Source organism: Carettochelys insculpta, chromosome 10 (assembly GCF_033958435.1).
Source record: "Carettochelys insculpta isolate YL-2023 chromosome 10, ASM3395843v1, whole genome shotgun sequence".
Taxonomy (NCBI): Eukaryota; Metazoa; Chordata; order Testudines; family Carettochelyidae; genus Carettochelys; species Carettochelys insculpta.
Genome location: NC_134146.1, coordinates 50953698 through 51019305, shown reverse-complemented (window position 1 = coordinate 51019305; position 65608 = coordinate 50953698). Strand labels below are relative to the sequence as shown.

The window sequence follows — 65608 nt, the reverse complement described above, 5'->3', positions numbered from 1 at the left end:
TGACAAGAGTAACCCTGTGACTGTCAGCTTCCACTAGCCCTTTCCTGGAGGCGACAATGTATTGATGTCGCTGCTGCTGAGTCTGAACCCAAGCTGATTCTGTGCCCCACCAGCCCCAGGCCTGTACCTGGCTCTAGTGGTACGTGTGGGCTGTCACTATCCCACAGGCAGTCGGAGAACGGTTTTACTCCCCTGGTAGCAAAGGGCCCATGTAAAACCTGTCTGCAGCATTCGGTGCTGCAGAGAGTTCTGGGCTGTTCCAGTCTGTGCTCCCAGCCAGCCCAGGAGCCAGAAGGCTTAAGGTGGTACAAAGCCAGCTTTGCCCCATCCCCACCCCTCAGAACTGTGGCAGGGAATCGCGGCCAGGATTTAAAGTCCCTCATGCTCTGGAGATGTTCAGATCCACACCTCACGTTGGCGGTGTCACTAGGAACTGCAGTGGCTCGGAACCTCGTACCAGCACGCTAAACAAAGGCTCCTGGTGTCACTGATGCGTGGAGTGTGACAGGGCTCTGCACCCCATCCGCAGTCAGAAGCGACTCACAGCCCACAGGGCGAGCAGACGGTTTACTGGTTGATAGGGACACGACACAGAACGGACTTGTGAGCACAGAGGCCAGAAGCTGGCAGTTCAATCCATTCAGCGAGAGGGGGAGGGCAAAGAGGACCAGGGCCAGAGTCAGGGCCCTGCCCCCGCTCCCGCTTCCATCCCTACCCAGCAGAGGCTGACTCACTCCCAGCTGTTGTTCCCATCCCCAGCCAGGCTCCTTCTGAAGCCTTTGCCCTGGAGATGGTGTCATTTGTTTGCACCCCCTCCTGGGCTCAGGTTACAGAAGGGCAGCAGCCATTGAGTGTGTGCAGAAGGCTGTCACATCGCATTCCCATTGCCATCTGGGTATTAGTACAGTACCCAGGGAAAATAAGGCCCCCACACAGGGTTGCTATAGGAAAGGAGTCTCAGAGGGGTGGCCATGTTTGTCTGTAGCCTCACAAAACCAAGCAGTCCTGTAGCGCCTTAAAGACTAGTAGCTGAGAAGCTGAAGAAGTGGCTCTGTCCCACGAAAGCTCATTGCCTAAGAAATAAATGTGCTGGTCTTTAAGGTGGTACCAGACTGCTTGTGTTTTACAGGAGAGAGGCTTGTAGATGAACTACGCTCCACCTTGAGTACATGGCTCTAAGCTAGGAAGAAGAACACAGATGCAACATAACAAGGCAAATAAAATGCCCACTTCGCTCTGACTCACACTCCCAGATTTCTTTTGGTCCTTCTGGAGAGGACGCGACCAATCATCTGCAGGGCTGTTTGCGGCCTGTCACCTACAAGATGAGGGGTTGTTTTTTGTTTGTTTTTTTTGTTTTTTTTCTTTTCAGATTATAATTTTGGCTCTTCTCTCCCCTGTTTCCCCTGGAAGGCCCTGGAGGTGATTGGAGAACCAGTCTGTTCACACCACCAGGGACACAGGCTCCGGGTAAAGGGCAAGAGCCTTGATTCAGATTGTTTGCTGGGCACTTTTTAAACCACCGGGACAGCAGGTCTCTTTGGTAAAGATTCAGTGCCCCCATCTTTCAGCTAAAGCAGAGCAAATTCCAATGCCACTTTCATAAGCCATCTGAAGGGGCTCCAGCCTACTCAGGAGGCACAAAACTTAACATTCCTGACAGCACTACAGTTAAAAAGAAAAGCAAACAAAGCCTTTTAAAACAAGAGCTACATCCAAAAACCCCCACCAGCCTCCCCTGCCCCTCCGCCTCCCTCACTTCTGGTTATGAGCCCCCCGCAAGGGCAGAAGCCTCTTTCCTCCTCTGCAGCTCCCCTGCAGGATGAGGAGTTGGATGAAAGTCATAGTGTTGATTTAACTAGGGATGAGCTGAGCTAAGGCCACAAAGCCCGGCTGGAGCTCCACACTCCCCCAGCCAAGGGCTGTTTTGAACACGCGCCCAGTGCAGACGGGGCAGTGGCTTTCGCTAACAGCTCTTGTTCTCTTGTGGTCCTCCCTAGCCTGCTTCTGGAAATACTGCGTGTGAAGCCCCGCTGGGACTGGAGGAGAGAGGGAAGGCTGGCTCTGAATTGCCTCGCTGTGGTGTCACTGTGTTCACTCGTCTTCGGTACCTTCATTGTGCTGCTACCTTGGGGGCTTTGCCCAGCCAAGGCTTGAGCGGAGCTACAGCCAGAACTGATGGGGATTTGGACAAGACCTGGAAGGTCACTTTCCCTCCCTCCCTATTTCAGCTCTATTCTCCTGCGTTTCACCCTCCTTCCCCTCTTCCTCTCCTCTCTTATAGCATCTGTCCCCATCTGCGCCTGACCCTGGCCTAGTTCTCCACGGTGTGGGAGGGGAATGCCCTTCAGGCGCTGCTCTTTGCAGCTGCTGTTCATGGTGATGCGCCGAGTTCCATTCTCCTTCTAAACCTGGGCCCAGGAAAAAGGCACCACCGGCTTCCCGGGGCAGCGGCAGGCCTGGACCTGGGAGGGGGATGTGTTTGCTGTTAAACAGACAAGACGCATAATAGCAGGGCATTGTGTGCAGATCCACCAGAGCTGTGTTGTGCTCTTGCTCTTTCTGCCCTGACGGTGTGTTCAGTGTGTAGCCCTCCAGTCTTACTCCAGGGAAGAATCGAGCCAGACCATCGGCTCCGTGGGGATAGAAGTCAAATAAAGCTCAAATGCTGATTCATATTTCACAGTGGTCCCAGCATGTTCTTTCCTCCAGACACCCGCAGAACTCTCTTGAATACGTGTCAAAAGTAGCACCAAAATGGCCATAAATGCACCAAACCAATGGCTTATCTTGCTGCGTAGTCAGCGGCTGCTCCCTTCAGCCAGCTTTGGGAACCAGGGCTTCATCTTACACGCTGCAGTGCCCTAGCACAAAGCCACTGGTGCAGCCTCTGCGTGCTCCTGACGACCTGCATTATCAAAGGGGGACCAGCTTATTGGCAGAGTCCCCAGAAAACCCACAGCCTGCAGAATGTGTTTCCAATGATGGTGCACATGCCTCAGTGCACATAATGAAATCTATTCTGCACACGGATGGAAAAAATTAGAGGGAATATTGGTGTCAGCTGAGGTCAGGCCCCTTCCCACACTCATTACAGCAGTGGGAACTGCAGGAAAGCGGAACAACACAGCTGCCTCTGCTCTGTCACTATCTCCCAGGCCAGTCTGCAGGCCCCCAAGCACAGAGCCTGGGAGGGCTGCCCTGAACTCTCCTATGGTCCTTACACGCCTCCCCTGGGCCACAGGGATGTCCCGATAGTGGGGCAGAGCTAGCAGCTGGGACTCGGTCTAGCCCCACTACATTTCCAGTGGTAGGGTTGGGAACCTCTAGGTGGAGTTGTTAAATTGCCGGTGGGAGGCAGGCAGGGGACGAGCGATGAGTGGGGAGTGCCTGAGGTGGCAGGTGGGGCCAGGAGACACCGGGACCTGGGAAACATATGGCAACACCCCCCTCCATGAAGTCCTGGCAGAGGGGAGAGCCCACCCCCCACTAGGACAGTTTGAGGACAGGCCTTGGCCCTGGCCCTAAGGTAAATCGAGTATGAGAGCCCTGCTCCGGCCCATAACCCCACCCCCAAGTATTCACAAAGGGTGCTATGGGCAATCCTCTGCAGGGGCACTTGCTTGTTTCACCAAGGAAGAGAACGTTTTTTAATTAATCACCAATGAAATACATCTAGTTCCTGGACCATGTTCTGAAGTGTAAATCCAGTCACGCTGCTGAGGCCAATAGCATGAGCGCTAGATTTCCAGTCGTGGCAGTAGGAACAGAATTTGGCCTTGCTGCGTGAAATGATGTGGGCTGATTGGACAGGGGTTGCCTGGTACACAATCTTCAGCACACCTCCCACAAAGCAACAGTTATTGGCCAACATCAATTCTGCAGCCTAATAGCTTGAATGTTCTACAGGAACAAGGGCCCCATGTTTCTTCTTATCATGGTGAACCTGGCCCCAGTGATATTTGGGCCATTTGCACATATTCCCCATTTGCATATATTAGTTCAGGTTGATGAAACCCAAAATACATTATGCTTCTAAAGTGAACTCTTGAAAGCCATATCTTACATATCTCCGGCTAGTTACGGGCACATGGAATGTCTGTATGAACACGCTTTCATGGGTTGTCCTCTACTACTACAGCAGTGAGAGAGACAAGCATAACTACAGCCCATTCTCGAGACAAGTAGCTCCCTTAAAAGAGCTGGGTTGGGGCCCTGGTTAGGGTTCTATACTTGTGTCTCTCACATGTTTCAGATTAACCAAGTGCAGGCTCACCCATGAAGATGAGCCGGCTTTGCCAATGGCTGGCGTAGCAGACTCCAGCTGGGTCCTGCAGCCCAGGCGTGCCCCCTGCCACGTGAGGAACAGTGTCTGCAAATGGAATCAAATACCTGTAACTGTTAATCGGTGTTTACCCACATGGGGGCAGCTGAGGTACCTCAGTATTTCCCGGTAGTGCAGTAGCTGGAACGATCATTGTGAGACACCAGAGTGTGGTAAATGATACCAAATTCATAGATTTTTAAGGCCAGGAGGAACTGTTATGAATTTATGTATGATTTATGTATGACGATATGTGTTCTTGTATTGAGTTCATTGCTGGCCCTTGTATGACAACCTCTCAGTCACATGCCTTGGGGCAGGCTATGGGGCATGCAGCTTTGTTACCAGACAGAGGGGGCTGTGGCATCTAGAAGGCAGCTTGTCTCCATTCCCACTCTCTCACGGTCCTACCTGCCTTCTTGTAGCTCCATGCCCTGCTCTTGCAGGGTGTCAGGACTGCCTCTTGCCACAGGGCACAGTGAGCCTGAGTAGGGAAGTATTAACAACCCACCAAAAGATCGGGTTCAGTTAAAACACCGTCTGTGGGCCAAAACAAGACGAAGTCCTGTGGCACCTCAGAGACTAACAGATATTTTGGAGCATAAGCTTTCGTGGGCAAAGACCCACTTCATCAGATGCATCTGACAAATCTCTGAGGTGCCACAGGACTTCTTGTTTTTGACAACACAGAATAACATGGCTACCTCTCTGATACTCTGTGGGCAAGATAGTCCCTAAATGTCTGTCTTCTACCTTCCTCAGAAACACTGAGAAAGCTTTCCCTCTGTCAGCCACGACTTGGCTAGCCATTTTTTTTTCCCCACCGTAACCCCATTTTGTCAGTGGCAATAACGTGAGTTGAGTTGCTGCCCTGAGAAGCCTGAAACTCAGGGACCACACAAAAGAAATTCCAAACATATTTCCACCGAAGATGGTGTTCAGTTGTGTTGATTTATTGGCAGACTTCTCACAAAGGCATCTGAATGGTTTTGTGAACAGAAGGAAACAGGTAAAGATGTTACACGGTACATGTTATCGTATCATCACCTCACGCTTGTCAACCCCATGCTATGCACAAGGACCTTGGTGAGCTGGATTTGTCTGTGAGAATGGCAGTGGTGCACCGTCTTAATCTTCTCTCTTCAGTTTTAACACAGACCTTTCCTAAAGCCTCATAATGCTTCCTATGTAAATAGCACTTTTCATCCATGGATTTCAAAAATGTTTTGCAAACCAAATTAAGCCTCAAAACCACCATCTCCAGGCAGGTGGTGGTGGAGGAATTCAGACAGAGAAATTACGTGCTTGGGGAAAGTGAGCTATCCAGGCCTAGCCCGCCAGTTCTACCTCCAGGGCCATGTTAGTACCAACATACAACACTCCTTCCCGGTTTTTAGTGTTTTCCAAAGTGGGGTGCTCTGGGCAGGACTGTGGACTGCAAAATGGATCTGCGGTTAGAACAGAGAAAAGGACTAATGCTGGCCACTGGTTACACAATACATTTTATTGTAACGTTGTTTTAGCGTCCCAACATCATGCATTATCTCTGGATCTCTCCAGCCTGCGCCTCCCAGGGTGTGTAACAGGGAGTGAGTCCCCATCCCACTGCCCAGGAAAATCAATCAGGGGAATGTAACCCAAGCTTCTGCAGACCCTAGAAAACAGGAGTAAAGAAATGAGGTGACTCGTCATCTCTCAAGGCACAGCCTTTCTTTCTTTCTGCAACATTGCAGATTTCAGCTGGGGAATGGGGTCAGTTGTGAGTAGGCTACAACATTAGTGGTTGAAAGATAGTGTCTATATATACTGAAGAAAAGGCAATCCCTCTTTTCCTATCTGAGAGAGGAAATTGGTGCATGCCATCCCACGAGGCAGGCAAAGGCAAGCACAGCAAACAGCCGTGGTATGCTTGCTGTGAATGTCAAAGGACCACGAAGCACACATTTGCGACAGTTATGAAACCCTGTGGGGCCCCAGCTTTGTAACAGTGAGACGTTTTCTAAATTAGAAAAGCCCACAAAAATAACGTTCCATTGCAATGTCTGAAAATACCTTGTTTTCAGCCAGCTCCAGTGCTGGGGGAGAAGGGTCAGCAAACCGTGGTTTCTTACTTCATGGGAAAAATGGCCTGATTCCCCCCTACTCAGCCAAGTTTCTACTGTTGGCCATCCTCCCTCCTCTGTGTGGCACATGAGATGGGAAGGTGGATGCTGAATTTGCTGCCCTACATAGGTCATGGTCCACCTGCCCAAAGCTGGGGTTTGTGGCACATGGCTGCTTGCTGCATTGCTTCAATCACATCTAAAAGGAAGAGCCTAGTATGGCCCAGCCTCCAATGGCCCTATCCTGACCTAGTTCTTTTCCCGGATGACTCTGTCTGATTATTCCTGATGGCAGACTGGTACAAAATCGTGCTTGGAGTTTGGATCCTGATCTAAGCCATACAGTTGACGTCCCTGTCTTTGTAATGGGCTGGCTTTACAGCTTTGGAAAGATCAGATCTGGATACAAACTCTAACACAGGTTGCAGGGTCACTTCTCTTCTCAACAATGTTTTGCAGGATGGGAGAAAAAAGATGGGGTAAGACCTCCTTGCCCTGACCAGTTGGAGGAAGCTAAAGCAAGGTGCTGTATGTGTACAGCTCCGGAGATGTCTCATCTCCTGCATGGGGGCACCTCCGGTTCACCCCATGTTATGTACAAAAAGGAGTGAAAAGGAAGCTCAGAGATGTAAGTGAAATAACAGCCTCACCCAGTTTCAGTGTCTGTCAAATAGACAAAAAGTTTCATAACACAGATACAAAAGAGATAAGGGAAAGATTGCTACAGGTATCAGTCTAAATCCTACTGTATTTATACAGGTTTTATTCAGGCAAACTCCTGCTGACACCAGTAAAAGTTTTGCCTAAATAAGGACTGAATAAAAGCTGGGGTTTGTTCCCTTAAACGGAAAAATCTTTCTTTTAGCCACCTGAAACAAACAAGCAACCTTCTTGAATGAAATTTACAAAGCAATTCTGCCTTCCCAAGATTATTGTTGGCATCTCCAAAAGTTTGTATTTTTCTTCAAAAATTCTAATTGTCCTTGCTAGTCTAACAAACTTTTATGAATTTAAAAAAATGGTCATGCAGTGAAATTATATACAAGTTTTCTGTTCCCCTTTTCTGGGAATGTCATGGTGAGACTGTTCTGATCTGATGGATGGAATCTGTTACTCTCTGTAAAATGGAATGTGAAATAGATTTTGCAGCAGGTCAATTTCTTAAATGATGAATCATTAATCAATGACAAGACACTCTGTGAAGCGTCTTCTGTATTTCTATGACCGTCTTGATACAGCATCAATCATCCAGCACAGCTACACCTGCAGAAAAAAGCTACAGAAAGTTACAGTGCCCTAGTGAGAAGTCAAAGCCCCAGACAAAGATACTCTGAAAAGGTCTGTGAAAGACAAGTGAAAATAGGTGTACTCTACTGTACTGGACTGTTTTTTTTCTTTTGTGGCATTACAAATTCCTAACTTCTTAGCATCAGAGCTAGCAACACTGAAATAAAGCAAAGTTATGTGGAATCATAGAAAAATATTAGGCTGAAAGTGACTTAAAGAAGTCATCTAGTCCTGCCCCCTTTCTGTAAGACAGAACCAAAACTGAAACCACTCCAGATGGTGGTTTGTCCAACCTCTTCTTAAAACTTCCACTGAGGGGATTCTGCAACCTCCTTTGGAAGCCTGTTACAGAGCTTAACTACCCTGAAAGTCAGACAGTATTCCCAGTTTCTAGCCCACATCTCCCTTACTACTGAGAAAGCCAGTTACTTCTTGTCCTGTCTCCCGTGGGCATGGCTGACAATTGATCATGGTCCCCTTTATAAAAGCCCTGTTCTCAAGTCCTCCCTGACGATCAGTGCTCCCTATGAGCTTGGCGGCCAACCAGGAGAAAGCTAAATGCTGCCCAGTTAATGAGCAGAGCACCCTCAGATGGCGGCATGTTTCTATAGGTGGTGCACATCTGCACATGTCTCGGTGCACATAACAAAATTTATTCCACACATGGATGGAAGAATTAGAGGGACCATTGTTTATGATGACACAAAGTCCTCCTCTCAAAAATCTGATGTCAACAGACATTAAAACAGCTTGCAGGCCTGTAACCAAGAGCAGCACTACAACCCCAGCACCTATGTACTGCCTGAACATTGATCTGGGGCACCTGACTTACTTGCACCATCTGCTAACCCCGGGTGTTGGCAAGACGGTTTGTTCCAAGTCGGTCTAGAGGAACTCCAAATCGCCGCTTGGGGGACTCCACCACCTTCCTGCCCAAAACAAACAACAAACAAACATAATGGAGGGGAAAAAAACTTGTAAAAGATACTGCAGGGGAGTAGCCAGAAAGTGGTTACGTGGTGTCTTCCTTCATTGTACACCAATCTTTGCCATGCGTTGGGTCACGGCAGCTCTGGAGGCAATGGACAATTACTCCTGGAATCATAGAGCTGGAAGAGACTCTCAGGAGGTCATCTAGTCCAGCCCCCTGCCCACATCAGGATCAACTCTATCTAAATGATCCTGGCCAGGTCTTTGTTAACCCGGGACTTACAAACCTCTAGGGATGGAGATTCCACCACCTCTCTAGGTAACACATTCCAGTGCTTCACCGCCCTCCTGGGGAAAGAGGTTTTCCTAATATCCAACGTACATCTCCCCTCTGTAACTTCAGACCATTGCTCCTTGTTCTGCCTACTGAGAACAGCCTCTCTGCATCCTCTTTCGGGCCTCCCTTCAGGAAGTTGAAGGCTGTTATCAAATCATCCATCACTCTTCTCTTTTGCAAACTAAATAATATCTCAGCCTCTCCTTATCGGTCACAAAGGCCATGTTTACACAGCAGCATTATTTCAGAATAAAATATTCTGGAAGAGACTTTCTGGAATTGCTTGTTTCAAAATGGTGCATCTACATACAAAATGTATATCGAAATAGTGCTCAGCTATTTTGATATGGAGCCTCTGCACTGATTTGCCAGCAGGACACCCTGGGCAGAGCTGGAGGCCCCCTATTTCAAAATAGCCCTGTTCCCTGTCTATACAGCCCCTATTCCAAGATATCTATTTCAGAATAGGTGCTAGTCGTTGTAGAATGAGGTTTACAGAATTTGAACTCAGCTATCTGCTATTTCAAAATTATTTTGACATGGTGATTTTGCTGTGTAGATGCTCACAGTTATTTTGGAATAGCAGCCACTATTCCAAAATAACTTTGCTGTGTAGACACACCCAAGATGTTCAGCTTTCCATAAGCTGTATCTGGTACAAGAGAAGCAACCCCTGCTGGGACCAAAGAGTTGCAGGTGTTTACAGCAAGGCTGAATTTTGTCTATTACCCCCATTAGATAGTTGTTTGTCTGCTACTCAAAGAAGAGGGAAAATATTTTAAAACTGTGGGAATAGTATTTATGCAAAGTTTAATTCACCTGTGGAACTCATTGCAACACCAAAGCAAGACAAACACCAAATAATAAATTAAAAGGTCCGGGAACCTTACTTTTCATCCTCCCCTCCTCCAAAGTACAGTGGTGCACAGTCAGGCATTTTGTGGGGTTCTAGACCTTCCGCTGAAGCACTCAGCATTGTCCACTGGCAGAGACAAAAGCACGGAGGACAGTGACCCATCTGTCTAAGTCACCGCAGCAAATCTGACCTTGTAAATGTGTCACAGCAGAACTGAAACCTTCCCTCAAACATTGCAAATGGCAGGAAAATGCTGAGAAGGATGGACTCATCCCATGGCTCCAAAAAACCAACAGGTTTTGCATCGGCACAGCTGAAGTTCCACCCTTCACTCCCACGATGCTTTCTCCTCTTCCGGCTCCTGATGTGCTTTTTCCCTCCTCTGACCCCAGTGTACCTTGCACCAGGGGCTGCCGCAAAGGTGCACAGAGCTGTCTCTGCGCCTGCTGTAGTAGAGCCATATCCTGGGGTTATTCTCTAGGGAAGGAGGCTTCCCACATGCCCCCTTTGCACCAGCCTGCGTGGTGCAGAGGGCTGCATGACAGTGCCGAACTGATCCCCCACTTTTTATATTGTTCACAGACTTATACATCGAAACAGATTTGGTTTCCTCATCTGCAGGTTCCCTGTCTACACCCAGCCCTGCCTAAGGTCACCCGCTCTCCTGGACAGGACAGAACAGGTACCATTTGTAACAATGGCATCTGTCTGACCCAGCTGGCACCCCTACACCTTCCTCCAGGCCTTCTCCTTATCTCCTCTGAATGCTCTCTCACTTCCCTTGCCTCTCTCACAACTCCAGCAAACAGCTGACCCTGTGGGGCCTCCTCTCCCACTGACAGGCTGCTGGCTGCACTGACTCCCCTGCCAGCGCAGTTAGCAGGGAGGGAGGGAAAGTGCTTGATGGCGTGCACTGAGGGTTGCTCTAGGGCGGAAGCTGGCAACCAAAATAGTGCAAAATGCCATTGTTTTTCAAATTGGGTATAATACTGAGTTATTCATGAGCTGCAGGGCCTGGGAGTACGAGACAGTTCTTAATAAGTAACGGCAAACTGGGCTTTTTGTAACCCCTGTTTTAAGAGCAGCCCACACACAGTGATTTGTAATGTGATCCATGTTTACAGCAGGACGTTCACAAACTTTTTGCCTAGTGTATTTCCTTACACTTTACATGTGTGTTTGTACCACTGTCTTCCTGTTGCATCTGATGAAGCTGGTCTTTGCCCACAAAAGCTTATGCTCCAAAATATCTGTTTGTCTATAAGGTGCCACAAGACTTCTTGTTGTCTTCCCGAGTTTCACTCCCCAACCTCCTCTCTCTGGAGGATGCTAGATTCTGAACAGTTTCGTTTTTGTTTGTGAAATCACTGTACAGCTGCTCTGATTGTCAGCACACTTTCATATGTTCACCATCCATGAGCAGCTTTCCTCCTTTCACGACTGATTGAGTTGCCACAAAACTCGCCACTGTTATGCTGGTTGGTGATTTCACCCCTTTAGTGAATGTCTTCTTACTTCACTCTGTTTGCATAGCAGCTCCTCCATGGCCTCTTTCCTGCTATCTCCAGGTGGACACTGTTCAGCAAAAGCAGTGTGTTTTTTGAGAAAAAACCCTCATTGCATTTTTTTTTTTTGTTGGCCAGACTCTCATTGCAAATGAGATATAAAGGGAGTCCAGACGAACTTGATATAAACGTGAAGGATTGGGCCCATTCTGTTTGAAATTCTCTGTTTTAGTCTTCAGTTTTCCTCTTTTTAGGAGCCATTCCAACTCCACTTTAATTATACTAATTATACTTCATGTTCAATTTCAGTTTTCTATCTTAAAACGCACATTGCCCTTCACATTAGGAATGCTGCAGGCTTCCTTTTCCTTTTCAAAATCAAGACTTTATTAGCAACACGATCGAACACAGATACAAGTATCATATCTCACAATGCACTGCACATATTGAAGGGGGAGTTATCCAATGTTTCAAGATCACATATCGTTTGCTATTTAGACCTGAGTTGTTCATTATTGGGCTTCAGACTATTTACCATTTATCAAAAATAAACAGGAGGTATTTTTCCTTTCAGTTATAGCATCAGGAGCCACAACGAAGTCCTTAAAGAGATGCATGTGGCTCTGGAGCCGCAGGCTGCAGGCCTCTGCTCTAACGATCTTCAGCAGCCATGGGGAGTTCACAGAAGCATGCCCTTGGCCTGCTAGCAAGGCTGACAGTGTTTCATGGAAGATGTTTCCAAAATCCGAGGCCTTCCAAGAAGAGAGGGCCAGATCCGATGTTCCATTTCAAGCCCACAGAGCTCCAGCCATGCCCCATGAAGTCTCTTCTGATACATTCATATAATCATAGAATCCCAGAGCTGGAAGAAACCTCAGGAGGTTATTGAGTCCAGCTCCACAGCCCAAGGCATGAGCAATCCTAATTAAATCATCCCAGCCAGGATTTCGTCACGCCAGGACTTAAAAACCTCTAGGGATGGAGATTCCACCATCTCTCTAGGTAACACATTCCAGTGCTTCAGCACCAGTAAAATGTTTTTTCCTAATACTCAAATTACATCTCCCACACTGTAACTTGAGACCATTGCTCCTTGTTCTGCCATCCCTCACTACTGAGAATAGCCTCTCTCCATCCTCTTTAGAGCCCTCTTCAGGAAGTTGAAGGTTGCTCTCAAATTGCCTCTCAGTCTTCTCTTCTACAGACTAAATAAGCCCAAATCCCTCAGCCTCTCCTCGTACATCAGGTGCTCCAGCCCCCTAATAATTTTGTTGCCCTCCCCTGGAACCTGTCCAATACAGCCACCTCCTTTCTATACTAGGGGGCTCAGAACTGGATGAAGTACTCCAGATGTGGCCTCACCATTGCCAAATAGAGGGGAATAGAATCTGCCCTAGATCTGCTAGAAATGCTCCTCCTAATGCACCCCAATATGCCGCTAGCCTTCTTGACTACAAGGCCACACTGTTGACTCATATCCAGCCTCTCATCCACTGTAATCCCCAGGTCCTTTTCTGCTGCACTGCTACTTAGCCAGTCACTCCCCAGCCTGTAACAAGACTTGGGATTCTTAAAATCCCAAGTGCAGGACTCTGCACTTCTCCTTGTTGTTCTGTCCTCAACTCAAACACCTGAAGCTCTGCTCTGTGCTCTGAAGCAATTATTAAAAGTAAATCTTAGCTTAGCACCAAAGGCACCTCTTTTCCACTGCCAAATTCATTCATTTTAGATGAAAGACAAGACCAGAGACTAAGTGTAGAGCCAAGCTCTGCTCTGTTGAAAAGTCCAGAAGCCTCCGGCATTTGCAGCTCCCAGGAAGACCACCTGCTATTTCCCTAAACTCTGCAGATGTCCACAACTTTCTTCCACAACGTTTTCTCCCTGCTACAAGCTGTATGGAGTGGCCAAGCCCAGAAAAGTTCTGGTGCAGGAAGGATTATGGGTTATGAGAAGAGGTTGCTGCACAGCCTGCCCAAGAGAGCCAAGGATTTAAAAATCATAGAATCATAGAATGCCTGGACTGGAAGGGACCTTGAGAGGTCATCAAGTGCAGTCCCCTGCCCTCATGGCAGGACCAAGTACTGTCCAGACTACCCTGAAAGACATTTATCTAACCCGTTCTTAAATATCTCCAGAGATGGAAATTCCACAACCTCCCTAGGCAATTTATTCAGTGTTTGACCATCCTGGCAGGAACTTTTTCCTCATGTCCAACCTAAGCCTCCCTTGCTGCAGTTTAAGCATCATTGCTCCTTGTTCTATCCTCAGAGGCCAAGTTTTCTCCCTCCTCCTTATGACACTCTTTTAGATACCTGAAACCCGCTATCACGTCCCCTCTCAATCTTCTTTTTTCCAAACTAAACAAGCCCACTTCTTTTAGCCTTTCTTCATAGGTCATGTTCTCTAAAGCTTTGATTATTCTTGTCGCTGTTTTCTGGAACCTTTCCAATTTCCCTACATCTTTCTTGAAATGTGGTTCCCAGAACTGGACACAATACTCCAACTGAGGCCTAACCAGCGCAGAGTAGAGCGGGAGAATGATTTCTCGTGTCTTGTTCACAACACACCTGTTAATGCAGCCCAGAATCATGTTTCCTTTTTTTGCAACAGCATCACACTGTTGACTCTTATTTAACTTGTAGTCCACTATAACCCTTAGATCCCTTTCTGCCATACTCTTTGCTAGACAGTCGCTTCCCATTCTGTATGTATAAAAATCAAAGGATTTAAAAATGAAAGCCAGAGAGGATTTATTGAGGGATGCCCTAGGGAGGATAGCAGTGTTCCTGGAAGCTGAGTGGTTGGGGGGTGCACATAACAAAATTTGTTCCATCCACGGATGGAAAAAATAAAGGGAATGCTGGTGGTGAATGGGGGATGCTGGAACTGCAGCTCATGGGGCTTCAGTCAGCTGGATGCATATCAAAGCTGCTGGGAAATGGGGGTGGGGGGGCACCCGAGATTAGTAGGAGCTGGTGGAGAGCTTTGGGGGTTGATGTAAGGTAGGAGGTGGGAGGATCTTACCCAATCTGTTCTATAAGTTTTCTCTTTGTAAGTGCCTGGGGCAGGGTACATATGGAGCGGTAACAATTTAAGGCAGCTGGGAAGCCTCCAGTTTCTGTTGTGCTCAGAGCCCCATGATTCTTTCATTTAAGCCTGATGCATGTTTTCTGCAGGAAGCACTGGGACAAAGATGGTTTTACAGCTGAGCTGACCCCTCTTGTGGCCATCAGCAGCAATGACAAAACTTGCAGCCCATCTGCTGACCTTCTGTGCAGGTTGCAATGTCCCAGAGGTGATCCCTAGAGGTTTTTTAAGTCCTGCCTTGACAAGGTCCTGGCTCGGACGATTTAGCTGGTTTTGATCCTGCTCTAGGCCGGGGGCTGGACTCAATGAGCTCCTGAGGTCTCTTTCAGCCCTAGGATTCTATGATTCTATGACCAAGTCCATCTTGTAATCGGGCAGGGACACAGGAGAGAATGGTGTTTAAAGCAGCCTGCCTTTGTGATGTTTAGTGGAGTCTCTAACTCCTCAAATCTCAGCTGAAAGCTCGTCTGCTCTTGCTGTTGATGATGCTGTCCAACATTTCTTCATGTTACCAATAAAGGAAATCTGTGACAAAGTTCATGGGAGCCTTGCCATTGACTTCAGTGACGTAGGATCTCACCCAACCTCTCCTGGGAGTTCCATCTGAGCGAGCATATACCAAACCTCACAGCATTAACACAGGAGGTAAAGTTTTCCTCGGTACTTGAAATCTTTTCAAGCCCTTACAGTGTATTTTTGCTTCGGACCTCAAAACCTCCTTGAGCTGACATCCATAGATGGACCCATCCTGAGAGAAGGCAGAGACACACACTCAGCACTGGTTTACATCTGTTCTAGTATAGAGGCTAAGAAACATTTCTGATTTGGTCTGTGCGATCAAACAGAATCCTCTTGGTCTGTACATTAGTGTGGTGATGGGACGTGGCGATCCCAGGATGCAGGCGAGAACAGTAGCTGTCTAGAATGTAGCAGTCAGGGAACCTCAAATTGCTTCAATGCTTGGTTCTTTCTAGAGCCAAGAGCTTTTCTGGACCTCCAAGCAATGATACTCCTGAAGGTGAAACTGGGGCTGGACATATTTGTGATACTCCACACTGCTAAATTCAGCTAGAACGTCATGCAACTGTTTTTTTGAGCCGAGAAATGTCATGAGACAATTTGGCTCATTTCATTCAAACTTCCTTCTCCCCTTCCTCAGATATTCTGTTTCCTGTGTTATTTGGATCAAATCCATAGATAATGGCATAGAGAGTATGCTCACAGAGTTTTTGGATGACACCACGAGTTGCAAGTGCTTTGGAAGCCAGGATTGCAGTTCAAAACAATCAGGACAAACTGGAGAAATGGTCTGAGGTAAGCAGGATGAAATTCAGTTAGGACAAATGCAAAGTGCTCCACTTAGGAACAATCAGTTGCATACGTACTAAATGGGAAGTGACTGTCTAGGAAGGAGTACTGCAGAAAGAGATGTAAGGATCATAGTGGACCACAAGCTAAATATTAGTCAGTAGTGTGACACTGTTGCAAAAAAGCAAACATCTTTCCAGGGTGCATTAACAGGAGCGTAGTTGTAAGCAAGACACAAGAATTAATTCTTCTGCTGTACCCAGCTCTGATTAGGTTTCAGCTGGAGTATAGTTCTGGGTGCCACATTTCAGGAGAGATGTGGAGATAATGGATAAGGTCCAGAGAAAAGCAACAAAAATAATTAATAATCTAGAAAACATGAGCAATGGGGGAAGATTGAAAGCACTGGGCTTGTTTAGTTTAGAAAAGAGAGGGCCGACGGGACATGATAGAGGTTTTCAAGCATTTAAAAGCTACGTCTACACTAGAAGCATCTGTCTACAGAAGTTACTGTCAGAAGACATGTTCCTACAAAACTTCTGTTGACAGGTCGCATCTACACATATAAGCGGATCGATCTTTTGATCTGCTCTGTCAACAAAACGGGTCCCAGAGCACCTACACATCTTTTTTGTTGACAGTTTCTGTTGACAAAATGCATTTTGTGTGTGGACACTCTGCGAGTTCTGTCTACAAAACCCCATTTTTGTCTACATAACTCTCTAGTGTAGATATAACCAAAAAGTTGTTATAATGGGGAAGGAGAAAATTGTTCTCCTTGGCCTATGAGGATGGGACAAGAAGCAATGGGATTAAACTGCAGCAAGGAAGGTTTAGGTTTAACTTTAGGCAAAACTTCCTAACTGTCAGGGTGGGAAAGCGTTGGAATAAATTATCTAGGGAGGTTGTAGAATCTCCATCACTGGAGATATTTAAGAGCAGGTTAGATAAACACCTGTCAGGGACGACATAGAGGGTGTTTTGGTCCTGCTGTGAGGGTAGGGGACTGGACTCGCTCTTTCAAGGTCCCTTCCAGTTCTAGTGTTCTGTGATTCTATGGATATTTTTACTTCTAAAATATATATTTCAATGTGTTGTGAAAAGACTTCTTTTGAAAAAGGGGCTAATTTTTACTGCCCCCAAATAGCCAAATTTCACTTAACCCTTCCTCACACTTATCATCTTTTTTCCTCCCCATTTTGAGTTCATAGTGAGGTATAAAAGCAAAAAATCCTGTCCCCAGTTTAATCATTTTAACCTTTCATCCCCTACTGGCCAGATCCTGGAAGAGCAATCCACGGATTAAAGCTGGGCCATCGCAAAAATGTCTTTGAAAAAACAAATTTTGGAAAGTGGTGGCTGGCAGTGGTGAATATTTTTAACTTCCAAATTAAACATAGCCAAGCAGACTTGTACAGAACTCAGCGCAAATTCTGGTTCTGGCTTTGTGGTGAGTTCTGGGTGAAAGCTTGCTTCAGACCCAATGAACTTTGTTATTCCATACATATGAAGGCCCCACTCCAGCAAAGCCCAGAGGTGAGCGCCTAACTTTAAGCACATGACAAGTGCTTTTCTGGACTGCGGCTGAATGGTGAGAGAATATGGTCCCCAGCAGCAAACAGCAGGAGAGGTGAAAGAGATTTCAGTGCTTTCCAAGACGGGTAGACAGTAGACACCCTGCAAGTCATGCCCAGAGGCCATATGCATATTTTCTGCCTTCTTAATTCTCATCTCCTCAGTGCTCTCAGACACAAATCCCCATCTCCTCTTAAGTGAACCATCAAGATATCAGCTTCATCTTAGGTTAGGTACACTGTATAGGTCTTTGCTTGGCCCCAATCTCAGCTGAACCAATAAAGCAGGACCATGAAGGCCTTGCCCTTCCTATGATGGCCTGTCCATGACTTGTATATGTGCTACAGTGCCATTCAAAATGTGCTGTTCAAGATGCCCTCTCTCCAGCCTCTGCTCTTGGAAACATTTAACCTTCTTCCCTTCACTTTTAAACCCCAGACAGTAAATACTCCTGGAGCAGTTTTACAGCCTAAATAGCATTTTAAATTGGATAGCAGTTTGCATGAATGGAAAAGGGTGTTCTGGAGGAATAAGTTTGCTTTACCTGGATGTCTCTTGTCAGTTGATGGCTACAAGGATAAATCAAGTACAGAACACATTACTGGCCATAGCAGAGAGCTATAAATCTTGCAGCAACATTGGAAAGATGAGTAACCTCTGCAGTGACTTCAATATACTGACAAATGAATTACCCACAGCCAGCCACAGAACTAGCTAGCTAATGAAAATGAGTAGCTTGCATTTGGGCTATCTATCAAAGTTTTTATACAAACAACCATTCTCAGTCTGTCATCCGTTCACTCAGCTTACCTCTGCTTGCCTTTTAGATCTACAGAGCTAGCAGAAAGCCTGTCAAGGGGAGACCCAAACCCTGGGAAACTTCTTTTCTTCTTGGTCTCAATCACATCATTTTCAAGAGACACTAGTTCATCAAGAAGCATCAGCTTAGCTGCAAGGTCAGTGGCTGACTTCTGTTCGTGGGATGTGGAGTGGGCTTCCATGCCCAATGCTAGGGAGGAGTCTAAAGGCTGCAAAGGAACAGAGGATGGATTTGCTTTGTGTTTCTGTTTCAGAAAAAAGAATTGCAATCAGCACAGTGAGTGGTGGTTAATATACCCAATAAACATATTAGAATCAACACATACTAAACCTGGAGCAAATCATCTGACACAGAAGGTTTTTATTAAAAATTGGACATTTTTCCAAAATGAATTTTTCTAATGTAAGATTATGGACATTGTTGAAATTCTTCATGTTGCACAACAAAGCTGCATGACTTTTTAATTGAAAATTTTCTCAAAAAATGTTATTCAAAATGGCTATAAATACTTTTTTTTTTTACTGAAACCTGCAGTTTTGGTAAACAAAAGCTTTCCATCACTAATTTTTAAGTAACATTTTCAATAAGATTGTCATTTAAAAATCAATTAAATAAGTCTATAAATTTGGGGAAAAATAAATATTTGTTTTCAAAGCCTTTTAAATGAAAATGTCTTCAATAATTTGAAATGTTCAGAAAACTGATTTCTGTTATGACCAGCTGTAATAAATATGTATATATCATTTCCATCCCAAATTACTTAATATGCTTGATAAATTGCTATGCAAACAATTCGCCAAAATCATTTAACGCAGCACTGAAATGCTATCAATTTGGAGTGACATTGCAGGGCAACTTTATGCAAGTTAGACCAGGATATGAAGAACAGCATATCAACTTGAAACTTACAGGGAACATGGATAGGCAGAATGTATGTCTGGTTTTGAGCTACACATAGGACATTTGATGGGTGCTTGTTCTGTTCATGTCTTTTCAACCATGTGGTATTGGCCAGCACTGGAAGACAGGATACTGGGCTAAATGGACTGTTGGTCTGAACCTTTCGTATGACATTGTGGTTAACACCCTTTCTAGACATAGTAGGTAGCTGACAAATACTGATTGGGCTCTGTCAATAGTGAAGACATATAAACAGAGAATGAAACAAAGGTTCATCTAGCCCAGTATCCCATCTTCTGATGGCAGCCAATGCCAGGTGCCCCTGAGGGACTGTACAGAACACACCATCATCAACTGATTCCTCCCCATCACACATTCCCAGCTTGTAACCCCACCCATCCTGCCTAATAGGGGATGAGGGGAGCTAATTCCTTGCCCCGTATCAGATAAAATGGGAATGATTCAGATTCAGATATAAAGGGAAGATAATAGCAGAATCTCTGCCAGGGTTACTCTAAGAATACCCACACTCCTGTCCGACATTTGAAAAATTCATATGCATTACCGAACCACCTTCCTTTCGTGTCCCTGCTGTGTGCATGCAGGGAGCTCATCAGAAACCAATTAAAGAGATGGAGTTTACAGCTGTCTCATTAGGATGGCCCTGGATTGGATGAGAGAATGGAAATCACTCTGAAGGATAGGAAGAATGGTCCAGATTTGCTGCATTATATTGTACTCTTTGTAAAGTGTGGGATCTGTAACAAGTGGGCTTTCCAGAATCTTAGTAAGCCATCAAGGAAGTTATATAAGTCCATCCACACCTGAATGCACTACACATAGATCACAAGTAGAATGTGTTTATTTAGTAGTTAGAGGATTTAAGAGCAGTTCATTTCAGGTATTTAGGAAACTCATCTGCACATTTGAATACTAATTTGATGAAACTTTAAGGAAGAATAAAAAATTTCAAGGAAACTTGAAAGCTTTGACCATTAGAAACCCTTACTATGTAACTAATTTTAGCTGAAGACCTTGCCAGATATTAAAGCAAAATCTGAGAAGCTGAGATGTGTTCAGAATTATAAACTGCTAATGGCTTTTAAGTCTGCTTGCAATTTTTCCAGCAATTTTTTTTTGACTAAACAAATTTTAATATCAAAGGGCAAGCTTCTTCCAGAGAAATCTGACTTTGTCAAAGAAAGGGATACTCCAGAGCCTGGTGGGAATTGCTTGAGTGTCTATTCTCATCCATGCTGGTCTACTGGCTGGACTACTCATCCCCTGATGCATTGCAATGATACAAGAGGGCAGATCACACTGCATCACAGGAAATGTGGTCCGTCCAGAGAGTCCAGCCTACAGAGGAGGCTACGAGCCAGAGGCACACAAACTACAATTTCCCAGAGGCACTGGGGTGCCATGTGTGAATCAACATCTGTTGGTTTTGACCACGTTTTCTCCAGTTTTTTATTTTTGAACCAAAAAGTTGGTATTTTCAGTGGAAAATAAAAACATTTCGCTACCAGCCCTAGTGGATTTTAATTTCCCTTCTGAAGAGAGGCCAAAGCTTTGTTTACAAGTCAGATATGCCCCACTTGTGTTTTACAATGTGGCCTACAAACTTGTACAGCTTTAATCAGCAGGGGAAGCATGGGAGGCCTAGAGGTCTCCATCCAATGGTTCCTCTTGAGCCCAGTTGAAATACACCTAAATAAGCCATGTAATATGTGGCTCTTTGGCTTGCCGAAGACCAGTGTGGTATAGTTCTTAGGCTCCTGGAAAGATGTCAGGCAATCCATCCTTTGAGGAAAGTACTTGCTTGTTTACTCTACTCTGTCTCCATGTAGCTGGGAGCATCAGTTTTTATCTGATGAATTTCAACTATCTCTCGACAAACAAATCATCATCTTCCTCAAATATCCTCCACTTTCATTAGCTGCACCTCGAGCTACTACTGGAATAGAGGCCAGAGAGACAGAGCAAACACATTCTGTTTACCTACATTTACCCTGCTAGTTCAGTCAGATATTGATTTTTCATTTTGTCCCTCTCCAAACTATTTCCTCACATTTTCAATGCTGACAAATAACTAATGTGTTCCCTACCACAACTGGCTCAAGTTCACTGCTGGGTGAAACAACAATCCATACGGATGGAGCAGGTCATCTTTAAAAAGAATTTTGGCTATATTACAGGTGGAACCCCACACCACGCTCAACCTCTTTTTGTTAGGGCCCCTCATTGTACATATGTCCTCTGATTTTCTCTTCCGAGATTCTCACGTGTTGTGGAAAGGGTCTGCCGGGTTGCTGGCCAAGCGGGTGTTCTCTCATTCACTCAGGTGTGCGTTGGGTGACATCTCCCAAATGTTAAGAGTGCAGAATATCATTTGGAAGGGGCAGGCTAGGAACGGCAGCTGCCAATCCTGTCTCACACAACGTGCCATCACTGGGCCTAGTTCCATGGGGCATTAGCCTTAACTGGGGCACTGTTATCATTCTAGTAATAAAGGCATCCCTCTGTCAATGTCAGCAGCTTTTGTAGTCAGGGTTCCTATATTTTAGCATGTTTTTAGCGTGTTGTCAGGCACAGGGTCCACAGCGACAACACCCCTGGGCCTGGGTCACTTGCTTTGTTTCATGTTTGTGCAACATCGAGGGGTTCTGGCGTCCAGCACAGATCTTTGGACTCACAGCAGCATCTCCGAGCAGTCGGCCCATGCTGCCTGCCTTGACATTGAGCAGCTGAGCAAATTCTCCTTGATCCGGGTGGGAATCTTTCCTCAGATCTGAATGGGAGGGCGGTTGGGTCTAGGCTGTTATGACCTTAACTCAGCTGCATGGGGGCGTAAGGATGCACCCTGGTTCCCCTGCTCAGGAAGGTGATGGTCCAACACTCCCCCCATGAATAAATGTCACAGGCGGGGCAGAGAAGGTGTCAGCCTGACTTCCTTCTGCTCCAGTCCCTGACCAGAATGTCTGGAGCACAAAGGAGAGAGGGGGCTGTGCCACAAGGTGGGGTGAAGTGACCCACTCTCCCACCCCATAGCGAGTGAGTGGCCAGGGAAACGCAGTGACTGTGGTTCACACTCAAACTTTGGTCCTGGGACAGCACAGAGCTGGTCCATCCCTCACCCTGAGCACATGGCACAATCACAGCCGAACTCTTAGGGTCTAAACTCCTGTTGTGGAGCCTGCAGCCATCTTCTCCCCATCCTAAGGAGATACCAGCCTCTCCATCTCGCCCTGGCTTTGAGAGCTCTCTACAGGGAAAGTGCATGTGGCCGTCTCAGGAATATCCACTTACCTGTGGAGCTGCCTCAGCTAGGCCAGCTCTGCAGGTGCGCCACTGCAGCAGGGTGACAGCCAGGACCGCATGCACCACCCCAAACTGAACCTGCAGCATCTGCAAAGCAGAACAACCTATTGAATCACTCCACATCAACATGCCCAGAGGAGGAAGGGCGAGTGGTAAGGTGAGCGCAGAGCTCTTACCCATGGTGATGGAAGGACAAGGAGAGCCAGCCCCTGCCCAAAGAGCTTCTAGCTCAAAGAGACCAGACACATGGAGCGGAAATGACCTGTCCAGGGTCACTCAGTAGGTTCAGAGAAAGCCAGAAAGAGCCCCTGACTCATAAGTGCAACCCTGCCAAATTCACAGCCATGAACAATGAGGAATGGACCATGAAATCTGGTCTCCCTCTCTGTGAAAAGTGGACTTTAGTATGCTTTTTACCCTATATTATACAGATTTCTCTGGGTGAGACCAGCACTTCTTAAACTGGGGGGCCTTGACCCAAAAGGGAGAGTGGGGGGGCTCCCAAGGTAATTACTGGGAGGTTGCTATATTGACACCCTTGCTTCTGCACTGCCTTCAGAGCTAGGTGGCTTGACAGTGGTGGATATTGGCTGGGCAGCCAGCTCTGAAGGTGGTGCCCTGCTAACAGCAACACAGAAATAAGGGTGGCAATACCGTGTCATGCCACCCTTCCTTCTCCACTGCTTCTGGCAGCAGCTGTGCCTTCAGAGCTGGGCTCCGGCCAGCAGCCTCTGCTTTGCAGCTGCCCAGGTCTGAAGGTAGCCCTGCTGTGATCAGCAGCACAGAAGTAAAGGTAGCAGTACTGCAGTGCCTCTTGCAGTAATCTTGGGACTCTCCCCGCAACTTCTTTTTGGGTCAGGATCTGAAATGATGAAATTTACAATTTTTAAAATCCTATAATTGTGAAATCAACCAAACTGTGTCGTAAATTTAGTAGGGCCCTACTCCTCGGTGAGTGCCACATGCAGCAGACCATGCTGCCTTCCTGGATGCTCAGGAGCCGACTGACCGCACGTCAACCTGGGCGGGAATCTTGTCTTTGATTTTAATGGGAGCTGGGTTGGGGCCTCCAGCACCAGAAGAAATCTGCTAATCTTTTTGTTAATCTGTTTCCATGTCCAGCATCAGACAGCATAATTCAACTTGGCCGGAGGGCCCTCCTGGAGCAGGCAGAAATAGAAGGGCTGTGTAAATATATTCTTTTGATGCATGAGCGTTGTTTTACCCTCGCTTTTGGAGATCTCTCAGGAGATTGGGCAGACTCTGCCCAGCAGAAACGTTCGACTTTGCTCTTTTTTCCCCACGCTCCAGGAGAGAAGAAGCAAATCGCATGGAATCCTGTTTTAAAAGTCAATACACCAGGGGTATCCATTTCTCTGCTTCTCACACAGACATTTTCTGAAGGGATCAGAGCAACAAGTCAGCTCTCCTATTACTCCAGCAGTGACATTTGCAAGTACCAGGGCTGTGGAGGAAGGTACAAAGGTGGGGCTAGTTTTAATGATTTTTACGTGTGCTCTTGTTATCTGATTCACCTATTTCAGACCATTTTACTTTGCCAGTAAGGCTTTGGAAATGGCTGACATAAATCAGAATAACTCCAGTGAGTTATAGGAGAGGGGCAAAGGAATGAATAAGCTAAGATGGATATGACCACTCATTATGAGCAGGGATCCATAAGCTAACAGAGTGATACCAATTACAGCAGCTGAGGATTTGGTCCAGGGACAGAGTGACCATCCATCCTGTTTTTGGCGGGACAGCCCCATATTTTAGGTGCGATCTCAGCATCCTGATTTATTTTGCCAAAGGGGCTAATTGCCCCGTATTCCACTTTTTTACTAGCCGCCTGACTTCCCCTGGCTGGGGGGAGCCAGAGCCAGACCCGCGTGATGGTGTGGCTGCCAACCGACTTCTCCTGGCTGTGGGGAGCCAGGAGCTTTGCTGGCCCAAGTCACCCCCAGCACAGGGCAATCATCACTTGACTCCCAGGTAGGGGACCATCTGTCCTGTTTTGGCTGGGATGGTGTCGTTCCCCTGGGTCCCATATTTGGCTGGGGGAGATATGGTCACCCTGCCCAGGGATTGGTTGTTGTTGTTGTTGTTGGTTTTTTCTGTTGCAGAGCTGTATAACGTGTATTTTTGTACCTGGCTGGACATTGAAATAAGAAGTCGCTGTCTATCACCTTACAGATAACCACATCCTGATTATTTGGATATGGAGAAGTAAAAACAAACGGTGAGGTTAAATACGCCTGTTTCATATGGTTTAATGTCTGCGCTGGTGTTCATTCATCCCAAAGAGCTAAAATATCAGTCAGTGCGCTAATAAAAATAAACACTACAGCACCTGCAACACAAAAGACGTTTGATGAACCGGCTGGAACTTGACATTGGAAGGAGGAGTTTGTAGTGACAAAGGTCCTGCTTCTGCTCCCATGGAAGTACATAAGAAAAGTACGTCTCCCACTGACTTAATTGGGAGCAAATGTTAGCTTCAGATCCAACCCCACTCCATCGACAACCCCATGTCGAGCCTTGTGGTGGAGCCTGGGCCAGGCTGCTCCATGCTGCAACCCTCCCTGATCAGCTGTGGAGTGTAAGAGGGGATACCCCAGGCCCTAATGGCAGCCTAGAGACTATGTAACCCTACAGCTCCTCGGCCCTTCCTTCCGGACCCGTCTGCGTTGGGACAATGTGTGTGCAGCTCAGCTACAAGCTGTCCCTCTCCCTGCACCAGACAAGCACATTGGTTCCCCTGAATTTTGGGCCTCTCTGCTGCTAAGGTGGGAGGTGGAGGCAGTGCTTGCCCATCTGTGAGCAATTTTGTGCTAAATCATTTTTGCCACTGCGTGCAAAGTCCAAGCCATTCAGGAGGGAGTCAGCTGAACTCGCCAGAGCCAGGGGAGTTACATTTGCATATGTCAGACATAAATTTGGCTCATTGCTCTTAACCCTATTCCAAAAGACGAGCTATTTACGCTGGCTCCTTCTCTTTCTGCCTTTGTTCATCTATTACACATATTCATACATTGCATGAACATAAGAACACCACTGGGGCAGACCAAAAGTCCTCCTATCCCAGTATCCTGTCTTCCAACAGTGGCCAATACCAGGTATCCCAGAGGAATTAACGGTACAGGTAAATCAACGGCTCCATTCCCAGCTTCTGCCAGACAGAGGCGAGGGACACCCTTCTCCACACGTCATGATTTTATGAACCTCTATTGTATTCCTCCCCTCAGTCACCTCTTTTCCAAGCTGAAAAGTCTCTGTCTTTTTAGTCTCTCCTCACATGGCAGCCATTCCAGACCTTAGTAAATTTTGTTGCCCTTTCTTGAACTTTTTCCATCGCAAGATATCTTTTTTGAGGTGAGGTGAGCACATCTGCACACGGTATTCAAGATGCGGGTGTATCATGGATTTATACAGAGGCAATAAGTTATCCTCTGTTTTATACTTTATCCCCTTTCTAAAGATTCCTAACATTCTATTTGCTTTTTTGACAGCTGCTGCACATTGAGTGGATGTTGTCAGAAAACTATGCACAATGATTCTCCTCAGGTCCTCTGTCACTTGGCGTCCTTAGATGCCTGTTCTCCTTCTACCTGAATCATGACTCCAGGTTAATGTTGGGCAGGTGTTGAATGGCAGTGGTCTCTGAGCCTCTCTCCACAAGAGAAATGTGAGGGTAGAGCTGAACTGCGCTTAGTAAAGATATAACTTCACTACAGCTCCTTGCAGGATTTGGTCTCCTTGTGGGCTAGATTCCAATATCTTTACTTACGCTGAGTAGCACTTACTTGACAAATACTTGTACTGAATTCACTGGGTCCACATGAGGAGGGAAGGTTCTACTCTGTGTGAGTGCATGCTTCGGCAGTTGTGTTATCGAAAATAAAATACTGCTCAACTTTGAACAGAGAAAATCATGTCTGAAATCTAGATATATTTATGGGGTTCACCCATATTTTAGCTCAAAGCACAGCAAAGCTTAAATTCCTGGTGTAATTCCGCATCCTTGTTGGCAGTCCAATTAAAACAAATAAAAAAAGAACATTTTTCTACTATTTCAAGACAGAATAAACAGCAGCAATCTTTGTCAGAAATCTGCACATCCCCTACAAAATGCCTTTCCTGCAGAAAACCAAAACAAGGTAGAGCTCTTGACCATACACAATACGGTAGTTCCCTAACATGAGACTCACACGTTTCTTTTTCATTTTCTTTGTAACAAAAGCAAATTGTCACACCCAAGCCAAGTTGGTTGAGCAAAAACCAGACAGTGTAATTCATCACAGAGCTCCAAACCATTGCCTGTCAAAAATGTGAACAGCCATCATTGTTCTTTCGAATTCAGACTATCGTATTTCACACCATTGTGCAGATTATTCCAAGTATAAATCACAAGTGCTTTATTTTTCCTGCTTGACAGTTAGCAACATAAGAACAGAAGACATCCTACACTGAACAGCAAACTTTCACTGTCCTGCCATTGTACACTGATGACTCCCTTGTGCAATTTTAATAGCAACATTGTAATACATCACGAGCTTCAGACCTTGTTCTTGCAATGAACAGGAGCTGGCAGGCACCTGCCCAGTGTTAAGAGATATGACCAGGGCCACAGACTGTGACTGTGCTTTATACCATAGATATTACACACTTTAGCTGTGTCTACACGTGCACGCTACTTCGAAGTAGCGGCACTAACTTCGAAATAGCGCCCGTCGCGGCTACACGCGTCGGGCGCTATTTCGAAGTTAACTTCGATGTTAGGCGGCGAGACGTCGAAGTCGCTAACCTCATGAGGGGATCGGAATAGCACCCTACTTCGACGTTCAACGTCGAAGTAGGGACCGTGTAGACGATCCGCGTCCCGCAACTTCGAAATAGCGGGGTCCACCATGGCGACCATCAGCTGAGGGGTTGAGAGACGCTCTCTCTCGAGCCCCTGCGGGACTCTGTGGTCACCGTGGGCAGCAGCCCTTAGCCCAGGGCTTCTGGCTGCTGCTGCGGCAGCTGGGGATCCATGCTGCATGCACAGGGTCGGCAACCAGTTGTCAGCTCTGTGTATTTTGTGTTGTTTAGTGCAAGTGTGTCTGGGAGGGGCCCTTTAAGGGAGCGGCTTGCTGTTGAGTCCGCCCTGTGACCCTGTCTGCAGCTGTGCCTGGCACCCTTATTTCGATGTGTGCTACTTTGGCGTGTAGACGTTCCCTCGCAGCGCCTATTTCGATGTGGTGCCGCGCAACGTCGAAGTTGAACATCGACGTTGCCAGCCCTGGAGGACGTGTAGACGTTACTCATCGAAATAGCCTATTTCAATGTTGCTACATCGAAATAAGCTATTTCGATGTAGGCTTCACGTGTAGACGTAGCCTTTATGGCAACAGCATGAAAACTCAGATCCTCCTGCTCCGGAAGCACAGACCCTTCCCACCTGAGATAAAGGAGAATCTCCATCATGCAGGGCCTCTGACATCATTCTCAGCAATTGCAAGTCCATCCAGGAGAGGGCAGTGGTGTGCACGTTCCGCAACCAGCTCCTTGCACAATACTGCAATTACTCAGGTGCCAGTAAATGTCATCTGTTTCTCCCTGAGCTAGTTAAATGCATCACCATGAGTCTCTCTCTTGAGGGTCTCTCTAGCCCATTAAGGTTAAGCTGTAGATGGCAGAATATCTTGTGTGAAAAGCTTAATTTGAGCTACTAACAGATGTCCTGGAGGCTCTGAGAAAAATCCTGCTTAGATTGAAGTCAATGGGCAAACTCACCCAGACATCAGTAGAAATAGACTTGTGCCCCTTAGTGTATTCACAACCATAAAACCAAAGTGCTCCCATTTCAGACATTTCAGTGATTTCAGAAAGTCTCAGGGTGCCTTGCTGAAATGCAAGTGGATTTACTAGAAATTTCACAAAAATGTAAGAGGATGGGTAAAAATACAATTGCCAAATCCAGCAGACAGAAATAATTTAGCACATCTCCTTTGTTTTCCTCCCACAGAGGTGCTATGACACACTCTGTAGAAAGCAGTCCATTATCAAAAGACACTGACTTACTGGAAAATGCATTCCATAAATTGTAAACCATTAACGTCAGATACTTTCTGTTGTTAACTGTGCATTTGCTGAAGTCAGTTTTGATCTTTAGGTTTTGGAAATCCACATGAATTCTTTTATTACATGTATGTGATACAGTCAGAATTTGTTTTTCTCTATTTCAAATGGCTTTCTACCATTAAGCTGGTCACTTCAACGACTGGTCAGTTCCTGAAGAATGTATCCAAACAGCTCTTGGCAGGCTTCAGCCCCTTTCAAAGCCTAGGATTTTCGAATTCTTAGAGTTAAAATGGCTGAATTTTGGCTTAGAATTCAAAAGTGATGAGTGATGGTGGGCCAAAGGGCGGGGGTTATCTGAGGCACCTTAAAGAGGCCTAATTTTCAGAGGGCAAGTGTTCTGCCACTTCTGCAAATCAAGCCCCTCTAAGGTTTCTCAAGATGAGCACCCAAAATCCTCAATTACTTCTGAAAATGGATACCGTACCTTCACCCTCCCCATGAAGTGCAAGAGCCTTTAATTTTATTACTTGTGTTAGCTGGCCATCTTGACAATTATTTTCCTTCAATTTTGGTCTATGCTAAGCAGTGTTTCAAAGCTGTCTTGCATTTAAACACTTGAAAGATGGCAATGTGGTATCAATGGCTGACCTGGCTGCCTTTACTAAGCCAAAACTCTCACTGACTTTAACGGGAAGTCTATTAGCATGAGGACTGCAAAACTAGCCTAGGATATCTCCACACTGCAGCTGACCCGAGCTTCCCAGCCCAGGTGGACAGATGCAATAGCTGCATTAAAGCTAATGCACCAAAAATAACAGCCTGGATTATGCAGCCTTATTTAGCCCTCTGACTACAAGTCCTGGTTCTATATATAATCATAATGGGCATTCTCCTTATGTGTCTTCTTTCAGGGATTCACCTTTGTAAAGGGCCCGATCCTTCAGTTGTACACAGGAGAGCAGCTTGTTTTATTTCAGTGGGACTACTCATGTGAATGAGAGCTGCACGGTTAGACTCCAAATTCACATCAGGCCTACAGGTTGTATACAAAAAACACCCTGGTCTGTGAGAGGATACTAACCCCCCCATGTGTGAACATCTGAACTAGCACCAGCATAAATCAGGAGTAACTCAGCTGTGGTCCATGCAGTTACACAGATGCAACAGCAGTAGTGGGAGGATAATCAGGCACGGTCACGGTTTGTTCATCTGAATATTCTGTACAACCCAAATAATCTGTTCAGGATATTCTAGGAACACTTTCCTGGGAATTAGCAGGAGTTACACAACGTGGACAGCTTGCAAAGCTGAGAACAATCTGTACCTGACTATCACCCAGGACAAACACATATTTAATAACAGCAGATAAAAAAAAATCATTGGAAGGCAATTGTGCTTGGACACCAAAATGTATCAGCCACAAATGACTCTGACAAAACCCACCTAGAAGCCTGAGGAAAAAGTGCTAAATAAGTGTTTTTTCAACATACACTAAAATTGCCATTGAAGCACCTATTCCCACCTTTCCTAAGCAAGCTAACTAACAGAACTACAGCATTCTTGGAATATACTATGGAAAACAGAACTTTATTGGACTATTATCTATTGCCAGCAAATGTTCAGCTCCTAAATCATTTATATGTTGACCAAATAAGCAAGCCAACTTTTCTAAATGCTTCTAATCACATTTGCATTTACTTTTTCTAGACTTTTTTTGAAAAAAAGTTTTCTTTGCTCTTTAGATTAGTGTCTCAGGCTAGCACAACTTCAGCATTTAAAATAAAGAAAACAAACATTTAAACCAAGGAGAAGTGGAAATATACACTGAGATTAAATGTACAGGGATATATACTACCTTTTGGTCTTGCAGACAAAGTTTCTCTTCTCTTAACAGTGCAGGGATATAAGGTGAAATTCTATATATAGAGAACAGTGTCCTTTAAGACCAATTAAAATATACTTCCACAATGATACAGATAAAACTCTCAAGATCAGCTCTGAAAAAGAGAAAGGGTGAGATGAATGGCTCAGATATTAGATGTGAAGTAATGGATGGTAGACACATGTAATCCTTTTGAACAAAGATCAAAACTGATTATTGGTGAAATAAAAACTGTTAGCCAGGTGACAATGACATTGTAGGCTGAAATTGTAGGTGATCTACTTTTTGGGCTAAGCCCAAAGAATATAAAGTGAGTTACGATCATTCCACAAGCAATCTGTAGACAGCTGAGGCATGTTGTAAACGACAATGTTTTGAACTGGCCAATTAAAATAATAGTCCTACAAATCAGCAACACACTTAATAGTTAGAGGCAGGTTGAGTTGTACAAATCCTGATCTACCTGAAGTCAGCAGGAGCAAGATTTTACCATGAGTATTGATAAGCCCCATGGAATACTTGCTCCAGACAGTCTTATTTTTCATTTATAGAATCTTAATACTTTAATTGACAGTGATTTTTTATCCATAGGTTTGAAAGTGCTCTACAAAGAAACTCCAGCAGGAATATCACCAACATATAGCTAGGAAAGCGAGGTCTAGGGAAGTTTAGTGACACCCCAAGCTCATACTAAATCAGTGCCAGCATCATGAATAAGCCCCTGAGTTTCAACCCCATGTTCTACCCATCAGACAGGATGCTGCTTCTGAAATGAACAGCCAAATAAGAAAAAAACTGGCAGCACAGACTGCAGTGCCTGCTCCTGTGGTTTAGGAACTGCTGAGATTTGAACCCTAGAGACCAAAGCATATGTTGGTTCCCCAACAAAAAGCCCTGTTTTTCCCTCAGCAGCTGCTGATGTGCAAAATTCTTCACATCTACACATTAAGGATAGGTCTGCACAGCAAGGTTATTTTGAAAGAGCATCCACTATTTGGAAATAACTATCCTAGAGTCTAGCAGTTGAAATAGCAGTTGATTTATTCTGAAATGGATAAACCTCATTCTATGGGGAACAGCACCTAATTCAAAAGAAATGCTGTTAAGACAGGGAATAGAGCCTGTTTTGAAATAAGTCATCATGCATCTAATGGCTCTATTTTGAAGTAGGTTCTGTTGTGTGTAGCTTCTGTATTTTGAAATAGCTAAGTGCTAGTTCGAAATACATTTTGTGTGTAGCGGCATTAGTTCGAAATATGCTTTTCCAGAATAGCTTATATCTGTATAAGGCTGCTGTGTAGACATACCCTAAGGCTACCTCTAGATAGCGGGCGCTATTTCAGGATGCAGTGGTATCCTGAAATAGCTGCCTGCATCTATATAACATGCCTGTTGTCTCAAAACAGTTTTTGAGACAATGGGTGCGCTATTCCAGAATCCCTGTAAACCTCGTCGCATGAGGAGTACAAGGATGCCTCGAAATAGGGCTTTATTTCGGCTTATGGCACCGTTTAGACAGAGCCATATGCCCAACTAGCCTATTTCGAAATCTATTCAAAATAAGCTACGTAATTTGCATAGCACAAATTGTGTAGCTTATTTCAAGGTTAGTGTTCAGTCTAGACATAGCTTAAGAGACTCCACTCATGGAGGCTGAAAGAGAGTAGGAGCCCACTATGAAGAAAGCAAAATTGCAATCACTGAGCTGAGTACATGTTCAGTTACACTAGGGCAAACCTGACTTACACCATTTCTGAAGTAGCATTATCAAATTTGGCCCATCACTGATACTAGGATGTCTCATTATCCTTAAGGTCCTTCTGTTGACTTATGCACTTCACAAAAAGAAAAGAATAGCGAATTCTCATGCCTTACAGCCCATTACAGGTAAACAGGTCACTAAAATATGTTACTTATTAAAGGAAACAATCAATTCAAACATTTAACTGGATTTGCTCTTTAATTCTTTTAAAGCCATAAAATAATATTTGATTAAACCTAAGAAAGACAATAAAAGGGAAAATCCAGCAAAAACGAGAAAACACTACCATTATGTAGCATCTAGAGAGCATTGTACATCTCCCAGGCTCTGCACAAGCATAACAGCAATCAACTTCTTCCATGGGGGTGCCTAGTCTGAAACATCGTGTTTCAATGCTCACTGATCAGCTAACAGAAGTATGTATCTACTGTAACTTTATTTCCAGCACCCAAATTACCAGGAGATGTACCTCTGACTGCTGTACCCGCAAATGCAAAGAAAAATTGAGTTTTCCCCTTCAGGCGTATTCATGTGTGCATTTTGTGCATGCTGGTTAATTTCAAAATATTCAGTGTTCAGATGCTTAGAAATTAAAGCAAATATTTAAAGATTTTCTGTCAACAATGCAATAGGCATACAAAAAAATCTCACACTCTCACCAGAAGTCCCTCGCTTGTCTTACCTTGCCTTGCACACAAGCAATCCCAACTTTTAACAGACCTTGCTAGGCTCTGTCACCCTAACTTATCCCTAAAGCTCAGCTTCCTTGCAGAGTTTTTATAGTCTCTGCTGTAGGCTCTAAACTCCAATCCCTGCCTTTGCTTTCACTTACATCACTCCTAAAGATTTTCCACTGATCCTTGCCCTAAACCTTTCTCTCCCTCACACACACACTCTTGCCTCACATTTGTTATATTTATTGCTCTGATGAAGATGATTAGGTGGTAATTAAAGATCTAGTTGTTGTTTTTTTTCCAAATTAGAGATGTTCCTGGGAAAGGAATAATCTTCGGTATTGTCACTTTTCCTCTGAGCGCTTAGTATTGTAAACAATAATAGCGAAAACATGATGTCCTGGAACCTCTTTAAACAACAGTGATTCACAGGGCTATGGGAATGAAGGGTGAGGGGCAATATGTACTTCAGAGAGAACAAGATAAAAATAGTGCATTTTTGCTGGCTGATTATTTCTGTTGTAAATTAAATGAGTTGTCGCTAGAAAGGCAGGCTGTTTTGTACATCTGTCAAAGGGTCTTAGGTCCTTCTGTGGTGTGTGCTGTTATCTTAACGATCAAAACTGCAGCTGAGTAGCGGCTGTGAAAGTCGAGGGTCATTCCTCAATATACAAAGCCACAGTGCTCATTTAGTTGCCTGAAATACCTGGCATATATGAGTCTGTCATCTTTACTGCCTACCCTTCTTCCATTTGAGAAGTGCCTTGTATTCTTTGTTCCAGTTTTTAAAAAGCATAAAATCCCTGCTTGTGGAGAATCTGCTACGTGAACATTTGCAGATTCTATTTGTCAAAAGAAGCTGAACCATAGAAAGTAGCCTTGTAACTACTTTTGCTTTGATTTAACAAAACATCTTAATGAAACAGTAGGTAGTGAGAAGAAATGTTATGTCGTATCTTCACAAAACAAAAAAGCAGTCCTGTAGCACTTGAAAGACCAACAAAATAATTTATTAGGTGATGAGCTTTCATGGAACAGACCCACTTCTTCAGGTGTGGAAATTCCAATAAAAGTAAACTGACACAATAAGAATTTAACAGAAATATAGAAAAAATATGAAATGAAAACTGATGAATCAGCTACCTAGAACCGAAGGAGGGGGAGTGAAGGGTGGGGAGAGGGGGAGGAAAATTACTTACTGCAAGTATCTGTTAAGTCAGGTGGGTTGCCTGAGATCACTATGTATATCAAAGATGGGGAAACTGTCCTTGTAATGCATGAGGTGATTGCTATCTGTGTTGAGACCAAAGCGTAAAGTATCGAACTGGAGAATGAACTCCAATTCAAATGCCTCCCTTTGTAATCTGGTGTTAAAGTCTCCTTGTTTTAGGACTTTGGCTTGCAAAACTGTCCTGAAAACTTGGTAGTCCCAGAAGTAAATCTACTGGCCCATCATCTACCCTTCTGAGGAAGATTCTAAACGAAGAAATTGACAGTGTTTTAACCAGCTGTGGAAAAAAATGCGACACTCTCTCCAGGCAAGAAGGACAGCAAAATGTTGAAGAACTGACATAAACCACATGGCTGATAATATGAGGGTTTTTTTTTTTTTGGATTTGGAGTATGTCAGTGTTACCCTGTGTTTTGTTGCCTTAGATAATGCAGCGTGCTTTACTTCGGGCTGCCTCTCAGAGCCATTTGGAGAACGAAGCTGCCACGGGACAGAGACTCCTGCTTACAGAACAGAGAATCTGGGCAGAACAAGTAATACCAGTGCTAATGGGTCTGCATTGACCTCCAGGTGGAGTTAAAGGTTTATAAATGCCCTCACACTGGCCTATTTGGGAACCACCTCTCTTGTCTGTCACACTACACTATATATATCACAGAACTGGAAGGGACCTCAAGAGGTCGTTGAGTCTAGTCCCCAGCCCTCTTGGCAGGACCAAGCACTGTCCCTGACAGATTGCTTTTTTAATCTATTTGTCTACTCCAGCCTCATTCAACCAAGGAGCGCAAGCTGTATCCTCCATGTTATAAAAGACAGGAGGCAGCTGGCAGGGAGCTCTCTGTGTCTCCTGCTCCCTTTGAGCCAATTTACCCTAAATCTTTCTAGACACTTTCTAGGCATGCAGCAAATGGCACCTGCTCGATGGGCCTGCTGGATAAGGCTGAGGCTATGCTATCTCTATGGTAGAATAGGCGACTGAGCTTCTAGGGAACTGCTGATTTTAATGGTAATGAACTTGTAACCGCGTTACTGTGTAATTGTGGTAGGGCACCTCGAGACTTAGCTAGGCCTCATTGATCCTGAATGCAAATACATAAAATAAATAATTAAGCTGCCTGCAGTGTTTGTCAGTTGAGGGGTCACAACAGGCAATTGGGGGGAAGTCATGAGCTACTGCAGACTTCATCACAGGCTGAAGAGAAGTGACTATGGCACCGACCTTCTGGTTGGACTATTTTCTGCTACACTTTTCAAGCACGGACAAAGTAACTTTGACAGTCTCACCATTGTCACAGATGTGGCTTTTTATTCTTACTTGAGTAGGGGAGCCACAAAGCTTTTTGACATTGAACTAGAGTCGCCCAACGTGAAATGTCAGAGAGTCACTGGTTGGAGGCATTCACTTGGCTTCTAATAGTTGATAGCAACCACAAAATTAACCTCAGGGGACAACTTTTCACCAAGATGTGTCAGGAATCCATGCTAATGGGAGCCCAGAGGTCCATTCAAAGTTCATTGACGTCAGTGGGAGCTGGACTAGGCCTTGAATACCACATACAACAGTGCATGGCAGAGTTACTCCACAGTGTAAGTATTTATATTCAGCATTGTCCATCATGTGCTGCCTTTGGAGGTTTGGCCTGGGAAAGTTGCCCAGGATTAAGCCTCTCTTAGTGCATGTCACTCAGCACCCCACAAACCACCTTTCATTTTCTGGGAAAGCAGGTGCATCCTGAGGTTTTTAAGTTTCCTCAGCTGAAGTCAATTATTAAATCTGCTCAAAAAATGACTGGCCTTGCTGGCCAGGGCTGTTGGAGAGTTCTGTCCCGACAGACGTTACTGAGGCTGGTGAGAACTGACTCCAGATAAGTCTACAGTAGAGAATCAAGTATTGCCTGCCTCAGGTTGGGCAGCCTAGCCCTCCCTCCACCATATTTGGGGATTAGTTTGGGGTGTTGCAGGTAGCCCTATGAATATCTGATGAGCTAGGTTGAGTGCCATGATCTTCTTTTACCTCCTCTTCATGCCCCAGGTATCATGACAAACTGTCTTTGCCATTTGTTCCTCCAGCTCCCAGTGCTGTTGGCGCACTGGGATGCCTGAGTCCACACCCGTTCCAGTGTTAACAAACCAACCCAGACGGAAACAATGCCTTCCAACCCTCCAGAGATTCCCTGGCTCGCCCCTGATTGCCCCCCATGGGGCTACACAATAGAGTCACTGTCATGGGGCTACAGCTCCTCTTCTAGCTCCATTGTAGGTTCAGTAGCCCATGAGCCCCATTGGTACAGGACTACACAAGAGGGACTATCTTCCACCTTGGCTGCAAGCCCCCACTGGATTCCGTAGATTGTCGCCTTTCAGTACCCATCTATGGTACTCCCTTTTGATCTTTCCTTGAGGTCTTTCCATGTACAGTCCCTAGAGCCCTTCCTTTCCTCATTCTGTCCTCCAATGTCTGCCATCATGAGCAGACCAACCTGAGATCAGATCTCTACTCTCCTACCCTCGCCACTGAGCCGCAGGCTGCTAGTTGCATAATCTCAAGCAATCAGCTAACCCATTCTCCAGTTACAGGGCTGCCAACAATCCCTCCTGGAGGCTACATTTCCCAGTGCTCCCTCTCTTAATGGGCCTATTCTTCAATTAGGCCAGGGCTCACAGGACCTGCTGCCTGACCGTGTTAGGGGAATTTATTATTACTTCATTGTTACTGTGGAAGGAATTATACTAAATGGAACAGACAAGAGCTGGGCAAATTTTAAGAAGAATTGTAGTCTCTAGACACAGGGCACTGGGCCATGATTGTTGATTCTAATGGGCTTCAATGGCCCTTCTCCCATGTGGAGGAGGGTTACAGAATCAGAATGAGCTGCTGCCTGGAAGAAATGGCGCTCTCCACTATGATTCATTTGCACTATTCTTGGCACTTCAGAGGAACAGGCAACTTCAGTCCAGCAGTCTCCCTGCTATTACCAGCTTGTGACATGGTACAGAGCTGTGGTTCAGTCCCTCACATGGCAAATTCCAATGATATATTATCCCTGAGATTCATTCATGTTTATTTAATGTTTGCATTTCAGTAGTCAGCAGAGCTGCCAATCAGGAGTGGAGTCCTAGGCCTGGCAGAATCGGAGGGGAAGACATCCTCCCTACAACAAGGTGTTTGACCCATCATCTCATAGCTTGAGCTCCATCAATGTCAATGGACATAATTCACCCAGGAAAGACATGGCTCCAGAGCTGTAAAAGTCCATAGTTCATAACTCAGTTTCTATAGTACCTGCTGTCATAGATTGCAAGACCAGAAGGGACCAATGAGCTTCTCTTGTCTGATCTCATGCATAGAACAGGCCAGAGAGCTACCCCAGCATAGCTCCTACAGCAGAACTTTTAGGGAAAAAAAACCAGGCTTGAGTTAAAGTTATCTGTGATGGAGAAACCATCTCAACCCTTGGTAAATTAAAATGTACTTATTAGCACTCTGTATTTTTTAGCTTCAACTTCTAGCCATTGGATCAGGTTATACCATTCTCCATTAGATGTTTTAAAATATGTGCTGCCTGTGTAGATACTTATGGACTGTGATCATAACCCTTTAGCCTTTATTTCTTTTTTTTTGGATACCCTCACTTGACCAAACTCCTGGAGTCGAGTAATAAGTGACAGGTTTTGTAGTCCTTTACTCATTCTCTTGACTTTTCTCTAATCACACTCCAATTTATCAACATCCTGGTGGACACCAGAGCTGGACACAGGATTCCAGCAGAGGTCCCATCACTGTCAAACATGGAGGTAAAATAACCTCGCTGGTCCTTCTTGAGATGCCACTGGTCATGCACTCCAGTCCCTTTGGCCACAGCATCACATTCAGAGCTCATGTTCAGTTGATAATCCAACAGTCTCTGCTTCCCAGCAGTCGTAATGATTGTGAATTATTGCTAAAGGCAGAGCTGACCCATTCACAGGATGATCTGAGGGGGCTGCCTTAGGCCCTGCACTTTGGGAGCAGTGGGCCAGGAGAAGGTGGATGGGCGGAATGAAGCAGGCTTCCTGGCCACTCCGGGTCCCACTGCCATGGTGACTGTGGGGGTGCGGGGAAGAACCCCTATTGTTGCCCAACGCCAAGCTCCTGTAATCCTCAGGCTTGCATTGCTCGGGGGAGGGGACAAGGGGCAGAGTAAAGGCAGAGCAGGGGTTAGGCTTAGTGAAGGGGTGACACAGCGGTAGGATGGGCTAGAGCCTGCAGCATGGGAGTTACCCAAGGGCCCCTGCCTCAGGCACTCAGGGGAGGGGTGGGATGCCCCATGTCCCGCAGTCTCCTAGGGACGGCCCTGGACAGAGGTAGACAGCATTTTCTCAGACTGGGCCACATGCTGTCAATTTTTACTTAATAGAAATGCATGGAGTAAGAAAACCACAATTTGGTTCATGCTGCTTGGTCACAATGGCTACGTCTACACGTGAAGCCTACATCGAAATAGCTTATTTCGATGTAGCAACATCGAAATAGGCTATTTCGATGAATAACGTCTACACGTCCTCCAGGGCTGGCAACGTCGATGTTCAACTTCGACGTTGCGCGGCACCACATCGAAATAGGCGCTGCGAGGGTACGTCTACACGCCAAAGTAGCACACATCGAAATAAGGGTGCCAGGCACAGCTGCAGACAGGGTCACAGGGCGGACTCAACAGCAAGCCGCTCCTTTAAAGGGCCCCTCCCAGACACAGTTGCACTATACAACACAAGATACACAGAGCCTACAACTGGTTGCAGACCCTGTGCCTGCAGCATGGATCCCCAGTTGCCGCAGCAGCAGCCAGAAGCCCTGGGCTAAGGGCTGTTGCCCACGGTGACCATAGAGCCCCGCAGGGGCTGGAGAGAGGGCATCTCTCAACCCCCCAGCTGATGGCCGCCATGGAGGACCCGGCAATTTCGACGTTGCGGGACGCGGATCGTCTACACGGTCCCTACTTCGACGTTGAACGTCGAAGTAGGGCGCTATTCTGATCCCCTCATGAGGTTAGCGACTTCGACGTCTCGCCGCCTAACGTCGAAGTTAACTTCGAAATAGCGCCCGACGCGTGTAGCCGCGACGGGCGCTATTTCGAAGTTAGTGCAGCTACTTCGAAGTAGCGTGCACGTGTAGACCCAGCTAATGTGTGCTAAAATGTTTGCTGTCAGAAAATGGTGTTTCCAGTGGCAGAAAGTGGGCAGAACTAAAAGAGATTAGAGAAAGAGGGATTTTCTCCACCAGAATGAAACAAAAAAAGTCATCTGATTTTTTTTTTGGTGCAAAACGAAGTTTTACAGAACAAAATACCCAATGAAGCAAAATATCTTTGCTTTTCTCTAAAACATTCATGGGGGAAATGAGAAGAGCTCCATTCAGGTGGGTCTGATGATTATCAGACTTGACACCAAAGAGCTAACCACTTTGGGCCAGATCCTCAGTGGGTGTAAATCATTGTACCTCTGCAGAAGTTAATGACACTGCACTGATTTACAACAGCTGAGGGCCTTGCAGATAGCTCTTTTTCCTTGGAAGCCAGTTGGCCAGATTTCAGACTCGGTTGCAGCCATGTAAACCAGAGCAACGCTGAAGTGGAGTGGAATCACACCAGATTTATGTAACAGTCTCTAAAAACAGAATCAAGCCCAACACTGTACAATGCTGTTGGTGGTGGTGGAATATCTAATATTGTTTTTACAGCACCTCAGTATGCAAAGCTCACATGGTCATATGTGGTGTCAGCCATCCTGGATTGTTTAGCATACAGTGCCTTCTTCAGTTTAGTAAAACTTATTGTTTTGCCCATTTTAATATGTCTTTTTAAAGATTTCAATCCAGGTGACCACATCATGAACTCACAACCAGAGAAGCTGCAATGTTTTAATGTGGTCACTATGGTTTCCAGTTGCAAAAGTCCAAGTATGTACAGCTGGTTTATATCAAACTTCAAAAACTAAGTTGTAAGAAGGGAAACACTTTTAGATCCTGGACTGGTATAGAATGGGACTAATCACTTAATTTCTCTCTTTTGGATGTGTGTGGATATCACCAGAGGGCAAATGATTATAACACACACACACGTGAATATGCATACGCTGTGCCATAACAATGTGCTCTGTGACTAAAGTTAAGTACTGCTTCAGAAGGAGCAAGTCATCCTTGGGTCAAAAGTAGCTTTTGGTGTGTCACTTCCACTTATGATGACTACTGCTGCTACAAAGAGTTTGAAAGACAAAACCCACAAAGTGAAATTAATTTACAAAAGTGAAGTTAATAACACTTTGTAGGTGTGTTAGACTTTTTATTAATAATTCCCAGTGCCCACAATGCCATTTGGGTCTGAATTAGGTATGTGTGGAAGAAGCCAAATCACAGGCATCCTGGGGGACAATGTCAACCACAACAAAAACAAAAACAATCATCATCATCATGCAGGAGACCTGATTGAAAGGCAAGCTTTCAACTCAACTATGAGGGGAAAGGACATGTCTTGGAGAGAAAATTACTGTCTATCCTCTATGTCCAAATCCATGGCTTTACTGCCAAGACTAAGAAGTTTACCAAGTGTGCTGGAGGCTTCTGTGACATGGACAGCTATCATCTAGTGCAGGGGTCAGCAAGCTTTCTGAGGCAGAGTGCCGAAATTTGACCTCTAGGTACGATCCAAGTGCCAGTGATCATTTTTAAAGTCACTAATAGTCCTACTTACAACAGTTTCGTTCATAAATAAATAAAGATGCAGAGCTTTACCATTTAAGCCTTGGTCTTTTGTTCACCCACAGGTGGCATGGCTTTGAGCAAGTTCCCGGCTGCGTGGGCTGGGAGGGAGGGTGCTGAGCTCCTGCTGCAAGTGCCAATGAAAATTAGCTTATGTGCCACTCTTGGCACCCATACTGGGGGGTTCTGACCCCTGATCTAGGGCCTAGACAGACAGCACCTTCTCATTTCAAATAGACATAAAAACCATCAGATGGTACATTTTTTAGTCCCCACTGACCTGGTATGGAGTCCAACTAGCAACCAACTGACGAAAGGCCGTAGAGAATATTGCCAGTCCATTGAGCCACGTAACTTTGGACTGATTTCTTACTAAATACAAGATGACTTATAATGAAGCAGCTTAGTCTTCCAGGTTTAGGTAAGGAAAAAAGCAACGGGTTCCAATTCTTTTTTTTTTTTTTTTGTTACACTGACTCTTTTGTCCAGTACAGCCATTTGTGCTGATGCTGTTCATTACCTGAAATAAACTCTTTTCAATCTACCCAGCCAAATGTTATTAAGGAGCCGCTGACCCACCAAAGTGTAGCAAAGTATATGCCTTTGCAATGGAACACATACTTTACTCTTAAGGCTAATTACAAATGTGGCTAGAGACGCATGACACTGAATGCAAGGTTAGAGTTTAGCTTTGTGGTGCAGAACTGCCAAAATGAAAGATATGTGGTTATGGGAAAAAATCATCAGCACTCCACACTGACCTCGCAGCTTTTGCAGCACCAGGCAGTACCTTTCTGCCCAGGGCTGGGCTCTCCCATGTCTCAACACCCACTCACACACTCACCAACCCAAGGAATTAAGAACATGGAACTCACTGGCAGCAGGGGGGAAAGGGGAGAATTATAAATGATGAGGCAGCAGAGTGTGGTGGCTACGGTCTGGCAAAAAAAGGTAAGGGACGTGATAACTCCTAGTCATCCACCCTGGGGTCTGACAAATGTTCTCTGTAAGGAGAGGTGGGGCAGGAGCATGTGGCCAGTGGCCCCACCCCAGCATCAGTCGCGTCTGCCGACATTCCTGTCACACCAAACGGACACCAAATTTCTCCTCACTTACTAACCCACAGAGCCACCAATTCCCAGAGCACTGTGACCATCTAGTCTGACCAACTGTGTGGTGCGGACCAGAGACCTGCCCACAAGAATTCTTAGTGCAGATCTTTTAGAAATCCATCCGCTGTGACTTAAAAATTGTCCGCGATTGAAAACCCACCACAATCTGTGGTAGACTGTTACAAGGGTTGTTGAGTCTCACAGTCAAAAATGTACACCTTATCTGCAACGTGACTGTCATTCACGGCACCACCAGTCTTCTCTATATGAAGTAAAATAGATGACACTCTTTGAATCTGTGACTGGACAGCAGGTTTTCAAACCCTTCACTCCTTCTCATGCCCCTTCTCTGAACCCACTCCAAGTCATCAACATCCTTCCTGAACTGTGGACTTCAAAAGTGGATTCGTTACTCCTGCAGCTCACACCAGTGCCAGACACAGAGGTAAAATAACTCTCTGCTTGGAGTCAGGCTTCCCCTGTTCATGCACCCAAGGATGTCTTCACCCTTTGGGCCATGGTGGGAGCTCATGTTCAGCTGATTGGCCATTTTGATCTCCCAGTCTCTTTTCAGAGTCATTGCTTCCTCCTTCGTGCATGCCTGGCCTAGGCTGTTTTTTTCTAGAGATATTGGACATTTAGCCTTATTAAAAGGTGGATGGTTTGCTTGTGCCCAGTTTTACCAAGAGATCCAGCTGTTGTATCAGTGACCTGTTCTCCTCATTATTTACAACTTCCCTGATTTTTGTTTCATCTGAAAACTTTTTCAGTAACGATTTTAGGTTTCCTTTCAGGGCGTCAATAAAATTGTTGACAAGAGTAGGGCCAAGAACTTATCTCTAAGGGACCCCACTAGAAACACACCCATTCAGTGATGATGCCACATCATAATTAAACCACTGTGTAGTGATGCTGTAATCTGTAAGCAGCTGCTGCATTATGACAAACAGCAACAACAAAAATAATAAACTGAGCTCTGCTCTTCATCTTCAATATCTCCACCGATGGCGACCCTGCAACTCCTTAGGCAATTTATTCCATGGCAGACCTGAACAGTTGTCCTGAACTCCAGTGAGTGCTCCTTGTCCATGCTGTCTCTGCTGCATCTGACCAGGTTTAATTTCACCCGTGGATAGTACCTTATACCCTGTAGAGAGCCTACCCTTCTCCCACTGACATCAAGGCTCCTCTTTACCTTTTGAGTTCTGGAGGGTGAGGATCAGGCTGTCATCTGTAAAGTGTTTTGTGGTGAAAGCTGCTCTCCACATAAATGACCTACCAAGAGGTGCTTCAAAAGAATGTTGAAGTTGCACAAACTCTCCAAAGTAGGAAGTGTCAGTGTCAAGGGCTGCCCGTTCTTCTGTAGTCCAGCCCCTTGTGTCTTCATTGACAGGATCACATGGTACTTTTCTCAGAGAGTCCTGGATTCTTGCCATGTGCGGGATGATCTGCACTCAGCACTGCTATTCAATATTTACTTTTATCCTCCACCTCTGCTCTAAAGAGATAATTATGTACTCCCCATGGGCCTGTCTCTGGTGCTCAGTGTCGCAGGACTTGAGTGGTTCCCAAACATTCACCAATTTCTGAGCAGGTCTCTCGTGAAGTGAGCAGGTGGTAGAACCCTCATGCTCCGGATGGGGAGTGAGACACAGAGAGACTAAATTCAGCGGTACCCACTAACCCATATCTGAGACATGGAGGGCCTGATTTTTCACAGGCATCAGCATTATAGTACTTTATATGCTCAAAGTGTGGCCTCCTCTGACACCAGCTGAAGCTGTGAGCAATCAGCACTTCTGCAGATCAAACCCTGGCTTTCAAGTCAGGCACCCAGAAAATGCAGGCTGCGCAATTAGTGACCACCTGGCAGAAGTCTGGAGGTAAGTGATTAGCCCAGCATCACACAGGAACTCTATGATACAGGCAGAGACAAAATCCAATTTGCCAGGGCACCAATCAACTAAAAATCTGGGCAATATTCTGCTAGCAGCCCCCTATCTCAGTGCCTATGAACTTTCCTGCATTGGCAACAAAGGAGATGGAGTTCTACAGTCCCTTCTGTATATACGCCTCACTCGTTGCCAGAGTAGGTCCATTCCATGTACTGAGAGAGGCAGGGGAACCATGGACAAAGTAGTCTGAGATCCTGTAATTACAGCCTGCATCACCAAGCATCATTACAAAGGGATGCAGGCAACCACAATGCATTGCAGCTTTAACAGTGGTCTTTCCACGCAGGCTTACTGCCCGCAATTTCAAAGGTTTTGGGAGGAAAGACTGAAAAAAGTAAATTTGGAGTGATACGGAGCCATAGTGAGCTTCTGCTCATGGGATGTCAGCCGGGCTGGCACCTTTAGGTCCAGAGCCAAAGCGCTGAGGCTTGAGCTAAAGGTGGCAGTGGAAGGCACTCTGTGTGAGAGGGTTTCACTGCTACCTCCTGTACAGAAGAGCAATGAGCAGACTCGGGAATTCTGGTTTCAAGGTTGGAGTCATGTTGGGAAAATATTCTGATAGTTATAAACTCTCCTCCCTCCACCAGGCCTGTTGATGGGGGGAGGGGAAAACTATCCTGGGGCCCTAGGATTCAACAGTAGCGGAGCCCTGGGCCTTTTAAATTGCTGCCTAGAGCTCCAGGCAATGTGCTCCAGGTGGGTCTGAGGGCTGAGACCATGACACTTCCCAGAGTGCAGCGCTGGCCTCCCCAACCTTGCCCGGGAAGTCTATCATCCCCTGTCCCCTACCTGCCCCCTTGGACCCTGGCCCACAGCAGACAAAGATTTTTTAAGACAGGAAGAACAATCTGATCATCTAGTTGAACCTTCTGCATAACACAAGCCACAGAATATCATTCATTACTTGTGTACTGAGCTCACTGTCTTTGTTCAACTCAACCAGTGAGCCAGGCAGGCTCAAAGCCCCCAAGCTTGTCCCCATTCACCCTCTGTCCCTGTTCCTCCCTCCACTGCAGAAGTATGTTCCCCAGCTCTCATGCCCTGATCCTCCTATGCAGCTTGTTCCTTCTCCAGTTCCTCACTGTCCCACCATCTGTGCTCTGCTCCATGTGCTCTGCTCCTCGGCCGTGCAGTCAGGAGGTTTGTTGTTCGTATCCACACTGCCTGGTCCCTGCTCTGTGTTTCTGCTCCCAGCACCAGCACAGCCCTCCGCAAGCCTGGGAAAATGGAGTGAAAAGGTTACTCTGGTCTCTCTTTCCCAGACTGGAGCCTACTTGATGCAAATGGAATTGTTGGAGAATGCAGCTATTCTACCTCATCTCTGCTAAGACCTGCACCAACTGAGATGTTCAGATGCTCACAAACCAGCCAGAATTGGTGAATTTTCTTGGGCATGGCACTTCCTGGACTCCAAGATGCCCCACCCTGCCAAACGAGAAGCCCTTTGCTCCAAAAGATCCAGCTTGACAAAGCTTCACAAGGAAACTCGCATGATTTTTCCCCCCCGGGCGGGAGAACACATATTTCCCCCAGCCTTGTTCTGCAAAATGGCAAAAACAGTTTTGCTGAAACTTTTTAAATAAAACAAAACAAAAACCCACCCACAAGATGAAGAACACTTCCATGAAGACAAGATCTCTCAGGGATCAGCATTTCCACTGCCTCAGCCATTCTTTGCCTGAGTACACTCTTTGTGGGCCTCTGTCTACCAGTCCTGTTCTCACTTATCACCCCATCTCACTTCCTTACGGAGGAACACCCAGTTCATACAAGGCCCTGGGAGCACACACCTCTGCCTTTCACATTGGTGGCCAAAGTCACCCCAGGTGTGAGTCAACTGGATTAGACCACGGAGGAATTTGGCCCTCTATCTGCTTTATCCACAAATGCAGAGGTACTGGCATCGTGCTTACTTTACAATTAGGCTTGGAACCCAGAATCAAAAATGTCATGGAGTTTCTCATGTAACCATATATTTATTTTGGTTACGTGCGGCTTCGAGACAAATCTAAAATGGAGCTGGACAGCTCTTCTGCCCTCAAAAGAAGTTTGTCAGCAGAGTAACAATAATGTGCTGCTTCTGGAAATGATGTGCTGGGCTTTATGGTCAGCTTTTAGGTTTCAAAGTGGTTTTTTTCCACTTTGATATTTAAACCTTCCCTGGCCAACAAATCCTCTGGGTGTGTACATGGCTATCCAAGCAATGGTCATGGGAAGACCTAGACAAGCGCAAAAAAATACGCTGACGGCATCTGAAAATGGTCTGTAAGGTTTGAGCCGCATGACCTCAGTCGCATTATCATAGTGATTTAAATACTGTGGATGGCTTGTCTGATCTTCTTTTAGAAAGTTCTTATTGGGATTATTAGGCATCCAAGATGTATTTAAATCCAGCCATCCACCATTGGAATGAAACAGAGTGCAGATAACACTGACTCAGCATTCTGTACCCTATCTGGCAGCCTTCATTCAAGCAAGTTGCCGTCAAGGGAACAGTTCATGTAAGTTAAAAAACCACTTCTCAGGAAGGGTGGCAGGAAGAGGTGCTGAAACGACGTCTTGTCGTGCCATTTGGTAGTGTAGATGTTATCTGACATGTGGACTCAATGCAGGAATCTTAACAAAAGGAGAAACTTATTATATTAGAGCAAAGCTGCTGGCAGAAGAATGACTCTAAAATGAGATTTTATCATAGAAGTATAGAATTCTAGGGTTGGAAGAGACCTCAGAAGGTCATCAGGGTCTTTGTGCAGTCTTGTATTCTCTGTCAGTGACTTTTCGTGTCAGATTTGCTCAGGGTCAGTGCAAAAGATGATGTTTTTTTCTAACTAACAGTTTTGCTGATCCTAACAGGGAAGGTGGGAGGCAGTAGTACAGCTATGGGGTGATGATCTGCTCCAGCCCGCCTTAGATACTACTACCCCCAGATGCAGTCATAAAGGGCATCACCTCCCCAATCAATCAACCCCCACCAGCAATACTTGGGATGTAATTTGTTTGGGGCAGGGACCTTTGTGTTGTTCTGTGACTGTACAGCACCTAGTCCACGGGGTCCTGCTGCAGAACTGAGGCTCAATAATCATCATCATCTTCCAGCAGAGCCTAGCTGATAACACTGCTGCAGGTGCATGAGCAGAACAGGCTCCAGCTCCCTTGCCCATAGTTAAATAAGCAATGCAGGACTGAAGGGAGCTCAGCCTCGCTCGGTGTGGTCTGTAAAGCGAACGGCCCCCATGGCCCTGGGAAGCAGGCGTGCTGAATAAGAAGGGGCCGTTTGCACACAGGCGCATCACTGACATGCTTTGACGTTCCTAATTTATGGCCAGATCCTGCGAAGTGCTGAGCACCCAGTGACATTGCTTGGAGCAACAAGGGCTCTGCGTCCTGCAGGCAGCCTTTGGCAGCTCCCAGGATCAGCAAGCTAGCAGTAGGAGACAGGCACACACAGTGGGCAACCTCTTTGCTCCTGCTCATAATATGCTCACTGGACCACACCTGTCTGGAGTTGCTTGAGTATAAACCTGAAGTAAATGAATGAGCCTAGTCACATTTACACTGGTTTTACATTGGTGTCACTTCGCTGACCTTACTCCTGATTGACGCCAGTAGGAACGAGATCAGAATCAGTCTCAGTAGATCTTACACTGGAGAAATGGAGAGCAGATTCTGTGCCATGACCCCCGATGTCCCCTCCCACCCGACAGATGCACCGTCACATCAGACTGCTGGAATCGACATTGCTGGCAGCTGGAGCATTGGCTTCCGAGGGAGTAAGCACCAGCTGGGGTGGACAGCTAGGAAAAAAATACAGTCACCAAATGTCATCCTAAGCTTGACCTGGACCAGCTCCTCTGGAGAGTCAAACATGCTCCATCAACTCCACCTCCTCCCACCTTCTTCACAGTCTCACTGCTGTGTGACCCAGATTTCAGGAGGGATCAGAACTGGAGCCTGGCTCTAAACTCAGACTAGTTTTCAGCTGCTTACATAAGGGGTATCACACCTGAGTTACACCTCTATGAACAGGGACTCTCCAGCTGCACAGAAGGGTAGTTCTAGGGGAAGGTCCTGGGCGGAGAGTCAGGGAAGCTGGGTTCAGCTGCCCACTCCACCATGCATTGCCTGGGTGGGGCTGGGAGGTCTCTTAATTTCTCATTGCCTCATTTCCCCATTTCTAAATTGAGGCTAATAATCATTTCACTTGTACCCTTTTCCCATCTTGCCTGGTTAGACGGTAAACTCTGCAGAGCAGTGGTTGTCTCATCGGTGTGTCCAGGGCTTAACCTTGGCTTTGAAGGATCTTCTAGGTCAAGGGTCAGCAACCTTTCCAAGGCAGAGTGCTGAAATTTGACCTTTTCACCTCTATGCACCATCCAAGTGCCAGTGAAAATTTTAAAGTCGCTAATAGTCGTACTTCAAAAACTTCATTCACAAATAAAGAAAGAGGCAGTCCTTTGCCATTTAGGTGGTGGTTGGTGGCATTAGCCAGTCTTTTGTTAATGCACAGGTGGCCTGGTTTTGAGGAAGCTCCTTGTTACATAGGGGAGGAGAGGTGGGGCTGAGCTCCTGCCTATTACGCCAATGAAAATTGGTTCATGTGCACCTCCTAGCACCCATGCTGGGGGTTGCTGACCCTATTCTAGGTACTCCTGGAATTCAAAGAATAGCGGAGAAACATTACCACCCTTTGGGGGTTCTCCCGACATACCGTAGGGTTCAGTGCAAACGTCTCTCTTCCAGTATAATCTACAAAGGCTCCCACAGCTCCAATCAGGCAAGCGCTGCAGCAAAGGACCCTGTGAGTTATTCTTTTGAGCTATGTGAAGTATTCAGTGTCGGAGACAGGCACGCAAGCAGCACAGGCAGCTTGGTAGTTAGCAGGCAAAGAAACCTCACCAATGGGAACCAACAGTGACTTATTGCGGTAGGTGCAGCAAGCTCTGGCCACTCCACCCGTTACCAAAATGTCAGGCTTTCACAGTGGTGTTATTATAACACCACAGGAGTGCAAAGATCTGTGTAAACTGAGAGAGTAATCACCACACCAGCAGGGCACTCACTGACTGGTATGTTATTTGGTGGCCCTCTAATTTGTCACATGACTGGATGCTTAAAAAGCCCCATGGCATGTTTTTTTAATCTGGGTTGAGGACAATTGCTTCCCCTGCAGTGGACAATGATTTGGAAAGTGATTTTTCTTATTCCCAAACCACCCAAAATTTTGTAAATTGGTTCCCACGAATTAGAAGTGGTTTTGAAGTAAGCCTTGGCTCAGGTTGTTGTTCTGCTTTAGGGCTTCAGATGCCCAGACAGCTAGTCAAGGGAACAGGGTTATTTCTGAATTATTCTATTTTTGCATTGGAGAACTCTTTCCTAGTTGCAGTTCCACCATAGGCTTTTCCCTTTGTCCAGGAATGTATGTTGCAGGGCTGTATTGAAGCTGCCTGGTGCCACAGACACTCCATGAAATGCTGCCCACCACATGCACCAGCTAGAGTGGCATTTGGGGGAGAGGGAATATAAAACTTTCCACAGAAACAAGACTGAGATCTTCATCTGATCTTCCAGAAGACACCAATGAGTTAGCCACTGGTAATTACTTTTGGTCACTGTTGTCTGAGGGTACATTTGAACCAGCAGCCTAGCTAGAAAGATGCAAGGCCTGATTCTGAACACTCATCAATGTGAGGTAGGAGTGGAAAGGGAGTTCTAACAAGCGAACAGAAGGAGGGGGGAAGGGATACCTTAGTAGGTTGAGCCTTGGCCTGCCAAACTCCAGGCTGGGAGCTCAATCCTTGAGGAGGCCATTTAGGGATGGGGGCAAATAGATATCAAGGAGAGTGCTTGGCTCTCCTAAGAGGATAGGGGACTGGACTAGATGACCTCCTGAGGTCCATTCCACGAGATGTGCACCTCCAATCATAATTTAATTTTTAAAAAGGAAGGGAAGGCAGGGAAAAGATAAACATATGAATTCAGACACAAGACCTCACTGTGTTCCAAGCCCAAGCAATGGAAAATACAATCTGATGCCAGGGACTACACGAGTCCAAATTGTCTTTCTACGGACCAGCCTCTTCTGAGAAAAAATGATAATTTAAAGACTCAGAAATGACAATCAGATGACGGTGGGAGCAAGACCTGCCTTTTCACATGAGCGACTGTGAAAAATCCACACTCTGGGTTTAGGGTATTAACACATTCCCTTTGTCCTCTGAACTAATGCCCCCCTCTCCTCTCCTCCCAGAACAAAGGGAACAACTGAGTGGCACAACTCACAGGCAGTTTGTGCTTACAGCCTGGCAGAAACTGGGCAGCAAAAGCTGGTGGCAAACACAGAACGTGAGAGGAGAGGAGGCATTCCACCTTATTCGGCAGGAGGTGTGTGGTGGACAGCTGGGTTGCGTGCACCTGTGACTCATTCTCGTCTCCTTCCCATGTTATGGACAGTTGTAGTAGCAATAACAGGCAAGTCAGGCTGATTGGGCAGAACCTGAGCAAGACCACAGACTAGGACATGCACCCAGCCTTGGAGGGGTTAAAAAAATCAAACCAGATCCTTCTCTTCAGTCGCTCCACTGGAGCTGCACCCAGTGATCTCACAGTAGTAAGAATCAGTCACGGCCCCCTTCTGCCCAGTGGAGTTTCGCAGGTACTGGAGTAACATTAGTGTAAATGAGATTCAGGCTCAGACACACACTTGACATGATAACACCCCGCTCACAGGCACTACATCCTGGCCCTGGGATATGGAAATCATAGTGATTTTGGACATCCACTGAATGTCAGTTATGGAAGACACACATTTTCTAACCCCAAATAATGTACACCCCTCTTGCTATTGCTGCAGAACTTGTTCCTCTTACTGCCCTGGGAGGGTGTCCTTCCTTGCATTGGGTCCAAATTTGGCCACATCAGCAATGTCCATGTGGACCTTATCCTCCTTGGAATTGTCAGGAGTAGGCCAAAATGTCCTTAGCATTGCTGAAAATCCAGAACAGCTCCACTGAGCACAATGGAGGTATGCCACGTCAGAATGGACTACAGCTCAATAAGGTTAGCATGCTAGCAGGTCAAAGTGCAGATATTGTCATGGACAGTTAAATTAACCTGTTAGGCATTATGGATATGTCCATTGGTAATTATGCAACATCATTTCCTTTGTGTTCTTGACTTCTGAGTCAGCTCAAATGGCCACTAGGCCAAATCTGCTGACTGAAATGGAATTATGCTGATTCATGTCATCTTAAAAGCTAGCCCATAGATTTTACCCCACTGTAACTCTGCTGGGGCAGCACTTAGCTGGTGTAATCTGGCGTGCCTACGTCTGATTCAAAGGAGCTCCAGCTGCAGATCTGGTCTATGCATGTCAAAGGCATGATTACAAATTTATAACAATATGGCTAAGAACAGAATCAAGACACCTAGCCAGAAAAAGCATCCGTAGCAGAGGAGCAAAACATTGCTCTGACTTTGCAGGGGAAGGAGGGGAGATTGGTCCACACTGTCATTGCAAGATGAAGATGCATTTCCTCTAATCTGCCCATTTCCTGCACTTTGCTGAATTTTTTCCAAAGCAACCCAGTTCTTCTGCTTCAGTGCTGACGTGTTCTGGAGGTCACACACCAGTGAACTTGCATATCACCTTGGTGTCCAACCAGTTCAGAAGCAGTAGCCACTACAGCAGCTGCTGCTTATGGTGAATTAGCCACATTATTCAGAAAATATATTTATTGTTCAAGCCAACTAGCCACACTCAACCAGCCAAATACCCACACATGGCTAATGGCTAGCGTGTTGGACACAACGCAATGTATAGAAAGTAGATAGCATGGCTGAATGAAAGGAGTCATTATAAACTTGGTCACTAACATATGACCCCTTTGGTGGATTGGTATTATAGCTGGTAGGCAGCATAGGGCACGCCACTGTGAACATGCTTGAGACTGGCTGCAAAGACCATTCCAGAGCTAAGCGCTTCAACAGTCACATTCGACTAACTCAGGAACATGTGGCACTCAGAGGGCACAGCTATCAATAATGATAAGTGGTACAAGGCAGGGAAAAAAATCAAACCCTCTGGCTCTAACATGTACAGTTTAATACAGTGTGTCAGCTTACCTTTGGCTAATGAAGTCATCTGGAAACTGGGAGTGGTAAACCTGAGGAGGCAAATAGCAAACACAGGAGCTCAGTTCTTGTCCCACACCTGTTTAAATAACAAGCCATCCTGTAGCACCTTAGAGACGAACACATTTATTAGGTCATGAGCTTCCTCAAGACCCACTTCCTCAGATGTGGTGTTTTACCCATGAAAGCTCATGACCTAATAAATGTGTTCATCTCTAAGGTGCTACAGGACGGCTTGTTATTTGCAAAGCTACAGACTGACCTGGCTCCCCTCTGAGTCCGTTGGTACCAGTATAGCAACTTCACAAACTTGAGCTGCATTCTCTCTGGGTTTGCATGATGCAGCTGAGATCAGTGTCTAATCCGACTAACAGGGTGATAACAGGGTGAGACTGCTGTAAGTTAGAGGAGAAGAATCAGGTTCCCTGAGGCAAATGCCAACCCGGTGCAAAATCTTGCAATTCCACTGAAATGAATGAAATTACAGCCAATGGAGCTGCACTGATTTACATCAGCTGAGCATGTGGCGGATTGATTTCAGTGGAGCTCAGCTGATATACACCAGCCGTATATCTGGTCCCTTAGCTTTAATAGACCTATGCCCTAGATTGTGTCCTATGGACCATGGCTCTGGAGATGTAACTCTTTACTCCTTGGCTTTGATGGGAACATACAGAACAAGGCAGGTGAGTTGCTTGTAGGACTGAGTTTGAATTCAGGCCAGCATTTCTAAATTGAAAACAGGGTTTTGGCTGGGGCCCCAGAAGAAGAGAGACATAATGGTGGTCAAATCTCTTTAACCATTGGTTTTCTCTTGGCAAGTTTGCACATATCTAACATACCCACTGTCTGACATCACCTCAGGGAAAAAAACATCTGTGCTTTATCTAATGACTTCACTCAGATTCATCTACAAGAACATTAATCTGGAAATAAAATAAATTCATTACCATTTTTAGAGGGGGAAAAAGCTAAGGCATCTTGGCTAGTTCAGTTAGTTTAATAGGTGCTTTGTGAATAAACATCAGAGATTATAGTACCATAGCAATTTAACACACTGCGGCAAACCCTAGTAAAATGTTCATGACGTGCAAATATATAAAAAGTCAAAACATGCTCAATTTTCCACTGAAAAGTTCTCTAGAGTTTTGAAAGATGAGAAGCCCCATAAAATAAAAACATAAACAACCATACTGGGTCAGATCAAAGCTCCGTCTAGTCCAGTATCCTGTCTTCTCAACAACCTCTGGCATGGAGTGCCACAGGTTGATTGTGCATTGAAGGGAGAAATACTTCCTTCTGTTTGCTTTAAACCTGCTAGCTATTAATTTAATTTGCTGACCCCTAGTTGTTAACAATGCTTATTATTATCTGAGAAGCTCTTAATTAAATATGTGAATTTCAGAGCCACATGCAGTAGAGATGGAAAGGCTGCTTGACCATTTGGGCTGATGTCTCTGGAACTTCAGGGAGCTATTTAATAGTCACAGTCAAATTTTCTAATGAGTTTGTGCATGTTCCTAAGATGTCACTGCACAAGTGGAGTTATCTTAACTACTGATTCAGGCCGGTATGTCACACTTGTTGAGCAGGGTGCTGACATTTCCCTGCGAGATGCGCACTGCTTTACTTCCCAAACACCTGGGTATAATGAGACACCATTATCTGTGAGGGCAACTACAAGGGAGCCGTATGAAAAAGATTATGGAATCATAGAGCTGGAAGAGACCTGAAAAAGCCACCGAGTCCAGTCCCCTGCCCTAAGCAGGACCAAAGCTTTTGCAATTGATTTTTGCTCTGATTTTCACTGGGCAAATCAGAAATAAATCTGCTGACATCAACGAGCTTCATCTGGCGTAAAATCAGGATGAGATCAGAATCCAGCCACATGTATGGCTGCACAACCAGTGGGAGCAGGACGCCCCACACAATGACATGCTGTCATTAAATCCTGGGAAATGCTCACAATGCTGAGAAGCTCACGCTCAGCAGACAGGTGTTCACATCACAAAGCCAGTGGCATAACTCACAGCCTGGTAGAGGATGGACCCTACAGACTTAAGTGTCGGAGGGGTAGCTCTATTAGTCTGGATCTGTAACAGCAACGAAGGGTCCTGTGGCACCTTAGAGACTAACATGAGTTTTGAGCGTGAGCTTTCGTGAGCACAGACTCACTTCATCAGATGCTCCTACAGACTTACGGATTCTTGAAAGCGAAGTTAGCTCTGGGGAAACCTTAAGAACGCATTGGCATTGCCCAGTCAATCAACGTCCTTATTGATTGAAAGTGGCTTCATTTTTCTTTCCAATGTCAAGTGTTCACCTGCAGAAGAGCTCTGTGTGGCTTGAAAACATGTCTTCCTCACCAACTTGAGCTGATCCAATGAAAGCCATCCCCTCCCCAACCGGGTCTCTCTTATGTGCATTACATTCATTTTGAAATATGCGGGGTTGGGGGGACACCAAAAAGGTGAAAGGAAAGGAGGTGAGCTTGTTCACAGGCAGAGGAGCTGGTGGAGGATGGACTGAAGGTGTCTGTCTTCCAGAACTATGACAGAAGGAATAGGACAGTGTCTCCAAGCTTATTTCTTCTGTCCCTTTTGCATCCTGGTCTCTGTGGCTCTTTTTAGACTGTATGAGCAACACTCCTGAGATGCATTTCACCGAGCAGGTGTCAACACTAATTAATCCCCCTCAAAGCTGCCTGTGTGACTGAGGAGAGACAAGGTGTGGGAAGGAGACAGAGAGAAGTTTTCAAGCTTATGCAAAGTTCCTCATCAGGTCATGCTCATGAAACTTGCCCGCACTGGAAATTGCTTCCTCTTGCTTCTCAGTGGCTATGTCTACACGTGAAGCCTACATCGAAGTAGCCTATTTTGATGTGGCGACATCGAAATAGGCTATTTCGATGAATAACGTCTACACGTCCTCCAGGGCTGGCAACGTCGATGTTCAACTTCGACGTTGGGCAGCACCACATCGAAATAGGCGCTGCGAGGGAACGTCTACACGCCAAAGTAGCACACATCGAAATAAGGGTGCCAGGCACAGCTGCAGACAGGGTCACAGGGTGGACTCAACAGCAAGCCGCTCCCTTAAAGGGCCCCTCCCAGACACAGTTGCACTAAACAACACAAGATCCACAGAGCCGACAACTGGTTGCAGACCCTGTGCATGCAGCATGGATCCCCAGCTGCCGCAGCAGCAGCCAGAAGCCCAGGGCCAAGGGCTGCTGCACACGATGACCATAGAGCCCCGCAGGGGCTGGAGAGAGAGCGTCTCTCAATCCCTCAGCTGATGGCCGCCATAGCGGACCCCGCTATTTCGAAGTTGCGGGATGAGCAATGACTACACGGTCCCTACTTCGACGTTGAACGTCGAAGTAGGGCGCTATTCCTATCCCCTCATGGGGTTAGCGGCTTCGATGTCTCGCCGCTTAACGTCGATGTTAACATCGAAATAGCGCCCAACACGTGTAGCCGTGACGGGCGCTATTTCGATGTTAGTGCTGCTACTCCGAAGTAGCGTGCACGTGTAGACGCGGCTCGTGTGTCCAGTGGCTGTGCTTGGTTCTGCACACTTCATTCCTAAGGCACCTTGGTCCCCTTTTGTGGCACGCTCTTGTAAGGCCATGCAGCTAGTGACTCAATGCGCGTGTCACAGGACGGGGTGGGAAGAAGGTTCTCTCCCTCGTCCTCATGCTTCAGGGATGGCCCATAATGCAGCTTCCCAAACTGCTTGAGCACTACAAGTGAGTGTAGCACTCAGCATCCGGAGCAGGAGCGTCTGGATGGAAGGAATAGGGTTGGAGTGTTAAACTCCCAACTCCCATGTGTGCCCCCTTCCACACATGATCTGTTGGTTGAAGGGTCACTATGCTCCGCTGCTCAGCTCATCTGGGGGTTGGTGCATCTGTAGCTGTTGAGGGCCAGAGTTGCCCAACATCACACTTCCCTAGCTTAGCCAGGTGCACTTTGCTCCAGGGCAGTCCTCATTAGTGCGTTACTTTGGGAGAGAAGCCAGGACAGGGTAGCTGTAACTTTTACTGTAAGATGCCCCTTTGAACGGGTCTGGATTGTGTGAGGCAGCAGGTGAGTGATGTTCTGGTGTCTTATGCAAAGTTATTATAGACACTTCAGTCCCAAGTAGGTCTGCTGACCAGGGAGGAGGAGGTTGTGGCCAAAGGGACACATGCCTCTGGGCCCAGTGTTTCAAAGGCTATATTTCAGCCATGGTATAGCTGTAAGTAAGTGAATGGATTTATTCCAGAATAAATTTGATTCTCTGGATTTTAATTAGCAAATTAGTAAAATAAAGATTATTCTGAAGTTCTCCAAGGGTTTCAGTGGCTATGGGAAGTTCATAATGCTGTCAGCTGTAAGAGAAATCTCCCATCAGATTCACAAACTGGCCTGGCAATAAATATATAGATGGAGACTTTGCAAATATAAATGAGGTTGGCCATGCCACATCCCAGTAAGAGTGAGATACCTCTGTCACCTATAAAGAAAAACCTTGGGTAAAAATTGGCTGAAAAACAATCTGATGATGAGCCTCTTCATGGAGGATAAAATAGTGAGTGATAGAACAATGTTACCCCGTCAGATGAAATCATGTCAATACATGCTATGTGTAGAGGGATGGGTAACAAATATCACGCTTCCTGGATTTCTAGGTTCTTTCTCCTCTTTAAATCTTCTTCTTCTTCCCCCACACCTCCCAAAGAGTTAGATTTAATAACCAGAAGTGAGAGAGAGAGATTTCTGAGATGACAGGTAGGTGTGTCAATCCTGCAATGAAAGCTTAAGTTTAGTGGCGTCAGCAGACCCTGGGTTAGAGGACCCATGGCTCAGGCATCTACATTAACCGTCAGCCCTCGGTTAAGAGTGTTCTAACTCTATGGCATCTTCCCAAAATGTGGCCGCTTGAGCCCTTTTGATGATTTAGTTGGGGTTGATCCTGCTTTGGGCTGGGGGCTGGACTCGATGATCTTCTGAGGTCTTCCAGCCCTAGAATTCTATGGATCTATGATTCTTTGTTTATGGTGCAAAATGGGAAAACTTGACTGTCCACCAAACCTGACAGTCCAGAGGACAAAAAACATAGGCTCGGGGGATTGTGGGTTATTCTGGGGAGATTCCAAGAGTTTGGGCCCATGTCTATACTGCAAAGCAAGAGACCCTGAACCCTGGGTCTCCACTTGACTCAGGAGCAGACCCTCGTCCCGCATGCCCTTGCGGTCAGAGTCCTGGGTTGGTACGATATGCATGTGGGTAGAAGGAAGGTTAGGCTTGAAGCTGAGATGGAGCCCTGGGTTTATGCAGGAGTGTAGATCTCTTCTTAGAACGTGTGTAACCGGAGTTATGCCTGGGCATAGGCAAAGCGGGGTGTTGGGAAGTCTTTAGCCTCCAAAAGAATAAGGGATTACAGTCATAAATAATGGAAACCCTGGGTTTGGAGCAAAAGCCAACCTCTCATAGAAAATAAGTTGTTTAAGCCCATTATAGTGAGCCAAGTTCTGCTGTCACTTACACAGACCCAGCTCCCACTGCCTTGAGTGGAAACTACAGATACCCCCTATGACAGGAGAATAGGGCCCCAGGATCAGTGTTCCAGGTAAGCTGAGTGCTTGGGTGGCTGCCTAGGAGAGATTCAGGTGCCTCCCAGCTCATTAGCAGTTTGCCCACAGCTGCCCACAGCCAGCAGCTTGTATGTGTACTGGTGGTGCACATTTGCACATGCTTTGGTGTACAAAACAAAATTTATTCCACCCATGCATGAAAAACATTAGCAGGAACAGTGCCTAGAACTGAATCCCATGAAAACATACTGAACGGGCTGGAAGAGGGTTTTCTTGTTGCCAAACATAGAAGACACTTCATGATTCTCTTACCCTTTTAGGTATTGAGGGCAGGGACCTAGACCCGTAAAACATGAGTCTCATGCGCAGAAGACACACCCCATACCCACCACAGTTAGCTCAGTACATCATCAAGTAAATTGTTAAGTGAAAAACAGTAAAATGTACCCAGCAGCGTCCATGCACAGTTTTCAACATCAGATAGCATCTGCCATTGCACCGGCCATTCCTGTAACTTGACTAGAGCTCTCCGTCGCCCACTGAAGTCTTTTCTTGTAATGACTGACCAAAATACACCCCCCCAAAACCTGCAGATTTTGCAACATGCCCCTTCGCAGCTCTCCCATTTAATTAATAAATACGTGAAACAACACTGGCTTCAGCACAGACCCTTGGGGCACCTGCTCCTATCTTTAGCCATATTGAAAATGGACTTGGCCTGTTAGTTGGCACTGAGGTAGAATCCGTCTTGCTTATTATTCAGTACTTATCTGTTGCCCAGGACTACTTACTGACTTTAATAAGCTCTTGTAAGTGACTTTGTCAGGAGATTAATGAACGACCAAGCAAACTATATGCTCCAGGCCTCCTTTGCCCTCTCTTCAGTCCAAGGAGAACCAACTGACATCATTAGAGAGGAAAAGGGAAAAACAGTTTCCCTGGGACCTTTCTTCTCTGCATTGAGAGTCTGGTTCCCCATTGCCCTGTACCTCATGATGACAGTGACTCAAGTACAAAAATGAGGCAAATCACGACAACCTCTTTCTCTCCTGTCTCTGTATTTCTCCTAATAACACTGTCTGTCCTCTAACACTCGGGTGGCTAGGGACAGTTATGCTGTTTGCATTTCCCCTAGTCCCATTTATCTGTGTCATTTCACTCATGAATGCACACATATACTTAAAAAGAAAACCAAACAAATGCACACAGTCGCATCCAGAGTTTATTGAGGACACATCCAGAGAGACAAAAATGGCATTTAGAACGCTTCGCCAGCCCATGATTTGCCTTGCTGCCTGTCCCTACTGAGTTGATGTCTTTAAGTTCTCCTTTATTGTCCCCGACAAGGTTCACTTGTGGTCTAGCTCCTTTTCAGCTGTGCTTCATTGGAATTCATTATCTTACGCTATCCCTGAAGAATGTGAAAGTGACAGCTCTGAGAATAGAGGACTATGCAGACAAAAGAGAGAAAAATAGCATATTCAAATGGGAAACAATAGTTATAGAGGCTGTATAGACAATCAAGTGACATGTGAGTCAGATTTAATGTCTTTTCTATGGACTGGACTCTTCTACTTTTGCGTATTTTTTAAATGTTGGAAAACATACTATCAAGGAGCAATGGCTTCAATATGACTGGCGTCATCTCCTTCCTAAGGCAGACTGGGATAGGGGAAAAGGAACCAAACAAAGGTAGGTTACTGCCTAAAGCCCAGTGAAATTGACTGAGAGCTGGGCAACTAAATCTGTAAGATCTCTTGAAAATTCCATCAACAGCAAAGGTAGCCAGTCTTTTTGTGACTTGAAAGGTTAATCATATTTAGCAAAGGAGCTGAAGTTCTAGGTAACCAGTCCAACACTTATGAAGTGAATAGGACTCTTTTTATAGGTGCTGGTTGGAATATGGAATTTAATTCCAAAAAGCCAAAATCCCAAAATTGCTTGTGCAGTGGAAATTCCCCCCAAAAGATTTGAAAGCATCAGAATGTTTAATTTCCATAATGTTAAAATGCTTTTTGTTTCAGCCACATAAAAATCTGCTCTGTCTTAGTAGTAGGCATCCTTCACTCTGCATAGACTATGGATCGCGCCCTTTATAGTTTCAATTGAGGACTTCATTTACAGTGTGTACTGTGACTATGAAGACCCACTTCATCTTCATAGTCACAGCTCTGTCTTAACATCTTCAGTAGAAAAGGTGTCCGTCTTCTAAAGAAATCCCACCACAACCAATCATTAACAGGTGGATGAAGAGGGAAGGGATGTTTTCACTGCTTTCTCACTCCTGAATGAAAACCAACCTGGCTGATTCCCAACTAATGATGGAAAACCATTCCCCTATACCAGCTTAGGTTCAAGTTTCACATGAATGGATGTCATGTTGGGTTGATGATGCCCCAGAACTCTCGATGGTTGCTAAGAAGGATTAGGAAGCGTATCTCTATTAAAACCTTTTAGGTACTTAATGGTAGGAACACACACTTTTCTATTCTAAAATGCCAGATATCTTACAACTTAGACATACCATAGTGTGAAGTCCAGTCACACCTTCATTTTTTGTGTATCTGAGCATGTGTCGGGGGGTGAACAAGGGGGGTGATTCCTTTTCAAAGGCTTTCCTAAATCCTTATGCTAATGTACAATGGAATATGGAACTGACACCATGGAAATGTGTTCCTGGGGGTGGTTCTTTCAGCCAATTAAACATCTGTCCAGTTCTTGGGCAGTTTTCATATTCTGGGCAGGAGCTGTGTCCCCTGTGAGCTGAGCACTTGGGCAGCAGCCCAGGAGAGATTCAGGTGTCACCCAGCTGATTAGCAGAGTGCCCACAGCCACTTAAGTGGGCAGCTTGTATTTTCGTTGATGGTGCACATCTGCACATGGCTTCATACACACAACAAAATATATTCTGCCCACCAATGGAAAAACCAGAGGAGTCCCTGATCTAGAGGCAGGTGTGGAAAAGCCTGTCTGCATTGCTGCAAAGAAATGGAAGTACTTGGAGATGGACATCTTCTAGAACTGGAAGGGACCTTGGGAGGTCATCTAGTCCAGTCTGCTGCTCTCTTGGCAGGGCCAAGCACCATTCCTGATATTTATTTGCCCCAATGCCTAAATGGACTCCTCAAGGAAAGAGCTCACAACCCTGGATTTAGCGAGCCAGTGTTCAAACCACTGAGCTATCCCTCCCCGCTTGAGATGTCATCCCCCAAATAAGATGACAGCATGTAGTAATGAGCACGTCAGAAATTGGATGCTTCCAAACAAAATGGCACTGGTTCTTAAGACAGAAGGCATGATTCTCCTTGGGCCTGGTATGCAAAAACAAGAGCTTCATCTACCATTGGTGCAGCTTACCTGTGTCCAGAGCAGGACCTAGTGTGTTTGCAAGGGAGAAGGTTCTAAACCACCTTTTGTTTCCCAAGCCTCATCAGGAGTTGAGTTGTCCCACTCATAACACAGAGCAGCAGGTGGGCTGCTCTAAGCTGTGTTAGCTATAGTAGACCTGTCTGAGCACCAGAGGCACAGCCTACTCTGGCTTTACCCCCTTGTGGCCTGGCTATAGCTCAGACCTCCTATACCTCTGTGTGGTGGAAGGGGAGAACACATGGCACAGAGCTTGTTATGTCAGCTTGATACCGCCCGGGAATTCTCCTTTCATCAGAGGATGCCTGGCTGCCTGGTAAGGATTTTGCAGAAACCTGTATTTGGAGGCATTTTCACAAAGGTGGCAAAGACACATCCCAGACACAAAGTCCATCTCCTGCTAAATCTCCCATCCCAGTTGCAAAATATGGGCTGGTGTGCTAAAGCTCTACTGTGGGGCAAACATGGGCAGATCAGGGTATCTTCCCTCTGTATTGGAAATGGCTGAGCCCTTTCAGTTGAAATCCCCCCATGCATTACCCTGCCTCGCACCTTCCCCCACATCCAAATCATCTTAAGGCAGACAGACCACATGGAAAATTTCAGCCAAATGGTGGAAGTCTGGCAAAGTTATAAGAACCTGGAAACAAAGTTTATAGTAGAAGGTATCAGGCGATCATAACAATAGGCAGTGCTACCAGCCAAGCTACCCTTAGAGTTCCTAGACAAAAATTACATTAGGATGGCATTAAGTCTGAGAGGACATATCAAAAATGGAGGGTAGGTAGACACATCACAGGGATTTTGCACTTATTCCCCAAACTGGAAATTCGGAGTTGACTTTAAAGCTCAAGAACAACCAAATGTGCTATGAGATGCCATGTATATTACTCACACATATGTAAAAGAGAAAAGCATGTGTATTTATTTTACACAAATATATAAGCACGTGTTATATGCAAGTATATGTTAAATGTGTATGTGTATGTACATACACACACATAATACACCCATTTTTGTACAAAGGAACCTCACAATTATGAACACCAGAAAACTGAGCAGTCAACCACACATCTCATTTAGAAACAGAAGCATGCAATCAGGCAGGATAAAATACAATACAATACAATGCAGGTTGAACCTTTCTCATCGAGCAGCCTTGGGACCTGACTGGTGCCAGACAAGAAAATTTGCCAGATCATGGGAGGTCTATATTGTCTAGCACATTACTAACACTTTCACTGCTTACTGGGCTCTTACAAGGCATTGAGGGGTAAATTACAGGTAAATAACAGCACCGAACACTGAGAGTCAGCCTGGTGGCTGACAACAAACTTCATGGGACCACAGGAAACTTGGCCACACCCATAAGTGGTCATCTAACTAAAATCATGCTGGATTATGGATGTTGCCAAACCAGAGTGTTCCAGATTAGAAAAGTTCAACCTGTACTGTGTTAAAAGTAAACTAGTAAAAAAGTGGAAAGCAACATATTTTTTTTCTGCATAGTGAAGTTTTGAAGCTGTAACAAGTCAATGTGCAGTTGTAAACTTTTGAAAGAACAACAAAAATGTTTTGTTCGGGGTTTTGAACATTTCAGAGTTACACACAACTTCCATTCCTGAGGTGTTTGTAACCCTCAGGTTCGACTGTAATGCTTAAAATATTTCTTGTCTGTTTTTACAGATTCTTTCTGTTTGAGAGATAAGCTGTACTTAAAATAGGGAATACCCATACATTTATTCACATTTTTCAAAGCAGTAGGAACTTCTTAAATGCACACACACAGACACTTCCTCCCAAAATGTGTGTGAGTGTGTGTGTGTGTGTGTGCATACATTTGCATATATATTTTTGTTTAGACAGCAAGACTTCTATTAAATTTAATTACTTCCCCTGTGGTTTAAATTGAGGGTGGATACTAAACTGATAAGCGCCTATATATATATCTTTGTTTAGTCACCCTCGACAGGTACCCACCCTTATTTAGCTGTTGCACCTTATTCATGCGGAGTTGAATAGAAGCTGTCCTTGTTCCACACCTTTACCATGAAACTGTCCAGAGAAAGTAATTAAATTTAATAGAAGCCAGACTTGTTTAGTGGAGTGTAAATACAGTGGTGCCAACCATTAGACTTGGCACACAAATAAAGGTTATTCAGATAAATAACCACAGCCCGGCAGAGCAACAGGTAAGTGTGCAAGGGCAACCTGATAACCCTGAGCTAGTAGAGGAGCAGTGGAAACAGCAGGGATAGAAGGAAATAGCTGAGGGTAGCACGTCCTCCGATAACTAAAAGTAATGGGTTGAAACTGAGCCAAGGGAAAAAGAGACTGGAAAAGTGTCCTAATGGTGATTGCTCCACTAGCTATCTCCCACTGGAGGTGGTGGAAGCCCTTTAGGATAAGTCATTTCTTGCTGGTCTGGGCAAATTATTAAAATGAGACCCTAGGGCATAAACCTGTCCCATCTCTTTTCACACATACAGATATTTATATGTATTCACAGCTTCTGCCTTCATTATATTTCCAGACCAGAGATCTCTCCTGACGCTGTGCAGCGAGAAAGGGCAGGGCTTTGTTGGAAAGCTGTCCTAAGAGGGCTCTCGCTAAGCACAGAGGGGTTAACTTGCCACCTTATAAAAAAAAGGTGATGAAAAGGATGGCCAATGAAAGCTGAGGGGAGGTGCAATTGCTGTCAGCATCTCTCTCCATGTATTGACCTTTTCCTTCTAGATACACTGTTAGCTACCTGCAGGATGGCATAGGATCATAGGCTATCACTCAGGGCTCCTGTTTAGGTCACTGATGTCATCCACTCTGCAGGCATATTATTTTGTTATATGAAAGCATTTGACTTGGCACACTGGTATCTGGAGATAAGGAAATAGGAAGGAAGATCTGTGTAGATGGGATCGAACCAGAGAAAGTAGAGAAGTTCACGTGTCTGGGGAGCAACATGACATATGATCTAGACCATAAGAAGGAAATAGCGACTAGAATAGCGAAAGCAAGAGCGAGTTTGAAGGCAATGAATAAGATCTGGAAAAGCAAAGCAATTAGCTTAGGAATGAAGCTGAGCATCTTGAAAACGTGTATTCAGCGTCATGTTGTACAGATGTGAGACACAGGTGATAAAGAAAGATTAGAAGAGAAGGATATTGGTGTTTGAGAGGAGTTGTTATAGAAAGACCGTGAGAATAAGATGGCCGCAGAAGGTCACCAACAAGGAATTATAAAGAAAGACACAGCCGAAAGAGAAGCTACTGCAGAAGGTTATACAACACAAGTTACAGCTATTGCGGCAAATCTGCAGAATGAACAATGAATGAAAAATCAAGACTCTGGTATTCAGCATAATGGATGGTTAGAACAGGAGAGGCAGACCCCACAGAGAATGGGCAGATGGTAGAGTAGACTGGTGCAGAGCCAGTCTACAGAAACTAAGCCACTCCGCAATGGACAGGGAAAGATGGAAGGAAATTGTGAAGGAGGCATCGGACTCCAGTAGGCGCTGAGCCCACGGCTGTTGTTGTGGATGATGATGATTTGACTTGACTTTTGATGTTGCAAAGTCTCACTGACATTTTTAACAGACCCCTAAGAGCACCCTAATTCGTTCCTGTGTAATTACCAGTGACGGGTTTGCAATAGCTTCACAGGGGCTTTAAGATCCCAGGTGACATAAACAGCCATGGGTCTATGCCAGCAGGAACTGGTGTGGAGTTCAGTCTCCTCTACACGTGTGCCCTGGGGAGGACATGTTCATTGTGTGCAGGTTCCAGAGGGTTAACAGCACTGCCCCCACTGCCCCCTTACTAGCAGTGTTCCCTGTGAGCTGAGCGCTGGACACCTGCCCGGGAGATATTCAGGTACTGCCCAGCCGATGAGCAGAATGCCCACAGCACCCACAGCACAAGTGTCTAGGGTGGTGCCTTGATGCGCATAACAACCTTTTTTCTGCCCATGAAGGGAAACAATTAGAAGGCCCCTTGCTTATTGGACCTCAATTGTCTCAGCTGCATAATGCTGCCCCCGTCACCCCCATTTTAATGTGGGCCACAGAGCGGAGTCTAAACACTCTGCTGCCTGATGACAGTTCCATGCAGCTCTTGTTTTCTCATATTGCAGGACCTGGCTGGCTTCACTCTGCCCTGCTAACTACTGCTGAGTGATGAGGAAATATTTGTCTTGAGCCTGAGCACTAAACACTTGCTTTGTGGTTAGAGGAGATCCTTTCGCCAGGGTAGGCTAGTGGTTAGGATGAGCGATTACCTCCTTTTTCCACCTTTGCAGCAGTAATGGCTTTCCCTTGCACCCTGTGCAGGAGAAATGAGCTAAGGAAATATCCTGGGAACAGTGAAGCCTTTTAAAGTTCATGTAATGTGAGCGCGTGGGTAATGAGGAAAATGGCTTGGATCTCAAGGTCAGGATGAAGTCCTGTATCCTGCCCCAGGCTATGCCCAGGGCCCCAGTACCACACTCACTCCAGGGCTGCCCTGTGGGGTAAAGCTAGGGGCCAGATTCTACCCTAAGGGTCTGGCTGCCCTTGGGTCTGACTGCAGCTTGCATAGATGTCCCCAAGTTAGCTGCCTTATGAATTAATTACCCAGGTTTCTGGGGGCCTTGCACAGCTGGCGCTGCTGCTCATGCTGACTCAGCGTCCCTGCGCCAGGAGGGAAGCTAGTGAAATTACAGCTAGCTGTGCGGACGTGCCCGGAGCTGTGCCCGTGTAAATCCACCAAGCACAACAGGGCGTGACTCTAG

The 65608-nt window shown here is 45.7% G+C and overlaps 2 protein-coding genes across 3 annotated transcripts in view; one reads left to right on the top strand and one right to left on the bottom strand.

Moving 5' to 3' along the window:
- The window catches only part of UTS2B (urotensin 2B), an 11267-nt gene extending 8992 nt beyond the window's left edge, over positions 1 to 2275 (top strand). The window contains exon 5 of the mRNA XM_075003700.1: positions 2001 to 2275. Within this exon, the coding sequence (XP_074859801.1) occupies positions 2001 to 2026 (26 nt within the window). The 3' untranslated portion in view covers positions 2027 to 2275. The remainder of the gene's footprint in view (positions 1 to 2000) is intronic.
- Positions 2276 to 5266: 2991 nt separating this feature from the next.
- On the bottom strand, positions 5267 to 32808 carry OSTN (osteocrin). 2 transcript variants are annotated; one of them, XM_075004232.1, is made up of 5 exons: positions 32742 to 32808; positions 22341 to 22439; positions 18122 to 18375; positions 8546 to 8642; positions 5267 to 7689 (listed from the first exon to the last, which is right to left on the bottom strand). In XM_075004232.1, exons 2-4 carry the CDS (start codon positions 22437 to 22439, stop codon positions 8558 to 8560), a joined length of 438 nt encoding a protein of 145 aa, XP_074860333.1. In that variant the 5' UTR covers positions 32742 to 32808; the 3' UTR covers positions 5267 to 7689; positions 8546 to 8557. The 2 variants fall into 2 exon arrangements, with proteins under 2 accessions (XP_074860333.1, XP_074860334.1); XM_075004233.1 differs by having other exon boundaries at positions 18122 to 18339.
- Between the last annotated feature and the right edge of the window lie 32800 nt (positions 32809 to 65608).

Excerpts from the sequence above, each read along its gene's own strand:
- OSTN (XM_075004232.1), bottom strand. The coding sequence starts at position 22,439 with ATGCTGCAGGTTCAGTTTGGGGTGGTGCATGCGGTCCTGGCTGTCACC. Across the intron at positions 18,376-22,340 it reads TAGCTGAGGCAGCTCCACAG|AAACACAAAGCAAATCCATC; the intron begins GTAAGTGGATAT and ends TTTCTGAAACAG. Across the intron at positions 8,643-18,121 it reads GATCTAAAAGGCAAGCAGAG|GAAGGTGGTGGAGTCCCCCA; the intron begins GTAAGCTGAGTG and ends TGTTTTGGGCAG.